Source organism: Ipomoea triloba, chromosome 5, assembly GCF_003576645.1.
Source record: "Ipomoea triloba cultivar NCNSP0323 chromosome 5, ASM357664v1".
Taxonomy (NCBI): domain Eukaryota; kingdom Viridiplantae; phylum Streptophyta; class Magnoliopsida; order Solanales; family Convolvulaceae; genus Ipomoea; species Ipomoea triloba.
The window spans coordinates 3678327-3743414 of NC_044920.1; the positions used below are offsets into that span (position 1 = coordinate 3678327).

Sequence of the window (65088 nt, forward strand, 5' to 3'; positions counted from 1 at the left end):
TCGTTCTAGAATATATAAGCGTTTCATAATTAAGATTTTAATGATATGAAATTAGAAGTTTTTTTTTTTTTTTTTTTTAGGAAATGAAATTAGAAGTTAAAAATCAAAACAGTAAAATCTATATAGTGAAGGGACTATTTCAAAACTTAACTCGATAAAACAAATGGTGATTTTCACAAAAAGATTGACTTTGAGATATAAAGTAAAAGTCCATACATGATTTCAGTAGTGAGATAACTTGTTCAAAGTTTGAGTCTGCCGAGTCATTTTCATCAAAATTTTTGCTATATAATTGAGTAAATCTCACTTTCAGCCACCGAGTATTATAACATTGTCTATTTAATTATACTTTTTTAAGTTTTACATTATTACATCTTTAACTTTCAATTGTTGCCCACAATTGGTCTTTTTATTTAAATTTATGTCATTCTTGTTTAATAAAGATAACGAAGGGTGTGTTTGGTAATCCGAAAAATGATTTCTGAAAATCATTTTTCGGGTTTTTGGTGTTTGGCAACATCTGAAAAATGTGGTCAACGAAAAACACTTTCCGTTGACCACGGAAAATGAGCTCATGTTTCCGGAAAAAGACTTCCGGACAAAAAATTCGGAAGTCATTTTTCGGAAACGGAAAATGGCTTCGTGCGACCTTTTTTTGTAAAAAAAAAATTATTTCTAATTTCTAATAAATATTATTAGTTTATATATTTTTATATTTTAAATAAAATAATACAAATATATAATTATACATTTCTACTCATTTTTCGGAAAATGAACCAAACACACACATATAGTTTTCCAGAGTACATCCAAACACTGAAAATGAACTCATTTTCCGGAAAATGACTCATTTTTCAGAAAACATTTTCCATAAGTCATTTTCCTGCTTTCCAAACACACCCTAATATGTAGTTTCATCATTCAATTAAAAAGTTTATGAGAGGGGAGAGAGAAATGAGATATTGAGACAAAATGTTTCAATAATTAAATTTCATATCAATCATCTTTATTAAACGATGAAATGATATAAATTTAAACATAAGAGTAACTGTGATAAACAAATGAAAGTACAAAATGCAGTGAGATAAAATCAAAAGAACATGACTAAAACAATAGTTGATAATTAAAAGTGGAATTTGCTCATTAATTTTTTTTGAAAACCAAGCCGAAGCAATCATATTAAAATAAACCCGAAATACAATTAGGAGGAGAAGAAACCCACTCCCCAATGACAGAGGAAGAACCAGCCGCCCGTGCAAGCACACGAGCAACGTGATTCGCTGACCTTCTGACATGGCGAACCACAGTGTTCCCAATGTCACAAGCAATGATACGACATTTCTGAATAACTAAACCAACATGCGAATAGTCTTGTCTACCAGAATTATAACTATTACAAAAATTCAAACAATCAGACTCAACTAAATAACCAACACTAGAACGACTCTTAATCCATGCTAACGCTTCTTTTAACTGCCATAGCCTCTGCGAGATAGGGATCCTTGCCACACATCAATCGGCCGCTACGAGCAGCCACAAAAACGTCCTGATGATCTCTTAAAACTGCTCCATACGTTACTGTATTCTCATGCAGCACTGCGTCTACATTACATGAAATCATTCCCAAAGGTGGCGGTGACCAAGTAACAGGATTAGCATCCATGTGTTGAGTAGTTGATGGGGTAGCCTACAGATCTCGCCAAGTCACAAGCAAAGAATTAATATAATTATGCATAGCTTCCAATGTCCACACCTTTCCATGCCAAATGAGATCATTTCAATTCGAACCAGCCAAATAACCCAAAATCTAGCAACCATGTTCACAGAATCCTCCACACAGGCTTGGCGCAAAGTGGACTTCACAAATTCTACAAATGATCTACCAAGCAGTACGTCATTACAGCCCCAAACCTGTGTGGCAATAAATGAGTTACAGTCTCCGTATCAAATGGACAGAAAGGGCAACCACCACCAATCCACACACGTTTGGATTGTAAAACATCACGAACAGGTAGTATATTTCTCACGCAACGCCAAAGGAAATTCTTAACCTTTGGAGGAACTGGGAGATTCCATAAACGACCCCAATCGGAAAACAGCACATTAGAATCTTGGACTAAAAAATTATGCATGAGTAAATGATAGCCATGTCTTACCGTGTACTGCCCTCTAACATCCCCTTTCCAACACCAAGTGTCATGATAATTAGGTGAAATCGGGGTGTTCAAAATCCTTGGGACATCGTAACTAGAGAAATGATCACGGACCACCTCATCATCCCAATCACCATTTGCAGTCATAAGATTACAGACCTTAGCTTCTTTCAACTCTTCAATGCACCCAGTCTGTAAAGCCGAGTCCACCGAATCTGCTAACCAAGGCCAGTCCCATACCATGGTATTTTTTCCATCACCTACCCTGCGAACAACACCTTCCCGAAGTAAGTTCTGTCCAGCTAGGATACTACGCCAAATATAACTCGGATTACTACCAAGTTTAGCCGATAGAAAACAGTCATTAGGAAAATACCTGGCTTTCAGCACTCTACTCATCAAGGAATATGGGGAAGCTCTACTCATCAAGGAATATGGGGAAGTGAGTAAACGCCATCCCTGCTTTGCTAACAATGCAACGTTGAACTCATGAAGGCGCTTAAAGCCTATCCCACCGTATTGTTTAGGGATAGACATCCGTGACCAACTCATCCAATGAATACCTCGATTAACCGCCCTGCCATGCTGCCACCAAAACCTGTTCATGATGTTCTCAATGGTGTGACACACACCAATAAGGAGCAGAAAAACTGACATAGAGAAGATAGGCATTGCATGCGCGACACTCTTTAAAAGCACCTCCTTTCTAGCACGGGTTAATAATTTTTTTTGCCAAGAATTAACCCTTTTCCCTCACTCTTTGCTCAACATACCTGAACACCACCTCCTTTCCAGCACGGGTTAATAATTTTTTTTGCCAAGAATTAACCCTTTTCCCTCACTCTTTGCTCAACATACCTGAACACCGCAGTTCTATTTCTCCCGAGGAAAGATGGTAATCCCAAATAACGCCCGAAGTCCTAGACCTGCTGAACATGAAAAACTGATGCCACATGGTCTCGCATGTCAGACCTCGTATTAGTACTGAACATAATACTAGATTTTTCAAAATTTACCACTTGACCCGAAGCCCGACTATAGAGCAGCAAACAATTTCGGACCTCCTGTGCTTCTGCATCAGTTGATTTGAAAAACAACAGGCTATCATCGGCAAAAAATAAATAAATGGGACACGGGGGTGCTCCCCTAGCTACCTTTACACCATGAATTTGCCCTTGAGTTTCTTTCTGCTGTAATAGAAGAGACAAACCTTCAGCACAAACAATAAATAAATAGGGCGATAAAGGATCCCCTTGCCGGATACCCCTAGAAGGAATCACAGTTCCCACTTCTCCCCCATGGATACCCCTAGAAGGAATCACAGTTCCCACTTCTCCCCCATTTACCATGATGTTGTACCGAACTGAAGTCACGCATAATAACACGAGATCAACCCACCCTCGGGCGAATCCCACGCATAATAACACGAGATCAACCCACCCTCGGGCGAATCCCAATGCTAGAAGCATGCCCTCAAGGAAGCTCCATTCCATCCGATCATAAGCTTTTGCCATATCTAGCTTCAGCGCAGCCCACCCAACACTACCTTCCCTTTTCCTCCTCAAGTAATGACCAATCTCCCCCGCCACAATAATGTTATCAGAGATGAGACGATCTGGCACAAACGCACTCTGAGATGGGGATATAATAGAGTCAAGTACCACTTTCATTCTATTAGCCACAACCTTAGCAAGTACCTTATAGGAAACATTGCATAACGCAATCGGCCTAAGATCAGAGACCTTCTCGGGAACTTTCTTCTTGGGTATTAGAACTACATTGGTGTCATTCAATCCCGGCGGCAAACTGCAGTTCTCAAAACACGACTTTACAAAATCAATTAGATCACGCCCCACAGTTGATCAAAAATTCTGATAAAAAGATGGTGTCATACCGTCGGGACCCGGGGCCTTATCAGGAGCCATCGAGAATAAAGCAGCTTTGACTTCGTCAGGTTCAATAGGTCTGAGTAAGCGAACATTGCATTTAGCTGTAACACGGCTTTCTACAGTATTAAACAAATTTGCATCACACATACCAGCCTTAAAAATATCAGTATAATACCGTTACACCTCCTCGTTCAATTCTGCACCATCCACCCACGTACCAGCATGATCTTGAATGCGCAACAGCTGATTGAATTTCCTTCTAGTAGAGGCAAACCTGTGAAAGTATTTTGTATTTAAATCACCTTCCTTCAACCACAGCTGTTTAGAGCGTTGTCTCCATAATATTTCCCCCTGAACAAGCAAACGCCGCAATTCCCCTTCTACTTGATGATACCGGAAAACGTCTTCATCCCTACGGCTTCCTCGCAGCTGTTCTAAGATACCCCTAGCTTAGTTTTTGAATTTTGCGGCCAAACTTGCTGAAATAATCTCCACCCCACCTCCACAAATCTTTTCCACAGTTGCTAATCTTTCGTTCAAACGCCAGCCCACTCGAGAAGCCCCAAGATTGTTCCACCACCTTCATACAATCTTCATCTAAGAGCCATGCAGCCTCGAACTTAAAATGTTTACGCACTCTATTCACCGACCGTCCCTCTGGATCTAAAAAGATGGCACTATGATCAGAAGACAGTGTATGAATATTACGCACCGTGGCTCTCTCCAAAATAATGCCAAGTCGCAGCCTAAACCCACCCTATCAACTGATAATAAACCTTCGAAACCCAATCGAACACGAACTCGTTCTACCTGCGCTGCTAATGCTTTTGTCTCCATAATAAAAACCAAGTTGGGTTGCTGTTTGTGTAAGAATAAAAACTGAAATATATAGGATCTAACCTCCAGCCATAGTTGATTGTTTGTTGCTGCCTGAATTTGCTGCAGTATAGATTTTGTCTCTCACTTCTCACAACAATCTTAGATGGTGTATGAGTCTTAATGTTGTGCAGTGAGAGGATTATAGAGCCTTTATATAGATGCAGTCTATCAATGCATTATTTCAATTATTTCCTACTTTTTAACTGTTTGCACCACTCAAGAACAGGAAAATGGCCTTTCAATTATATTGAGATTCAATATCTGAATAAGAAGATAATGAATCCCTGATTTTAAGGGGTAGTGGATTCACTTTTGCTAGTGGATTCACTATCATTGAAAGTGACATTTATCTAACATTCTCCCACTTGGTGCAAACATTAAACTCAAAGTACAAGATAACACCAACCATAATGATATGTCCTCATTAGTGCGAGTAGTATCCATTATGATCAAATGCAAATTGCCTTCGAGCACTTGATTAGGAAATAAAACTTAATGAAATAAACCATATGTTTATTTCTAATCCAACTGAAGTATTTTCTCAATAAATTAAAGTGTACACACTTGAGAAAATTTCCAAATGCTAAAGAATTTCATTAAAACTGAATGTATATATACAAATTACAAAGTGGACGAAAGTCCCATTTTTCCAACAAGATCCTTGAATTTAAATGGAGGCATGCCTTTTGTCAAAGGATCTGCTAGCATAAACTCAGTATTAATATGGTTAATGACAACAATTTTCTCTTTAATGCGCTCCCTAATAGCTAAGAACTTAATGTCAATGTGTTTACTTCGACTTCCACTTTTGTTATTCTTGGCTAGGAAGACAGCAGTTGAGTTATCACAGTAAACTTTTAATGGCTTAGATATAGAATCCATAATTCTAAGCCCAGAGATGAAATTCTTTAACCATACACCATGTGATGTTGCCTCAAAACATGAAACAAACTCGGCTTCCATAGTAGAAGTGGCAATTAAAGTTTGTTTAACACTTCTCCATGAAATAGCCCCACCGGCCATGATAAAGATGTACCCCGATGTTGATTTTCGTGAATCAACACAACCGGCAAAGTCTGAATCAGAATACCCAATGACGTCCAATATTTCCATCTGCTTAAACACGAGCATATGATCTTTGGTACCCTTAAGATACCGCATAACCTTCTTTGCAGCTCTCCAGTGATCTAAACCCAGATTACTTTGATATCGACCTAGCATTCCCACTGTAAAGGCAATGTCCGGTCTGGTATAGACTTGGACATAACCAAGGCTACCAATAACTGAAGCATATGGAATATCCTTCATGGATTCTTTTTCAAAATCATTCATTGGACATTGATCCAAACTCAATTTATCTCCCTTTGCAATAGGAGCAACACTTGGTGAGCAATCCGAAATCTTTCTAAAATTTTGTTAATATAGGCTTCTTGTGATAGACCTAACAGACCGCGTGATCTATCTCTATGGATCTTTATGCCAATGACATAAGATGCCTCGCCCATATCCTTCATATCAAAATTATTAGAGAGAAATTGCTTCACCTCATGTAACATCCCTTTATTATTTGTTGCAAGTAAAGTGTCGTCCACATATAGAACAAGAAAACATATTTTACTCCCACTTACCTTTTGGTATATACAACTATCTAATGGACTTTCAACAAAACCATATGAAGAAATAATCCCATCAAATTTTATATACCATTGACGGGAGGCTTGTTTTAATCCGTAAATGGACTTCTTGAGCTTGCAAACCAAATGTTCACCTTTACTAGAAGAGAAACCTTCAGGTTGTTTCATATAAACCTCCTCTTATAGATCACCATTAAGGAATGCTGTTTTTACATCCATTTGTTGCAGTTCAAAATTGAAGTGTGCAACTAAAACCAAAATGATTCGAAGTGAATCTTTCTTTGACACAGGAGAAAATGTCTCTGTGTAATCGATTCCTTCTTGCTGAGTGAATCCTTTAGCAACAAGTCTAGCCTTGTATCTTTCAATGTTGCCTAATGACTCCCTTTTGGTTTTATAGACCCATTTACAACCAATAGCCTTGACATCTTTAGGCAACTCTACAAGGTCCCAAACTTCATTGCTCCGCATGGAATTCATTTCATCTTACATGGCTTCATACCATAAATCAGATTCCTTACAACTTATGGCTTGTGAAAAAGTTTCAGGATCATTTGTTTCTCCAACATTGCTTTCTTGTAAATACACTATATAATCACTAGGAATTGCCGATCTTCTAATTCCAGTAGATCTTCTTAATGCTGGACCATCTTCTCTTTGAAGAGTTGGTGGTTCAACTTCCTTTTCAGGAATTTCCTGAATTGGTTGATCTACTGGAATAAACTCAGCATTTTGTGGAGTTTCGTCAATAGGTTGTTCAATACCCATGTGATCCTGAGGGGTATTTTGATCTATTATCAACCTATCTAATGATGTAGAAGGATGGAATTCATTATGTTCTTGAATAGGAATTAAATCTTTGAACTGATCCCTCCCACTAATCAAATTATCTTCAAGAAATTTGGCATTTCTTGATTCCACAAACCTAGTAGAATGAGATGGACAGTAAAATCTGTAACCTTTCGAGGACTGTGCGTATCCAACAAAGAAACCATTTATAGTTCTCGGGTCCAACTTCTTTTCTTGTGGGTTATATATACGCACTTCAGATGGACATCCCCAAACACGCATATGTTGCAAACTCGGTTTCCAACCTTTAAACAATTCAAAAGGTGTCTTTGGGACAGCCTTAGTTGGAACACGGTTTAATATATACGTAGTCGTTTTCAGTGCTTCAATCCACAAGAACTTAGGAAGTTTTGAGTTGCTAAGCATACTTCTGACCATGTTAAGAAGTGTTCGATTTCTTCTTTCAGCCACACCATTTTGGTCCGAAGAACCAGGCATGGTGTATTGGGCAACAATCCCATGTTCTTGAAGAAACTTAGCAAAAGGACCAGGTGTTTGTTCATTTTCAGTGTATCTACCATAATATTCACCATCTCTATCTGATCTTACTATTTGTATTCGCTTTCCACATTGATTCTCAACTTCAGCCTTAAACGTTTTGAAGGCATCCAATGCTTCATACTTATTAGAAAGCAAATACATATATGTAAACCGTGAATAGTCATCAATAAAGGTGATAAAATATTTTTGGCCTGTCATGTCCATATCTGGACAACATATATCAGTATGTATGATTTCTAATATGGTAGAACTACTTGTGGTACATTTCTTAGACTTGTTTGTTTGCTTTCCCTTAATGCAATCTATACAAGTCTCAAAATCAGTATAATCAAGAGTACCAAGTACCCCATCATTTACTAATTTTTTTAATTCGTTCAATAGAGATGTGACCTAATCTCCGATGCCATAACATAGAGGAATTCTCATTAATACTTGGTCTTTTAGTGCCAGTATGAACATGTAAAGAATTATATGTAGAATTGCTTTGTAAATTAATACGATAAAGACCATCAGACAAAGTACCATTTCCAACACAAGTTGATTTATTAAAAATCACAATAGACTTGTCTTGAAACTTAAATGAAAATCCAAATGGTACAAGCTTTGAAACAGAAATCAAGTTTGGTGAGAAACTTGGTACATAAAAGGTCTTTTCTAAAACCAAAACAAAGCCACTACTTAATATTATTTACAAGTTCCAATTGCTTCAACTTGTGAGCCCATCTTGTTTCCAGATAAGATAGTCCGCTCACTTCCCATTGGCTTCCTTAACGCTTGAAGTCCCTGTAAGGAATTCGCAATATGGATTGTTGATCCAGAATCAATCCACCAAGTATTAGTGTTAACTTAAGACATATTAGATTCATAACATACAAATGAGGATAGATTACCTTTGTTCTCAAGCCACTTTTTGAACTTGATGCAATCTTTCTTAAAGTGTCCTTTCCTTTTACAGAAAAAACACCTTCGCATCTTAATTATGTCAGCTTGAGGTTGGCTTTTATCTTTTCCCTTAGCCTTAGTGGTACTTCGAGATTTTCCCTTTCCTTGCGGTATGGAAAGCATAACACTTTCACCCATTTCCATTGAAAGCCTTTCTTCCTCTTCAACGCACATGGTCATTAAATCAACAATAGACCAATTTTCCTTATGCGTGTTATAAGAGATTTTGAAAGGCTCATAATGATGTGGAAGTGTATTTAAAACATGATGTACTACAAAGGTATCCGGCAAAACTACCCCGAGTTTTTTCAGCTAGTTTGTTAAATCCTGAAACTTCATAATGTACTCTCGTACACCCTTAACTGTGTTTAAACGAAGGGAAGAAAATTTCATAATAAGGGTGCTAGTTAAAGACTTAACTGAGCTGGCATATTGAGCGTCAAGGGCCTCAAGCAAGGGCTTGACATCTGTATATGCATCAACAATACCACGAACGGAATCCGAAACATTAGACTTGATTAAAATTACACTGAGCCGATTGGATCTCTCCCATCGCTCATATAGTGCAATTTCATCAGGTGTACTTGAATCTGTAGGGATTTGTGGTTTATTATTGTTGACAGCATAATCCAACTCTTTCCACCCTAAATTCAGAAGAATCCTTTCTTTCCAAACTTTATAATTATCACTACAGAGTTGGGGAATTTGAATGGTCAAATCAGTATGAGTAATGGGTTGAGATGCTATAAAGACCAAAAGGTTCATATTAGTTTTTGAGGCACTCATAGATTTGAATTGCATACATTACTAATGTAAATGATGCATAAGATAGACTCGAATGCCATAAAAATTGCCTGTGGGCTAAATTTTTACACATAATGAATCCATCAAAACTTAATGGTGGAAACAGAATGGGTACATTTTTAGTTAATTTTCCACACATAATAACAAAACTACCAAACTATATGCCGATACATAATTGCCTGTGGGCTAAATTATGATCACAGCTTAGTATTTTATTCCAATTAATTATACAAACGTAACAAAATTGCCTGTGGGCTAAATTTTATTATATTATGTATGATTAATCGCAATTTATGCCTAAACTTTATGTGATTTATTAAAAATTTATATATAATTTTAATTAAATTAAGGATGTTGTGGCTACTCCTTAATTAACTAAAATTGTATTATCACATTGGCATAGGTTTATTTAAAGCCTAACAAACAAATTATACTGACATGTGATAAACAATTCCCAAGTATACTCCCAGGAAAGTTGGTTGAGATAAAGTCTAATTAAAAACCAACTCCTTAGACAGAGTAGGGTCGCAAGGGGACTAGTAGCAATATGGCTGAAGGCACTATGGCAGTTTCAGCCAGCAAGGCGTTTTAAGCCAGGGCCATAGAACTAGTATTCCTCCCCAAGAAACTTTCCTTGGTTCATGCATTCTCACATTCAATGTACAATAGTTTGAAAGTTCTATATGAATGTAAATTCACTTATAGTTAAGGCTTTAAATAGGGTAAACTATCCTTTTAGGATTCTTTAATGTGCCAATTTATTAGGCACAATTGAAAAATGATAATATGCCTAATCTATCCTTAAAGACACTAAATTCACCTAAAAGGCACTATACCATGCATAATAAACATTTAATTCAGACCTAAAAGGCTCTAAATTCATCCTTAAAGAACATGCTTTTCTAAAGGCATAATTATAATAATCAAATAATTCTTGCAATAAATATACATAGCATGCTCAAATTATGCATATTAACAACTCATACTCCATAATTAAATTGCAATACTTAAACAATTTAATATCAACACATTTATTAAATTAAAATTCAACTAAACAAGCTCAAAAATAATAAGCTCAAATTGAATTATAATCTAATAAAATTCATTTTTGAAGAATTTGTAAGGAGCTGGATTAAAATTTGATGTTAAAGATAAGCCCAGAACCATTGAAAAATAAATAAGCCCATCTTGTTCAATTAATTAAGCCTAACAGTAAAATGGGTCTAGACTTTAAATAAAATGGATCCAAAATTTATAACAAGTCCAAATGCCATAAATAATTTAAATGGGTCCATATCTGTTTTAATAGTCCAGCCCATCTTAATCAATTCCTTCAGCCTCTTATATAATTAAACCAAAGCCTAAAACCTAGTTGCCTTTTATCTATAATCTGCGCAGCCAGAGCAGAGAAAAATACCGAGAGAGATGGAGACGCGAAGAGGGAAAGAGAGAGAGGTCGCCGGCCACCGCCACGGTTCGCGACCACTCGCCGGCGACCACTCCGACTGCCGGCGCACCGCCACCGTCTCCACCACCGGTCACCGAAGAATGATAAACCGGAGGCTCCAGTCTGCGAATTTATTCGGTATTTTATCCATAAGGCAGTAGGTGTATTTATAAATTTATTTCAAAATTGTTCATTTATATTTCGAAAATAATTTATAACATATTCCAAAAATATTTTGGTGAGATTTGTATACATATATAAAATCAAAATATATATATGCATACACTGTAAAATCAATATTTAGCAGAATATAGAAATTCATATATGTAGGCATATACACATAAATTAATCAACCAAGCAGAGGTTTAATGTGCTCTGATACCAACTGTAAGTATAAAAACTGAAATATATAGGATCTAACCTCCAGCCATTGTTTGTTGCTGCCTGAATTTGCTGCAGTATAGATTTTGCCCCTCACTTCTCACAACCATCTTAGATGGTGTATGAGTCTTAATGTTGTGCAGTGAGAGGATTATAGAGCCTTTATATAGATGTAGTCCATCAATGCACTATTTCAATTATTTCCTACTGTTTAACTGTTTGCACCACTCAAGAACATTTTAATTATTTCCTACTGTTTAACTGTTTGCACCACTCAAGAACAGGAAAATGGCCTTTCAATTATATTGAGATTTAATATCTGAATAAGAAGATAATGAATCCCTGATTTTAAGGGGTAGTGGATTCACTTTTGCTAGTGGATTCACTATCATTGAAAGTGACATTTATCTAACAGTTTGGACACAAGGCCCATTAGTTCTCGAACTGTCCGAGGGCTACCCAATCCCCGGTAGTTCCAGCTCAATGTACTCATTGTGATGGGCGGGTCTGGGACTCCCGACCCGCTGTAGCTAAGTTTTTTGATGCCTCGGTTATGTTAGTGTCACCAACAATAGTACGCTCATGGCTGGACATGTCTTCCCGTCTGCGCTTATGCTCCCCATGCAGAATAATCCCAACTTCCAACTGATCAGGATTAGCGGTCGTGGATCTTGGGGCAGCCTCAACAAAAGCAGCCTTTGCTGGGAGATCAGATAAAAGCCACTTTGCCCCTATTGACTTGGCTTGACGACGGGCTCCTGCTCTCATCTAACCTCCATATGGATAATCCTTGGGCAAGATACCATCCTCATAAACTTTCTTGCAGAACTTATCTGAATGGCCCAGGAGACCACAACAAAAACATAAAGTATTAAGGCGTTCATAACGGAACGTAATCCATTGAAATGTCCCATCTCGACGACGCAGCTTCATCCTCCTCTTTAATGGTTCATCAACCTTCAAAGTTACCCTTACTCGAAAGAAACTGCGCCAATTGCCTCCAAAATTATTTGGATCCGCAACAACAAACAAGCCAACATAATTACCTATCTGCTCAACGAATTTAGTAGAAGCATATATTGCAGGCAGATCATGGATCTGAACCCAAAAGTCCACAGAATCCAACACCACTTCTTTTAGTTGCGTCTGACGAGTTAGTTCCTTGCAAACCAACGTATGATTTTCAAAGGACCACGGTTCGTCGACGATCGCACGTTGCATATCCCTTGCATGAGGGAATTGGAACAAGAATAAATTTTCATTTACCGGAAAGACTCTCATCCCCATCATTGGACGCCATACCGATGCCAAAACTTGTTGCATTTGTTCAAACTTGATCGATCGATCCGTAAGGAATCGTCCAACCAGTTCGTAATAAACAGTACTGTCGCTGGCCTGATCTTGCACTGGAGCATCCAGTCCACCCAACTCCTCCTCATCAAGTGTGAGATCGGCACAGCCCTTCTCCAAATCATGTACGTCCATTGCACACTCCTCTCAACAAAGCAAAAAGCAAGAAATAAGAAAAAGAAAAAGAAAAAGCCCTAGAAACCCTAGGGAGAAACCCTGGAGAGAGAGAGCCGCTGTTCCAATTCCAAAATATTAAATAAGCTATAAGATGTACTAAAAAAAATAAGCTATAAGCTTTGTTTGGTAATAAGAATATTACGCAATTATGTTAATAAATAATTAATATTTTGGTACATTGATTTCGGTTAAGAAACTATTAGGCTGGAAATAATTAATAAGAATATTAGGAAATAGAGTTAATTCCACCAGAGGTCTTTCGTCTTTGGTAGCAATTTCAATTTTAGTCCCAAACTATCGTTTTTGTCATTTAACATCCTAGACTATTATTTTTTGGACATTTTTTAGTCATTCTCATGATTTATCCTATTTTTATTAAGGGCATTTTTGTCCCTTCATATTTTTCTTTTGTTATTTTTTCAGTTTCAACCAGTTTAATTGGTTTATAACTTTACTAAAAGTCGGTTGAAAAATATGGTTACTAAAAATTACCTAAAGGCCTAAACCAATTAAATAGGTAGAAATTAGAAAAATAACTAAATAAAAATATAAAAAGACAAAAAAACACTTACTAAAAATAGGAAAAGTTATGAGAAGAACTAAAAGTGTCCAAAAAAGAATAGTTCAGGATGTTAAATGACAAAAACGATAGTCTTGGACTAAATTTGGAATTGACAACAAAGACAAGGGACCACTGGTGGAATTAACTCTTAGACAATATCAATGCATGTCATCTAGAATATCAATGTCATGAAAATGAGTTTTCTGGATCAAATTTCTAGCTTGGGATCCCTAATCCAGAAAACATCCCTCTCCACCGCTTTCCCTCCGCCTGCACCGCCCTCCTTCGCCTCTCTCCTCATCACTTACGATGAGGCCACCTGCTCCTTCACGCTCTCTGCCTAGTCATGACTACGCTTTGGTTTCGAACCGGCGGTTTCCGGTTCCGAAATCGAAACCGAACCTTCTATCACTGTTCCAGGTACAGTTCCAGAACCGACAATTCGAATCAGTTTTTTTTAATTTTTTTTTTTGTAATTTTTAAATTGTCCGAATTCAACAATTAATATTTTTTGTTGAAAATTTTCCATTCTAAAATGTTTTTAAAATAGTTATATTAAATATTTAAACTTCAAAGTTAAACTATATTAAAAAATTTGTTATAGTTGAATTTTAAAATGTTATTAAAGTTTAAACTTTAATCAAATAATAATTAAACTTTAACCAAATAATAAAAAATAATCAACTTTTTTTTTTACTTTTTTTTGGGTTTGGAACCAGAACTGTTCGGTTCCAACAGTGCACAGTTTGGTTCGAACCTTCCTATTCCAACCGAATCGTGGTCATCCCTATCTCCGCTGCAACCGTATAAGTTCTATTGAAGAATTCTATATTGATAATCATAATTTGTATATATATATGGATTGATGAAGCTGTGGTTCATGGCGACTTCCTACTACGACAATTAATTATTACCGAACTGTAATATGATTTAGACATTTATATTATTATTAAAATAAATATAGAAAAAATAAAAGAGAAATAATTTAAAAAGTAAATATAGTGTCAACTATTATATAATAATGCATATTACATGTCAATTTATAAAGTTGTAATACGATTTCTTACTTGGAAGTTGAAGAAGCAAATGAGAGAGTCACCAGCACGAGAAGAAGAGGGAGAGAGTGCAAAATGAAGAATTACAATTTTTTTTGTCACCAATCCATTGTATTTATAGGTAGAGAATGTGAGAATTATAAATTAGTAATATCAATTTCCTTTTCCAATTTACCTTCTTAATCAAATATTATTTCACGTTGATTCGGTCATTTCCTTTTTTATTTTCAGCCAATTAGGGATCTTTATAATTTTAAGTCAATTAATAATATCCGTTTTCTTTTCCAATTTGCCTAATTTTCGTTTCCTTTTTCATTAGGATATTTTTATATTTTCAGTCAATTAATAATATCAGTTTCAATTTCCAAATTAATTACTTTTACAGTTTTACTATTGTTTGGGTGGGAATTTCATAAAGGGGGGTTTTATTTTTATTAATAGTATAGATGTTTGTTTAAATTATCTTTTGAATAATCTTTAAAAGTTAAAATTTAAATAAATATACAATAGAATTTAATTCTTTTAAAGTTTTTTAGAATTTAAATTTAAATAGTATAATTATATTTATAATAGTATTTTCATTCTTTTAAACATAATATAATTAAGGTATTTTAAAATTATCAACATTTCTACAATTTTCACTTCTAAATGGTTATACTTAATTTTTTTAATGACTTATTTTTAATAACTGTCTTATTTATATACTAGTTTTTCACGCGCATTGCGCGAATGAGATAATGCTCAATGTTTATTATTAAATAAGTATTTCAAAGTATATCCAATGCAAGATTATATAGGAGATGCTCATGCATATATAATTGAATGTTGAATTTGTTTATTTAAATCAGTAATTCAAAGTTTATGAATGCAAGATATAATATATGAGAGATGGATTGTAATTGTCATTAATATATTTAAAGAATGCACAATAAATATTTTATATACAAGATTAATAAATGTTGCAACGGTAGATATTTTTCAAATTTTTTTTCTTTTCTGAATTTGAAAGATTGATTCCAACAATGTTGTAGTCTAAGCATTTTTTCAATGCATCAAGTGTGTCATAATGTTCTATTGGCCTACATAGATATTTTTAATAACGATTTTAAATCAATTTATTGAGTTATTTGAATGTCTTATTTGTTAACAAATCCCCCACAAGTACACAAGTAGTTAATATGATTGGCTTCAAACTGTTTTTTTTTAAATTTGTTTCCATGTTATTAACATAATACTTTGTAAATAAATATATAACATTATTTTTTAGTATAACTTTGATGGTAATAAATCTTTGCATTTTAGAAAATATAGACAATATAACTAATAAAATTATATCTCTTTTTAAAATTTTTGATAATGCATATTTTTTTTGAATAAATGCATTGTAGACATCGAATTATAAATTAAAGAAATGCATATATATTGTTTTTTTTTTGTTGTAACTACTAATTTATTTAATTTAATATCAGTAATAGAGTGAGATACTTACTTTTGAATAATATATTCTAACATATTCGTAGTATATGTTCAACAATTATGTCAACTTTGATTGGGATGAAGTTCGAACCTAAGACCTTACTTATAGAAATTAATGGTTAAGTTAAAAGTTAACGGAATATTAACGGAAAAGAGAATATTTAACGAAAAATTTAACGGATAATCATATAATTAAGGATAAATTAGAAAATCTCAAGGAAAAATATAAATCTAAACAATCTGAACCATCCATTTGATTTAATAATTTGACCGTCATTTTGTGTACCCATTATAGGCCTAACTTTCTTTGACTCTTATTAGTATAGTAGACATTTATTTTTTAGGTTTGGTTTCGACATAAATTAAGAAGAAAATTTTTGTCTTACTTGGATTAGAAAAAATGCTTATGGCATGTAGCAAGAGCTTGGTCTGTTTTCCATCTATGCCTATGCTAGACTCAAGTCGCCAAGTCTTATATGAAAATCAATTGTTATATGATGAATTGTCATATTTTGTTTTTGAAAGGAATGATGAATTGTCATATGATTGTGTTGCTCTTAAAGAAGAACATGATAGTTTGATTAATCAACTTACTGATGAACAACATGTATACAATACTTCTTGGTGACGTTCAATCCGGTGGAGGATGATTGTTTCTTGTTTACGGTTATGGAGAAACATGAAAAACTTTTGTATGGCGAGCATTGATTGTAACTTTACATTCTGAGCGTACCATTGTTCTCAATGTTACTTCAAGTGGTATTACTTTTCTTCTTATGCTAGGTGGTAAGACCGCACATTATCAATTTGTAATACCCATAGATGTAAATGAAGATTAATCTTGTAACATTTCCCAATGTAGTGATCTTTCTGAGTTACTTATAAATTGGGATGAAACGCCAATGATATATAAGCATTGCTTTGAGACATTGGATTAAACTATGAGGGATCTGTTACGATTTGTGAACCCTTTGAGTTCAAGTATGACATTTTGGGGAAAAATAGTGATTCTTGGTGGTGATTTTCGACAAATACTACTTGTGTTTCCAAAAGGAAAAAGACAAGACACTGTTGGGGTAAGTATAAACTCTTCATATCTTTGGAATAGTTATAAACTGTCATCCCGCACCATGATCCTGCACCATGGTCTTCAATAAGTGATTATTCGAGCCATAAACCAATATAATATTAATAAGGGAAAACAACACACAAGTGGTGCCGACTAATTAGGCCAATTATGGTAAGTGGGCCTAAACAAACCTCTCTTGCGCGTCAAGCACGCGTCCCATCACCTTGGCTATGGTGGGAGAGGCTACTACGACCAGTGGGTTTTGGTTCACCATAGGAACTTCAACTAGTGGGTCAACGCGGTTGACCGTGCGGGTAGCTGACCGTTTGCCAGTATTTTGACGGCTCAACTGTTAGGCCAAGTCACCGGTGGAGGATTGACCCAATTGCTCACTTAGGTCACCGGTGGAACCACGGTTGAGCAGTTGGCGATTGATGGCGGCATTACCGGTGATCCTAGAGCGTCTACTATAACGAGTACGTGCCATTAGCAAAGTTCAGAGACGAGACTTCTTGTATTAGTCCCCACGAACGACACCAATGTTGGTTTTATGACCATGAGGTAGTCGAAAGACAGGCCAATACAGCTGCAAAACAAGTATTAAATATGGATAAAATAAAGAGATAGAGTAATTGTTCTTGCATTAAAATCAGAACCCATTACGATATGACTCCATGGGGGGTATTTATACAATAATAATGAACCAATGGAAGGAAAACAAGAAGCACTTAACAATTTTGAACTTAGGAAAGCTGCTTAAACTGCTAGAACTGCCATTACTGCTTCGTAATATAGAATAGGAAAATATCCCGCCTCTAAGTGCCACACCCAATCGGCCTACCACCTCTCGATTGCCTACCCGGCCCTCGTGCCCAACCTACAAAGATTTATCGGTCACTCAAGCCAGGTAGCCAAGAGGCGAGTCCCTGATTGGGTATCCTACTCAGGGCCAATGAGGTATCCATCAATTTGTTTCTTTTTTTAAATTAATTTATTTGGTTTTATTTTTTTAAAAAATTGTAATGAATTTTTTTGAATTAAAAAAATAAATTTTTATCAGTTACCTTATTGCATAAAAAATAAGAATTAAAACTAAAGTTATAACTTTTCTTAATTTGAGGGTTTAATTGCATTTTGGTTTATAGTTGAAGGTTTTAGAAAAATTGTAATTTATGCCTCTTATAAATATGTCAATTATCAATGTTACTCCTGAATTATTAGTGGTGTAAATGTTGCCATTCAATTTTCAAAATGTGGCATATATTGCTCCTCTCATAATAGGCAGAAGGAGAAACATTATTATTGACGGAAGGTGAACAAACGAATAAAAAAAAAACGTGATCTTCAAATATGAAAAATGGCGGATAATTAAATTTACACCACTAAAATTCAAGAGAAGGACAATATATGTCACGTTTTGAAAATTGAAAAATAATATTAACACCACTAATAATTCAAGAGTGATACGAATAATGATGAAAAATAATCTATTATCTCTCTCTTCCCAATATATCTATAATCGAACCTAGGAGTAGATTTCTTAAAAGAAAAAAAAAAAAAAAAAAAAAAAAAAAAACCTGTATTGGAGTAGTAGTCGGCNTTTTTAAAAAAAAAAAAAAAAAAAAAAAAAAAAAAAAAAACCTGTATTGGAGTAGTAGTCGGCTAGTCGCGGCCTCCGCCTCACTCTCAGATCACGATCTATCACCTCTCGGCCTCCGCCTCACTCTCAGATCACGATCTATCGCCTCTCGGCCTCCGCCTCCACTCTCAGATCACGATCTATCGCCTCTCGGCCTCCGCCTCCACTCTCAGATCACGATCTATCGCCTCTCGGCTTCCGCCTCACTCTCAGATCACGATCTATCGCCTCTCGGCCTCCGCCTCCACTCTCAGATCACGATCTATCGCCCCTCGGCCTCCGCCTCCACTCTCAGATCACGATCTATCGCCTCTCGGCCTCCGCCTCCACTCTCAGATCACGATCTATCGCCCCTCGGCCTCCGCCTCCACTCTCAGATCCACTCTCAGATCACGATCTCCCGCCTCTCTCCTAGTCTCCTTCTTCCGTTCGATCGCCGTAAACGCGAACGTGAACCAGCGACAGGTATTTTTTATACTATTTTATACTGTATATATGGATATATTATATTTTATACTGTATATTTAATATTTGTATGCTTATTAGTTTATATTTGTATGCTCAATTTGGCTTATTTGCAAAGTATCATTTAGGTATATTGTTTCAAAATGCTGCTGTTTATTTATATATTGTATATTGTATATATACAATTATACCCACTTTCTGTTATGCTCTTATAAACATGGTGGCCTGAGATAATGTTTTAAATGCACTTTAAAACTGAAGATGAAAAGCCTCTTATTTAATCCTTATATAGTGCTTTGATTAATTAAATCTTGAGTATTTTGCCCACCCAGAACTTGATTCCTCTTTTTTTTTTTTTGAGTACTACTAACTCTGTTACAATGTAGTATCTGTTCATAGCTACTTTCTCAACTTACTGAAGCACAACGAGTCAACAATTGCCTCTAGCCTCTACTGAGGCTCGAACCAACTCCCATCATCCATATGGGAGTGTTAATCGGGACACGGGATGCCACTTGACCACAAGGTCTTTGGCCAGAACTTGATTCCTTGAACATGCTTGTTTTGACAACCTATGTTATCTTTAAGAAAAAGGAAAAAAAAAGGGTGGTGTGGCAGGACCTGCCTAGCCCGCGGGACAGGAGTGGGGCGGGGTGGGCCAGCAAAACTTAGGCCTGCTGGCTTCCAGCTTACTGGCCGTTTTGACTGCTCAACTCCTCTCTTTTGGAATCTCATCTCTTGAATCGCACTTGCACTTCACAGAATGGACGGGGATGCAACAAACATCCTGAATATTCCTCATGGACTCTATGAAGATCCTCAATACTATCAGAAACCCCACAACTCCTCAGGAGTATTAGAACCCCTCAATGGACTCTTCCTCTAACAGGTACTAATAATTCTTGACCAAGAGCATTTCTATTTTATTGTGTGCCTTTGATTTCTAATTCTAATCTGCAGTTATCATGCAATTCAAAATGTAATCTAATTACATTAGTTTTCTTAACATAATGATCTTGATTTCTTATTTAAGAATTAAGATGCAATATTATAATACATCAAGCATTCCAGATCATGTTGTTATTGAATGTATTATATATTTAGATGTATATTACTCCAAATTATGTGATTTAAAGCAGTACAAACACTTATTGCAGATTATCTTGATTTTTTATTTTAACATGCAGTATTAGAATAATGTATTGAATCTATTATACTATTTCTGATTTTAACATACGGTGGTTCTTTTAGCTTGATAAGATTGATTTATGATATATTGCAGTGGTTTTAATTGAATTGATTATTTTTTAGATATAAGTATTAGCGTTAATTCTACCAGAGGTCCCTTGTCTTTGGTGGCAATTCCAAACAAACTATGGTTTTTGACATTTAACATTCCAAACTATTATTTTTTGGACACTTTTAGTCCTCTTCATGACCATTCCTATCTATTTTAGTAACGATATTTTTGCCTCTTCATATTTTTCTTTTGTTATTTTTTCGGTTTCAACCGGTTTAATTGGTTTAGGACTTTACTAATAACGGGTTAAAAATATGGTTACTAAAAATCAGAGTTAACCTAAAGTCTTAAATTGGTTGAAACCGGAAAAATAACAAAAGAAAAATATTTAAAGACAAAAATACTCTTACTAAAAATAGGAAAATTCATAAGGACTAAAAGTGTCAAAAAAATTAAGTGTGATAGTCTGGGATTGATTTTGGAATTGTCACAAAGACAAAGGACTTCTGGTGGAATTAACTCTTAGTATTACTACAATATAACAGTAGTGCATATATCTTCAGGATAAACACTGCATATTATATTACTCTGGAGTTTTTATAATGATGACATTGATTAGATAGCATGATTACCTTGCTTTTTTATTTGAACATGAAGTATTACTGTATTAGAATAAGTCATGCATTTTAGACCATGATTACCAAATATTCCATTGTTTTCAATTAGATGTATATATTCCATTGTTTTTAATTTAATGTATTCAATCTATTATACTACTACCTCCTTCTCATTTTATGTGTCTGGTTCGGTTAACGAGGCTTGACTGGAGTTATTTTTAATTTAATTTTTCATAATATTAAGTTTAGTATTATTATATAAAATTTATATATTTAAAAATTACACTAAAAGTACTATTAAACACAAAAAATCAAATTCAAAAATAAGTTTAAAATGTTAAAGAAAATGAACAAAGAACAAAGAGTTAGTTTTCACCAATGAATAGTAAGTAGGACAGATAAAATGGGACAGAGGGGTATTTCTTATTTTAACTAAATTACAATTTTTCTCTAAACAGGTTGGCAAATACAAATCCATTACCAAAAAAGAAATTATGCATTTGAAATGCACAGTCCCTCAATGGACCGTTTGAAAGATCACATTTTAAGGCGAGGGATAGATTTAGAAGGTTTGAAGATTACATATAGAGATTTGCAGGGCAAAAATACAAGCATTGTTTGTGATGAAGACCTGGCGCATTGTTTCGAGTGTTTAGGTGCTATTCGACTATATCACATCCACCTAAGACTATCAAGGTATTATTTCTAAGACTTTTGAGCCTTTTGAAACTAGCAAGGTAATCTTTTGTATTTTGTACTCTGTAGGGGCTATGACCTGGCATGTTTAGTAAATAGGTCAAGCGTGATTTAAAGCTTATTTATTAAATAGGCGGCCTGGCCTGTTTATAATATGTATGTATATGTATATGTGTCCTCTAATTTCCTATTCGCCTATTCTGCTGTTCTATCAACACAGACGCACAGGCCGCAGTCATCGGACGCAGCAATGCAAGGGCAAGTGGACAACTGCCCGACTGCAACTCTTTCATCCCATCTCCGGAAACTGGCGTCAATCTCCCGCGAGCAGCGACAACAGGTTAGTGGTATACAGTATACACTGATAGGCTGAATTTCTGATACTATGTCTGTATGTTTTAAACTGTCGACTGGAGGCTGCGGTGGGCTTTGGCTTGCTGTTGCTGCTGCGGCCTTGCTAGTTGCGACAGTGGACGGAGGCTGGCTGCACTACTGTTAAAAATGTTAATTTGTTATATTATATTAATATCTTCTCCCAAATATTATATTAATATCTAGAGTAGTCGGTAGATGTTACTTTGTATATGTTTTGCTATTGATTGTTAAATGTTGATAGTTAAATATTTATGAGATTATTTTGTTTATGTTTTGCTCTTGATAGCTAACTATATATGAGATTATATAAACTAACCATGAAGTTGAATCTATTTCTGAACAAGTTAACAAAAATGTTATGATATCAAGTTATTAATTCTCAATTTATTTATTTATTTTTATTGTGTAGGAGGATTCTGAAAGAGGAGATTAAGCTGGAGCCGTAACTTATTTCATTTTATGTTTTTATGCTATTATTTTTGCATTGTGGCTATTAATAAGTTAAAACTTATGTTGTAAACTTGTGTTGAATTTTTAAACTTACTAGTATTTCACCCGTGCTCGCACGGGATGTGAAGTATAAAAATAAATGTTATAATTAAATGAGTTATCGATATTTCGATGTCTTCAATGTTATATAATTATAATGATTTGTTTTTGTATATAAGGATGCTAACAAAGTACTAAATAATTGAATTGCTATAGTAGAATTCCAATATACGATTATATTAGGAGAAATTTTGTTCGGAAAAATAAAAAATTTGAACAATATAGTTATAAAGTAGAATGTTAAATTGGTTTTAAAGAGTTCATATAAATCTAAATTACAAATTATTGAAAACTTCTTTGTAAACAACATTAGTTGTTTTCTTACAACAACTTTCTAACTCACTACAAAGTAAAATCTTGAGCCCAGTTGGATTACTAACTCTTGAAGCAGCAACATACAATTGACCATGCACAAACACCGGTTTCTTTAATAATAGACCTACATGAGATAGTGTTTGACCTTGACTCTTGTTAATGGTCATAGCATATGAAAGCATAAAGGAAATTGTCTTCTACTATGCTAAACTTAAATGGCAATCTTGGATCTGAAGGCGTCATACTCAACCTAGGGACCAACACCCTTGTACCAGAATGACTGCCTGACATTATCTTAGCTTCAATTACATGCTCAGAAAGTCTTGTTACAANAGGGCAAAAATACAAGCATTGTTTGTGATGAAGACCTGGCGCATTGTTTCGAGTGTTTAGGTGCTATTCGACTATATCACATCCACCTAAGACTATCAAGGTATTATTTCTAAGACTTTTGAGCCTTTTGAAACTAGCAAGGTAATCTTTTGTATTTTGTACTCTGTAGGGGCTATGACCTGGCATGTTTAGTAAATAGGTCAAGCGTGATTTAAAGCTTATTTATTAAATAGGCGGCCTGGCCTGTTTATAATATGTATGTATATGTATATGTGTCCTCTAATTTCCTATTCGCCTATTCTGCTGTTCTATCAACACAGACGCACAGGCCGCAGTCATCGGACGCAGCAATGCAAGGGCAAGTGGACAACTGCCCGACTGCAACTCTTTCATCCCATCTCCGGAAACTGGCGTCAATCTCCCGCGAGCAGCGACAACAGGTTAGTGGTATACAGTATACACTGATAGGCTGAATTTCTGATACTATGTCTGTATGTTTTAAACTGTCGACTGGAGGCTGCGGTGGGCTTTGGCTTGCTGTTGCTGCTGCGGCCTTGCTAGTTGCGACAGTGGACGGAGGCTGGCTGCACTACTGTTAAAAATGTTAATTTGTTATATTATATTAATATCTTCTCCCAAATATTATATTAATATCTAGAGTAGTCGGTAGATGTTACTTTGTATATGTTTTGCTATTGATTGTTAAATGTTGATAGTTAAATATTTATGAGATTATTTTGTTTATGTTTTGCTCTTGATAGCTAACTATATATGAGATTATATAAACTAACCATGAAGTTGAATCTATTTCTGAACAAGTTAACAAAAATGTTATGATATCAAGTTATTAATTCTCAATTTATTTATTTATTTTTATTGTGTAGGAGGATTCTGAAAGAGGAGATTAAGCTGGAGCCGTAACTTATTTCATTTTATGTTTTTATGCTATTATTTTTGCATTGTGGCTATTAATAAGTTAAAACTTATGTTGTAAACTTGTGTTGAATTTTTAAACTTACTAGTATTTCACCCGTGCTCGCACGGGATGTGAAGTATAAAAATAAATGTTATAATTAAATGAGTTATCGATATTTCGATGTCTTCAATGTTATATAATTATAATGATTTGTTTTTGTATATAAGGATGCTAACAAAGTACTAAATAATTGAATTGCTATAGTAGAATTCCAATATACGATTATATTAGGAGAAATTTTGTTCGGAAAAATAAAAAATTTGAACAATATAGTTATAAAGTAGAATGTTAAATTGGTTTTAAAGAGTTCATATAAATCTAAATTACAAATTATTGAAAACTTCTTTGTAAACAACATTAGTTGTTTTCTTACAACAACTTTCTAACTCACTACAAAGTAAAATCTTGAGCCCAGTTGGATTACTAACTCTTGAAGCAGCAACATACAATTGACCATGCACAAACACCGGTTTCTTTAATAATAGACCTACATGAGATAGTGTTTGACCTTGACTCTTGTTAATGGTCATAGCATATGAAAGCATAAAGGAAATTGTCTTCTACTATGCTAAACTTAAATGGCAATCTTGGATCTGAAGGCGTCATACTCAACCTAGGGACCAACACCCTTGTACCAGAATGACTGCCTGACATTATCTTAGCTTCAATTACATGCTCAGAAAGTCTGCCTGACATTATCTTAGCTTCAATTACATGCTCAGAAAGTCTTGTTACAACCAGTCTAGTGCCATTACATAAGCCAGAAAGTCTTGTTACAACCAGTCTAGTGCCATTACATAAGCCGAGAGAGTGATCAATAACCAGTCTAGTGCCATTACATAAGCCGAGAGAGTGATCAATGTTTCTTAACAACATCACCGGTGAACCAACCTTCAATGTCAAAGAATGGTTTGGTGTACCTGATGCCTTAAGGCCATTAAGAAACTCAGGTGTGTGAACATCTGCAAGAACTCCACTACCATTATCCGTTTTACATACAGAATCACAACTAAGATATGTTCGACTCTCAGCTTCGTGCATGCTACTCATGTAATCATTAACAGCGTTCACAACATCCAATGTTGGTGCCGAAATTGCCCTACTCTCAAGAAAACTGTTATCACATGAACCATTTTGGAACATGGGAAATGTACTTTCAACAATAGTGGCAATTGGGTCGCCATTTGATGACAACAACATCTCATTTGGAATCACAACCTCTGGACAATCTTCGTTAGATGCACCTGCTGTACCATCCCCAATAGAAGCTATCCACTTTGCAAATTGTTCTACTTGTTTTTCTTCAGCATTTTCCATATTTTCCAAACGTAGATTTTTTGTCAACCTTAGAACCGTACAACTTTCCCATAAGTATGATGAATTGATGGTTGAAGAAACAATATCTTGCCTAGAGCCCTTCGGTATAACTGGTAAAATCTGCCTAAAATCACCACCAAGTACTACAGTCTTACCACCAAACGTATATCTCTCACTTGCAGGATTGGTGAAACGAAGCAAGTCTCGCATAGTTCTGTCTAGTGCCTCAAAGCAGTGTTTGTGCATCATTGGAGCTTCATCCCAAATGATTAACTTTGCCTTTGAAATCAACTCAGCAAGGTCGCTACCGAGTTTAATATTGCAGGTGGAGTCCTCATTAATGTTAATTGGTATAGCAAACCTTGAGTGTGCCGTCCTGCCAATGTTAATTGGTATAGCAAACCTTGAGTGTGCCGTCCTGCCACCTGGCAACAATAGTGAAGCAATTCAGTGTGCCGTCCTGCCACCTGGCAACAATAGTGAAGCAATTCCACTTGAAGCTACATTGATAACAATTTCACCTTGAGATCGCAATGTGGCAGATAGGGTCTTCCATAAGAAACCTTGAGATCGCAATGTGGCAGATAGGGTCTTCCATAAGAATGTTTTCCCTGTTCCTCCATAACCATAAACAAAAAACAATCCACCTTTGTTAGATAACACGTCTCCAATTATTGTATCGTAAACACCACGTTGCTCTTCAGTGAGTTGGCTAACAAACCTATCGCTTTCATCTGCAAGAACTACACGATCATATGACAGCTCTTCAAACAACAAACGATTTCCATTTAACCTTGTAGAAGCAGCTCGTGGTGTGGGCATGGGAGGAAAGTCTTTTAATGATTTGTTGTATACTTGCAACAATTTTTCTAACTCTATTAGAGTTAGATTCTCTTTCTCCTCATTTGTTAAAACTAAATCTGTAATGATATAGCAATAATTAATATATTTAAATTATTATTTACGAATGAAAGAGATGTGCTTAAAATAAATACTTATTGAACGCTTACCTGGAATTGATAAGAATATGCGTTGATTGTATTGCACATCTTCAGACAGGTAATCCAACACCTCCTTCCAAACAATTTCAGGCCTATTAAATGAATTTGATGTCAACAATGTCACAAAAAGTTTTCTCATAGAATGAGCAGATGACCAATCACTTGCTTCTTTAATGGCATCAATATACTCCTTATCATCATCCAATAGACCACGGGCATAACATGCATCTCTAAATGAAGTATATTGTATACCATTAAAAAACTGAATTTCCTCAAAGCTTGTAGGCCCGCGAACTATGTTTAGAAGGCATCTCAAGTAGTACAACTCTCCCGTACCCGGTGGTACATAGAAAATACTACCTATGACAAAACCTTTCTTTCTTGGACTCCATTCTCGAATATCCTTTTTCCAAACAAATTTAGTTGGCATCTCAATATAAGTCAATAACTTAGCCTCGGGAAACTTTTTGTTCGCTTCAAACCAACCATTAAACATACTTTGACCAATTGTCTCCCTCATCAATACGTTGTCAACTGGGTCGTCATCTTCAAAAATTATTGTTTGGCAGTCTGGTAGGTGAAAGCTCAATCTCTCCACCGCTGGAGTTCTAAACTGTACCTCAAAGCTAAATAGCCGCCAAGTAGCCTCACAAGCTGATATGTACCTACAGTCGTAATACATGTTAATCTCATCGATGACTTCATTCCCATTACTGTCAGAGGTACTTTTATAGAACTCAGCTGTGACCCTGTCATTCCCTTTATTAACATATTTGAATAAATATTTGATTGATCTTGATTGATTACACCATTCCACATTCATATGAGCCCTATATTTAAGCAGCAAATACCTATTGTGTGGTACAACAAATCTATTGTCCAATTGAATCTCACTTTTCATAACAAACCTACCATCATCTCTCCGTCTATATATTGGGTAACCATCTTCATCAAAAGTCGATGAGTCAACAAACTTCTTTGGAAAATGCTTCGAACACCTTCCATTCACCATACACGGAGATTGCTTTCTTACATTTCCACAAGGACCATGGACCATAAATTCTTCAACACATTTGTAGTACTCTTGATCAACTTCTTTATCTGGTATTTCTGCTGCGATCATTTTGTCAATAAAATTGCACCCCGCATTCCGATCATTGTTTGCTAAGAAGAGTAGAATGTGAGCATGCGGTAGACCACACTTTTGGAACTCAATAGTGTAAATGACTACAAAAAAAAATGTAAATATTAGTAATTTAAAAAAATAAATTTAAACGAATTTTTTATATACTTGCATTACTTCACCTGCTCTAACTGTACCAAACAATTCTCCAGTTCGAAGGTCTTTTATTAGATCATCCAACTTCATCTTAAAAATTTGGCAAACAATATCGGGCCTGTCTTCAGCTTTCAAATCACGCTTACCTAAGTACCATTCAATTTCTGGCCACTTAGGATTGCAAGTAAATGTGATGAATAGATTTGGATAACCTATCCAACGACATATGACCATAGCATCCTGGTAGTTCTGAACCATATACCTAGCACCGCCCGTGAAGCTAGATGGTAGAATAATACGCTTCCCTTGTGTGCTAGGATCAATCTCACCACGGGTTAGTGCATCTGACAACCCTTTGTAAGCTTCACATCTTAATGACTTTTGATTGTTCCTTATGTATATGAGCCTTCCAGTTTCCACCATGGTGTAAGCGTCTACCAAGAATTGTTGAAACAACCTTTTGGAAAATAACAAAGTCGAGAGCTCTCCGGGTCGTTCATGCATCCGAAAAGAGAAGAATTCCCTCGCTGTTATGCGGACCCTACTGTTAGATTTTTTGTTGGAATCTTTACATCGCTGTATATCCTCTCTATAGCCATCCTCTCCATATGGAAATAAGAGTGGGTATTGCAACGGTAAGTACAATGGGTGCAACTCACTAATCCTTTTCAAGAGACCAGATCTAGTCTCGACTTCACGTTGACCCATTGTTGGTTCCAAGTCTCCTACAATGAGTGTTGCAACCTCAGACGCTGTTGGGAGGTTATATGTTCGGGCATCTTTGTTACGTTTGCCAATTAGTCTCATCTTGATTTCTACCCGTGGATTTGCTTGAATATGTGTCTTTGCATTACGGAAGGATTGTACTAACACATTGTTCTCGTCCAAAACTTTTTTAATATCAGAGACAACTTCAACATGAATGCTATCTTTGTCATTGTTCTTCCTACAATTAACATTTAAAATTATTGTATTTAAAATAACTAAAAGAATAAAATAAAACTATTCTCAAAAAAATAAATAAACAAAAAAAATAACTAAAAGTAGTAACTTTAAATGACATTATTTACATTTGTAGTAAATAAAAAATTACATACCTTACAGAACAAATACGGTTATTAATTTCATTATCTGTGTCGTGTATGTACAATTGAGCAAATTTTGGTTGACTACCCTCGGTGGGTAACAAACTACCAATTGAATGAAAATTTTGTCCGTTGATGCGAAAAATTGGCGGGGCACCACCGCAATTAATTGAGTGGTCAATCTTACAACCCATAGACGTGAAACTAAACATACTATTGTATGACCTAATGTTTTTCAGGAAACATGTCCTCTTCTCTCCGTGCTCAAAGAACAAATCATACAACTGTTTCGGTGGGGTGGACATCTGCGGAAGGTTAATTTTCCCATGTGCGCAACAAACTGAATATTTTGGCAATGATTTCAATCTAGACTGACTAAGACGCTCATTATACCAAAATGTTGCCGAACAATGTTCACAACTATATGAAGGGTCGCCACAATCATCATATTGAACTGCAATACCGTTTGAAAAGAATACGTTGTAAGTTAAGATACACTGAAAAACAAAAATATTAATTTATATTAAAAGAAATTTGATAACATCAATTAATTACCAGATTGAACTTCACTCTCCATAACTTCATCAAAATCTTGACTTAAATCTCGACAAATTACAACTTGTGGATCCGATTCTTGAGTAATATTTGGCCGAGAAATGCCCAAGGAGTATGATTGGCTACGCTCACTCCCTTTAAAAGAAATGAAATAATCCGAATTTTGAATATCCTAGAAATTAAAGTTTAATAAACTAAAATATTTAAATACATACATTTATGTGCATTCACATTATTGTCTATTGTTGATACTTCCGTCAACGTCAATGAACCTTTGATCTTCTTACTTCGAATTGTCCCGTTACCTGTAGTTTGATAATTGTACGATAGATAACTACAAATTTAAAACCACCAATTGCCGGGGAAAAATAATTAACAACTATTACATTGATATACTTACAATTTGTAATATCACTCAAAGGTAGAGAATTTTTGGATCCCAATGTAACATTGAAACGATTTTTTGGAGTACCTGTAATCGTTCCAATATACGTTGAATTTTCACTTCCTGCTAAGAAGGTAATTTTATTTTAATGCATCTTAAAAGTAAAAGTTACACTAAAAATAGTATATGTACATAATAGGTAAGTAAATAATTTAATGTAAGTTGGCTAACTTATTAAAAGACTACTAACCTGTTAGTTGTTTGTAATTAGTGTTGCATGTAGTGCCTTTATCAGTACGATTATCAGATGTCTGGCCCATCATATAATCTTCCGCCGTGTTACGAATAGTCGTATTAACAACATTTCCATCTAAAATAATAAAAATATAATTAGATCTTATATACGGTTAGTTTTTAATGTGTAATTACAAACAAAAAAATACTAACCGTTATTCAACACAGACAAAGGAGTTGCCAACGATTTTTGAAATACACCATATATCAGTAAAGGACTTGATCCACTATTTTTTGGTGTAGTACACAAATTTTCTACAAAAAAAATGTAGTATAGTAATTAAACTCTAACATCGTGACGTGTTGTGGATAAAGTTCTGAAATTAAATAACCATCATATAATTATTTTCTCAAATAAAATTAAATAACATATTTAATATAAATCTCTATATATATATATATATATATATAATATTATTGTCCGTAAATGAGAGATAGGCGTGGTTTATTCTAGAAACCACGCCTCATCTCCTCCACCCATTTCACACTTCATTGCTTCATCTCATTCTTCCCATTTCCAGTTCACTTTCTTCTTTGATTCTCTTCAGCGACAACTTTATGAGTCTAGAAGTGAACTTGGTAGCTGTTTATAGAAATCGAAGAACATCTTTGTTCGATTTTCAAGCTAATCGTGATTTACCTATGTTGAAATGGAAATTGTGGCCAATCTACTAAATTCACCGAATCTTGACAGACGGGATTACTATATGTTTGTTCAGATCCGAAATCTAAGAAGGAATGAGAAGGGCGGTCAAGCTACTAGATCTACAAAAAGCTAAGTTTGCATTAGAGCTTTTTAATTTTGATTTTTAATTAGTGAATTCTTATTCTTATCTATGCATTGTGGATTAAGGCTTTTGGATTTAGTTTGTGTTTAGTGGAAGTGGAAGTTCTGTTCTATGGCAGTCGAAGTTCAATTCTATGAATATATGTGTAGTTAGGGTTTCTAAGGCAGTGAAACTTCAGTTCTATGAATATATATGGAATGCCAAATTCATGAATGTAATATATGTGGAGTTATTTTATTTTATTTTTGTGAAATTCTATGCTCACCTAATTACCCTAACTGATTTGTGTAATGAAGAACAATTATATAATTTGTATATACTGGAAAGTGTTCACTAACCTTGGCTAGCTGAGTATGGTAGCTTCCTCTTATTTCCAATGACTGTGGAACTTGACAGTTTCTTCATTTCATCGAAATCTTGTATACCTTAGAGAACAAAATTTAGAATCATATTTAAATTCTGTTGATTGAGTGATGTTCTTATATATGTGTTAATTTTTCATATTGGGGACTGTAAAGTTTCTAAATTATGTCTTCACATATCCCAATCAACATTAAATTTTTTGGCAGCTCATATCTTAAAGTCTGCAAGGTATATATTTAGTGCATTTTACATAGATCCTTAAGTTTTTTTTTTTTTTCAAATGAATTTTTTAAACAGGTTTAGTATGCTTGTGTATTTAACTTACATTACCACTGCCAAATTAGATTTTGTATAATCGTATATATAAACAGGTTAGATGATGATGTTAGCTTCATGAACCATCAATTTTTATACACAGGTTAACTATTTGGGGTCTTAACTTACATGGAAGATTAGAAGATTCCAGTTCTTCAGAGTTACTTGTATGAAAACATTCATTAAATAACTGGCTTTGGAATTGAACATTCTGTAATGAGAAATTGTTAAACGGGTTTTGGCTTGATGTATTGGTCCATAAACTTGAAATAGCTACTTTGTTTTTATTACCATTGGCTTCAAATGAACTTTGTTTGAAGTTATGATTAATGATTCTTTTGTGTTTAGTATGTTGATATTGCAGTGACTCTAATATTTGTTGTTAGTTTACAACTCAACTTAATAGGCTGCTTTGGATTTTTTTTTACAATTTTACAGATTCACCTCATGACTCGGTTCAATTTATTGAATGGTGCCCTACTTCATGTCCTCGTACTCTTCTCATTGGTAATTTCCATGGGAGAATAACTTTATGGACTCAACCTTCTCAAGTAATTTAGCATTAATGGACTCAATTCGTTATTTAGATCTTTCTTAAATACCTTCTGTAGTTTGTAGCTGGACAAACTTTCCTTTTTGCTAGCAATTTACAGCACTGTACTGGACAAACTTTCCTTTTTGCTAGCAATTTACAGCACTGTACATGGTTTGGTTGTTTATTTTTTAGTTCTGTTAAACACTGTACATGGTTTGGTTGTTTATTTTTTAGTTCTGTTAAAGTGCTGAGTTTTTTCTCCCTTGTTTTTTTTAGTTCTGTTAAAGTGCTGAGTTTTTTCTCCCTTGTTGGTTTTAGTTCTGTTAAAGTGCTGAGTTTTTTCTCCCTTGTTGGTCAGTATGAAAATTGATGGAATTAATTATATCTCACATGAATGAATTGTCCTGTTGATTTTTTATTTACTACTTTATGGACAATTTTTTTGGCCCCTTCCATTTCTAGTAGACTTGGCTGGACTTGAATAAGCTGATCTTTTCCATATTTTATTGGAAAATGACAGGATGATGACAATGGACTCTGGACCTCTGGACTTTGTCTCTGTCGAAATTGTGTGCATATTTTCTTATGGGATATGACTTCAAAGGTTAGTTTTATTACTGTTGAATTAGCTTTCATCTAAAAGTTAATTGCAGCATATGTTGATTTGTTCCTTAACTGACATAGCAGTTTTCCTTTAGGATAAAAGGCTTTTTTTTTTGCAAGTTAGATACATGATAGTGTATCTTTGAGCTTTTATTATATGATACTGTTTTTACATGTTATTTGAGTAACTTGGTAGAATTTTTTGGGTCATATTGTATGTGATATCTCAGTGAATTTGGCATACATTTATTGCATGTGTACTTATTTCTGTAGTGCTTAAAGAACTCAAACATTCATTAATATTGTCAACTTGGGTAAATTACATTGTATTGTTAAAGTAAAATTGAAATACAATTGTAATATGCTACACAGTTTCGACTGCCTTCATAGTTTATGATCTACGTGGTCATGCTTTGTTTCTTTATACCTTGTTGACCTGCAAAATAAATGTTTGAAAAGGATTAGTGCATAAGTAACCTATAGTAAGTGTAAATTGAAAAGAAATTATACCATGTAATATAACACATTATGCAGTCATGTAGCTTATAATGCCACCTTTTTAACTCCTTCATCTTGACCTGTATTTAATGGTAGGCAAAACTCTAGTTGAAATTGAGATATGAACAATCAAGTTGAAATTTTAGGATTTCAGGGAACACAAAACAGATCATTAAAAAGTCCTTAGATAAGTTTCTTGCCCCAAAAAAGCCAAACACATGACAAAAAAGTCCTTTAAAAGTAGCAGTCCCAAATGACCAAAACAATGTCTACAAAATATCTTTAAAACATGCAATATAGTTTTAAGTCTTAAGCTGCATCATCAGTTGTCTTCTCCAACTTGACTTCCAAGAGAAGTTTCTTTGAAGAGGTCTTTGTTGAGGAAAACTGATCCAGAAGACATCGCTTAACAGCACCGGAGTCTAAAACCTCTAGATCCTTTGCATTTCCAGTTATGGCTAGAGGACTTTCAGCCTCACCTTCAAAAAGAAACTCCTAAAAAACAACAGACATCATTAGTTTTAATACAACATAGACATCACCACTTTTAAACAGTATATAAATTTTACCTCATCTGATTCAAAACAGTCATTGGACTGAAGCTTAGAAGTAGGATCATTATCAAAGCTTTCCAATAATTCAGGACAGTAGGAATCAACCAATTTAGGATCGTTAATAACCTTCATAACAGCGAATGCATTATGAAGGTTATCAAACTATTCTTTCCTCACAGCAATCTTCCATATTAGTGCCATAGAACACAAGGATAAAATCTCATTGGGTAGAAGTTGGTTATCCTATAAATTAGAGATTAGATATATTAGAAATTAAAGTTTATACTTGTTAAGCAAAGTCATTTTCAGAGTAATTGTGCATTACCTGTGGATATTTGTCTCTCAGTTCCACAGCAGACATGCCAATCAACTCTTTGCATTCCCGGTCCCATAAAAGGAATGGTGCATTACCATTCCTATCAACAACTCTCACCTTAATCCTATATCTCAAAATTCCTTCTGCCCATGTCTTATTACACTTGTAACAGTCATAGAGGCCCTTGGTATTTAGGGTTAGTTTTTTGCTACAACCTTGTGTTTTACATGAGTTATAACACCAGTCCAAAGCACCTTCTATACCAACGATCTTAGCCACCACCCAATAATCGCTGTACTGGACAAAACTTAACATATATTAAAAACAATTTAGACATAACACTTTATCAAATTATTTTAAGAAAACTACTTGTTTCTTCTCATACACCTCACTAATGGTAGTCATAATCATAGAACCAGTGTTGAATGTGTCAAAAGTATTTGCAGCAGACATACTTGAGATAGAACAAATACTACGCATAGGAGTCTTCTCACCACATATTCTATAATAGAGATAAAACAATTTTGGAATTTAAATGAGAGATTAGTAATGTTTATAGGTCTTAATATAAAGTATATGACAGTGTAGTTTTTACCTATCCCTAAACTCGATAATTTCAGGAATGGGTTCATTGATAAATAACTGGGTGGCATCATAGGAGCTTGAAAGCTTAGTTTCCCCAGCTTTTGAAAATAACACAAAGAAAAAAAAAATATTATTGAAGCATGTAGACTGTTTGGTAAAAAAAAAAAAAACTGTACATAGATCTGTTTTGTGTACTTACCATTGTAACCACTTTTGACCCTACAGAATTGCATCAAAATAATGACATTAACATCGGTACTTTTTTTGTACCAAGAGTCGACCTTATCGACATGATCGTCCCATACTGTGCATTTCATTTCATCACCACTGCAGTTATAAAAATAGATTACACTGTAAAACCCAAAAGACAACCTAGTATTAAAAAAAAAAAAGAAAGAACAATGGAAATAACCCAGCATACTTTACCTTTCATCCTCTATGAGGAAGTCAATTAACCGAGAAGGCCTTCCACCTACAATCTTTTCTATAGGAGAATAAATCTCAACGATCCTTCCAATCACATCTTAAAAAAAATTCAATTAGAGCATATAAACAGTGTACTAAATGAATAGAATAGAATAGAAAATGAGTTTGATAATTTACCAATGAGTTCTTTGTCATCAATCTTCTCAGACTCTTTTAAAGATTTAAAACTTCTCAGACGAAACATGTGCCTATGAAAATTTAAATTCTTGTACTGTTTCACAATCGTAGAGTAATTAAACTTGACCATAAATTTGTTGGGCTCGTCTTATAAGTATAAAAATTAGTGACCACAAGAAAGTTTTATAGACAATAAACTTTGCCTTCAACAAACTGGTTTTGAAATTTAACAACATGCTCGCGTGGGATGTGAGCATGTAAAACATTACCCTACAATGAAAAATAAACAAAAATTACAGAGCTATCAATTGAATGTGCTGTATATACACTTTTCATATAAAACTTGATATTTATGATGCATTTTTCAGGTCAGAAGATTACCTCGCTATCATGGAAGACACATTCTCGACATTTCACAACTTCAGTGGACCTACGTTCCTTCACTTCATACGTTCGAATGCATCTTACCTTCAATGCACAGGTTGTTCTCATTGGTGATATATCAGTGGCCAAGACGTACATCGGCGGCATTTTGTATCCTACAATCTCTAGTGAATGTGTTTGTATGTATGTAAAATTCCAATGGCATACATGAACTGAACTTTCTCTCCTTTTATAGGCCATCATTTAGAGTCCTATTAATGTAACTTAATAATGAATTAAAAGCATTAAGGCCGACGTTTAGATATCTAAGAAATTTTACGGCTGCCGATTGAATTAGGTTCATTAATGCTAAGGTTTTGATAAGTAATGGACACAACCTTTTATTTATTTAAACTAAACATTTATCCAAACGAAGAGTCCCAGCATACTAAAATTCAATAGCATTAAACACTGCGTAAAACTGATCATGCTATCACTAAAACGACGTAGCATCTTTTGAGCGGGAATTGGAGCCAAAAATTTTGGCCAAAAACATCTAGCTTTTTTATATATAGGATGTTGGATTTTTGTATTATGAACTTTTGGTTTTGTAATATGTTGTAAACTTGTGTTGAATTTTTATATAATTGTATTATGGACCTGTGATTTTGTGGTTATTAAACTTGTGTTAGTCGATTTTGTCTTATGAACTTGGTTATGTAGTTATTGATTGATTGGCATGTGATTAATAATAATATATTTTTAGTGATATACTTAGGTATTAGCTTTGTATAACTGTATATTTGTATTAGTGTATATTTGTGTTAGGTACTTGGGTGTATTTTTAATTTTTTTTTTAAAACTTAGGCCTTAAATAGGCTCAATGACCTATTTGTATTAGTGTATATTTGTGTTAGGTACTTTGGATATTTGTAATTTTTTTTTAAAATGTAGGCCTTAAATTAGCTCAATCACACCTATTTGTATTAGTGTATATTTGTGTTAGGTACTTAGGATATTTTTAGTTTTCTTTTTTTAAATGTAGGCCTTCAATCACACCTATGACACAACCACCAGAACACACTATAAGTATATTTGGGCAAAATGACATTGGTTTTGTCAATAGAGAGCATTGATCATAGCAATTTGTTCTTCAACTACACGAAACAATATATAGTATACAATGTGTTTGGAAGAGCATTCTGTGTGTGGTACAGTTCTTTTATATCTTCTCCTGTGACTACAAATCTAATTGAGTGTGGTAGTATTGCTTTAAGCTTTGGTTGTGTTGTAGTCTAATCTTTGGAATGATTTTAAATCCATCCAAAATGCTTTAACTTGTAATTATCTACTAGACTCTAATAGCTGTGCTTTCTTGTGTCTAGTTATGTTATGCTTGAACTTCCTTACAACAAAATAAATCTTTTATACATTTTTAAAATGGTAAACAGCACAACATATTTACACAAATAAAAATGAAAAGCGCCACACATTTAAGAAAATCACGCCCTTAGTTTCGCTCGCCATTCCGCCCCTGGTCAAATACCACTGTTGTCTGCCTTCGTCACACAAAGTTTGTTGGTCATAGTATACACTTATTAACTTTTTTTATATATTAATTTTAAATTAAAAATTTGATGGCCCCGTCAAGGCTTGCGAGCCTAAGGTTGAACAGTGCGAATTGACCTCCCTTAGGCTCGTATTATTGGCGGGCTTTATAGCCCGTCTGTCATTTGGCGGGCTTGTCCCGTTGACTTGTTTCGACAACTCTAATTAGCGTTAATTATATTACTATTTAATTATTGAAGATAACAACTTGTATCTTATTTGTATAGTGAATCTAAGTGATCCTCATGGTGATGGGTTGATGCACAAGGCCCAATCGGCTAGAAACATTGCCATGGCAAGTGAGCGTGTTGGGAGGCAAATTATGCTATGGACCTGGGTCCGCCTTGCAAGGTGGATCTGAGTCTATATTTATAATGTTTGAACTCTATGTTTACACTTTTAAATCTCAATATACGAAATTGCATTATTCAATATTCACAAATTTTTAACTCTATATTCACAATTTTGTTATATAAATTCAAAAATTGTGTTATACGATGGAACATAAAATTTTGATACTGTTGAATATATAGAGTTATGAAATTATGAACATAGAGATATAAAATTATGAACATAGAGTTATGAAATTGTGAACATTGAATTATGAAATTGTGAACAACATGGAGTTATGAAAATGTGAATATGAAGTTATGAAATTATGAATATGCAGTTATGAAATTGTGAACATGGGCCCGGGTCCACCTTGCAATGTGGACCCGGGTCCATGACATAACAACTGGTGTTGGGAGGGGGCAAATTATGCTATAGACCCAGGTCCACTTTGCAAGGTGGACCAAGATTCATGCTCACAATTTAAAAACTCTATGTTTACAATTTTAGAATTCTATGTTCACAAATTTAAAACTTTATGTTCACAATTTTAGAACTTTATATTCACAATTTTAAATCTCAATATATATACAAAATTACATTACTCAATATTCACAATTTTTGAACTCTATATTTACAATTTTTTTAACAATTTTTTTTATATAGATTCAAAAATTGTGTTATATTATTAAATATAGAGTTATGAAATTGTGAATATAGTGTTATGAAATTGTGAAGATAGAGTTTTGAAATTGTGAATATAGAATTCTGTAATTATGAATTTAGAGTTCAAAAATTGTGAAAATGGAGTTCTAAAAATGTGAACATGGACCTAGGTCCACCTCGTGGGAGGGAAGCTATTCGAGTCCATTATTGCTAGGGAGAGTCTTGAATAGAATTATAAATTTGATTAATTGCATTATATGGTCGAGTTATTGTTCAATTGTTATATAACTCAAATTTTGCAGTGGAATAGAGTCTTAGATTGAGTGTCGTATTATTTAAATTGGTACTTTCGTTGAGAGGTCGGAGCGTGGTGGGAAAAAGTTATTTGATGCTTGATAAGGTTCAGAGAAAACCAAGAAGAGTTCAAAGTGAAAGCTATCTAAAGTGAAGTCATCCACTTATGACTCAGCCAATGACAGCTTGGCGGAGGGGACAACCTAGAAAAGTGGTGATGCGATCCCAAGTCGCCCATAAGAGATTGTTGAATGATACTTAAGTTTAGTCCCAACTTCTACTCATGAGCTATGTTTTATGGTGGAGTTTGTCTTGATTTGTGTGTCAAATACTCAAATCATGTAAGTAGTTATTCTAGAAAATAAAAAATATTTAATCAAGCAATTAAGAAATTATTCAAAAAGCTCTACCAAACTTATTTATCCAACGCGTGGTCGTATTTGGCGGAGATTTACAATGTTATATCCAACGCGTGGTTGTAAACTTGTAATAATAATAATGTTATATTGTGTACCATATATGCAAAAAATAATGTACAATTGTTAGCAAGAATCTGACAACTTTGACCAAACTTGTTGTTGTGACTTTTTTAGAAATTAGTTTCTTTTTCGTAACTAAAATTAGATTATCTATAATTTACTGACTCAAACCACAAAAATTAAAGTTGAGAAATTAATTTTTTTATTTATTTTGAATGATTAGTGAAACTCGCAGTCATACCGGGACAAATCTTATGATCTTAATTAGCAAAAGACCAGAATGAAATAAACTCACCTAGATTGTCCATAACTAACTGTCAGTCGGTCATAAATCAATAAAGTCAGACTTGTAACCTTATGAGTACATAATCAATAACATGACTAATTTATGTAGATTGCCAGCTAATTTTGTTATTTGGTAACGTTTGAAATGCTCCAAATGTTAAAACTTAATTATTTGAAAGTCAATTAACTTTGTCAAAATTTTTTTTATCACATATTAAAAATTTATTTAATTGTCCATTTACTAAGGCTGTAATAAATATATAACATGGGGATAACCCAAATTAAGTTGGCCAGGCAGTTGGCTCGGCCTTTTGTCTTTTATTGGTTAGTGTTACAAGGTGAAATTTACTCAATACAGGTCACAAAGTGAAGTTTACTCAATGGGAGGCATACTAGTTTTATGGCCATGACTTAAGAACATCTTGGGCCACTAGTCTTCTTAAATTGATATCCTATCTAAAGAGTTGGTCTTTAGTGGTGTTTTGTTTTACTAACTTTCCTATCATGATTTGATATAATTTGTCAAAATTTTAAGTATTCCTTGCAATGTGATTTGATTTCGGTTCAGTAAAGAATAGCCATAGCATCTTTAAATTACTGAAGTCTCTTAAGGTTTCAATCTTGGTTAATTAAGGAATAGCCTCGGCATATTCAACTACCTAAGATTATTAAGTTATGATATTATAATTTTAATTTGGTTGGGGAGTAGCCACATCATCCTTAATCAGATTAAATTATATATATATCTTTATCTTAATCACATAAAGATTACGCAAGGATTTGATAATTGTCTAGTGATCTTATAATTTTAATTTGGTTGAGGAGTAGTCACAACATCCTTTAATCAGTTAAAGTTATATATTAAGCGGTTTATTTTGATCACATAAAGTATTTTGGACATATAGTTTGTAATTAATTGTATATAATATGATGAAATTTAGCCCACAGACAATTTTATTATATTTGTATAATTAATTAGGATGAAATACTGGACTACGATCATAATTTAGCCCACATGCAATTATGTATCGGAATGTAGTTTAGTAGTTTTATCAGTGATGATAGAAAAAAAATTATTTACTCTATAGTTATTAGTAAATAATTTTCAATTCTATCATGAAGATTAATTTTATGATGTAAAGTTGTAAACATTGGATCATATTTCTTGAATTGTCTACGGGGTGGTGTTAAGGAAAATGAACTTGGATTTCTTTAAGTTTTTTTTTTTTTTTATTTATCATAAAGGTTGTAATGAATCTTATTGAATTAAAACTTTAGCCCACAGGCAAGTTTTATGTCACTTGATTCTTCAACTCATTTGATAATTGTTTCATCATAAATAAAAATTTTTAGTTGGATATATATATATATATATATTGGTGGGAATTTTCAGTTGGATCTAATTGAGTAAAACTTTAGCCCACATGCACGTTTTATGTCTCTTTGGACTAACTATAGTAAATTACGTGATATGATATACTTATTTTGGATTCCAAGAATAAAATGTATCTTTTGAGCCAAATTCTAACTTGGTTTTGGAAGATGTATTTTGTTTTTTTAGTATGTCCGACTATGGTGGGGAATTATATCTTCATTATTTATTTGGACTTTTATTGGAACCAAATATTGATTATTTAGTATGCCTAACTAATGGTGGGGAATTGTATCTTCATTTATTAGTTGGTCAAATCAATTATGAATGTGTATATCATTAATTTTGCTAAAGAACAGTGGGAGTGATCATTTAGAAAAAGATCATTAAGGTGTTCCACTAAAAATTATGGATTTAATTATTGTTTTCATGCACCCCAGTGCAAATTAGATTGTATGTCAAACAATAAGTCCAAAAGATTTCACAAGTATTAATCTTGAATTTGTTCATATAAATTCATAAGTTCAAATTATTGGACATTTGGTTGTGCAACATATTTATGAAAATGTTGTAACAATATTAATGAATTTATTAGAACAAAAATCATCTAACTTGTGGTGTACTGTTATTTAATAAATTCTTTAGCAATTTAATAGAGTCTTTAGTTTCTTCAAAATTGATCCTAGGCCATTTTGGTATGTAAGGCTCAAGACAATTTTGCGAGACATAAAGGTAAGACTCATAATGTTCAGTTCATTTAAAGTGGACACTAAGATTATTCGAGAAGTTATGGTGTATGTTAAGATTCCAAATTTATGGACTCAGAGGGTTTTTTGTTTGTTCTCTAAGTTATTGGTGATTGCTTCTGACTTAACTATCTTTTGGCTATCTTGATGAGTGGGAGCGACAGACGTGTCAACTCCGAGCTCTTAGTTGTTAGAGGTAGTGTTTAAGTTCAGTTATAAAGAAGTCATGGAATACAGTTAGCATTATGCTAACATTAAGAGATCTCTACTTAAGGCATGCTTTTACGGATTTTAGAGATCATACGGTGTACTCTTTTGTACAAATATTTTGGATGGTTTCTTCCCTTCAGTTGTGCACATAACATATTTTGAGAAACATCCCTTAAGTTACCAAGAATAAACATTGGGTTTGTTCATGAGGGGCCTAAGTTGGAGGATTAAAATGCATGTGACCATTATGGATACTACTCTGCAAAATAGAGGACATATTGCTATGAGTCGTGTGTTTTGTTCTTTAATGAGGGTTGTGCTAGTACTTGCACCAAGTGGGAGAATGTAAGATTTTCCCTAATAATATATATTATATATTATATATTATATATTAGGGCCTTAATTAAGTTGTGCAAATTGACTAGGCTTATTAAGTGGTTTGGTTGGACTGAATAACTAGTAGTTGTTATTCAACCAAACTCTGTGCCTATCTAAACCTGAATTGATAGGATACAAAATATGCATTGTATAGCACATACAGTTCTTGGTACTCATACTGCTCAGTAGACACCAATACACTATCTGTGGTTCTGAGTCAAGTATGAGACAAATATGGTTGACGGTCTACCGTCCAAGAGGCATCACACATCAACTGTGGCTGGAGATCAACACGCATCAACTGTGGCTGGAGATCAACACACTTCCGCTTCCGCTACTACGAGGTCAGGTATCTCGTAGACTACTCTGTATGGTTAGATTATTAATGTCTAACATTGAAGAGCAGTTGATGATCATGAAACACATATCTCAAAGGTGTTATCAAAAGGGCAGTTGATGGCCAGGAATGTGTACTATTCAGTGGATAGTTTGAATTACTATGGCAACACAACCAGTGATGTTTATAACTGTAGCTACGCATTCGTGGTGAAGAAAGAGGAGTTCAGGTTTTCATCCACTATGCTTACCAGAACTTGGGATGTCAAGACAGTGCCCATGGTTCTTGACTGGACCATGTCGAACCAGACGTGCCTTACAGCGTGCCAAGGTAATACCACATGTGTTGCCGTCAATGGTGAGGGGTATCGTTGCGGTTGTAAGGAGGGTTATCAAGGCAATCCTTATCTCTCTCCAGGTTGCCAAGGTACGTATGTTATATCATTGATTCATGTATTTATGGTGTCTGCACTTTTTATCTCTCTCCAGGTTGTCAGGTAGTGGTTGGTAAGGTATAAATATTTGTGGGTTCACTCCTGATTTGAGTCAAGTCAGATCAAAATTGATTTGGGTTCTTCTAATTAAGACGATGGATCAATATATAATACCGAGATAATTAGTGAATGAGAAATTGTTTGTGTACACATTTGAGTTGGAAAGACTTGAAAGAAATCTCTGTCCTGGAAAAGGAGCTGCAAATCAAATCTTTTGAAAAGAGCATAAATTTACTTGATTTTTCTACTAACTTGTTCGTAAAAATTCAATTGTTCCACGTTGTTCTTCTTTGCTGGTAATATTATAGTTTGATTATGACACTATGAATCAATGTCATTTTGGGTTGTCCACAAATCAGTGAATACGTTGGCTCATACTTTAGCAAGAGCTATGAGTTCTCATCCTAGTCCCATCTATTAGTTTTCTACTATTCCTCCTTGTATTGATTATATGATTTCTTTAAGTTTTACTCCATAATAAATTTCATTTTTTTAACGAAAAAAACATTATACTTTGATTGTTCAACTATTTTGTTGTAAATTTCTGTATCCTGAAAACTTAGATTACAATACTCCTAGCACTTAGAATATAAAGAATGAGATTATGAACAGATACTACATTGTAACAGAGTCAGTAGTACTAAAAAAAAAGAATATAAAGAATAAGATTTTAAGATAGTGTAGACTACACACGACTTGAATTTATATTGGCCTTGTTTGGTAAATGGCTGTTAGCTGATGCTGTTGTTAGCTAATTGGGTTAGAAGGTATAATTAATTGATAATATTAGCTGACTGTAAAAAAGTGTTTGGTAAATTAGGTGTTAGCTGATTAGCTGTTTGGTATAATTTCTTTTCTCTAAAGCCTAATTGAAAAAGTTGCGTTGGGTAGCATTTTGAAATTTAGTATTTTGGAGTTACAAAAAGCTTATTAACCAAACACTTATATTACTTTTTTAACCAAGTCAAACAACTAATAATGGTCAAATAGGTCAAAATTGGTAGGCTAATTATTTACCAAACAGGGCCATTACCTTAACCGTTCATTGATTTTGCGTGTATTTCAAAAAATTATCCTATAGTTAATTGGATCTGCAGATATTGATGAATGTGCAAATGGACATCACAACTGCTCCCAACACACTATTTGCTAAAATACCAAAGGTGACTATGAGTGTTCTTGCAAGAAAGGCTACCATGGCGATAGGAAGGGTTCTCTAGGGTGCACTTCTAATCATCGACTCATTATGCTCATTTTGGGTAAACCAATTTCTTCCATTTTTTGTAGTACTATACTATGCAGAGTTGGGAGTTTATTACCGATTTGGTCCCTCGAGTATTGCGAAATTACCAATTTAGTCCTGGACTATATTTCTTACACAATTAAGTCCTCCAACTATGAAAACGTTAACCACTTTAGCCCTCTCCGTCTATCAACTGTTTTATGTGAGGGTATTTCAGAAATTCAATCACTCCACGGGCTGCCTAGTCTACCCCACCACCGACGATTGAAATTCATCCTCTTCCTCGGCATCGAGCTCATGACCAATAGATAGATGGACAACGGCGACGGAGACAAATGGTCTTCATCCTCCATTCGACAACCTCTCACTTCTGGCGGCGACTCACCTTGATCCCCATTTTACGATTTCAATTCCAAGAATGTATGCGCCGCTAAAACATCAGATCGGCAAATTATATCTTCTACTTGCACTCATTCCGTCCTCATACTTTCGCCACCCTACTTTTGCTACTACAATTAATTTCTCTCCCATCATTTCTTAATAACTTTACTGCAAAAACCCAAAATGGGTTTGCAGGTTCTAACCAAATATGCAGGTTACAAGAAAATGAAGAAATGGAGAGCTCGGATGTGCAACTGGTTCATTTTCGGCCGTAACGCGATAGTTTTTTTTCCGACGAAACTTGTTGATAATGGCGAAAATGAGATGCAGAAGATAGTGAGCTGACCTATGAATTTCAACCCATTTGAACAGTACTACTTTCATTTATTCGAAAAAAATAGAGAGAGAGCCGACAGTACAGTGTTCCCTTTTTCTTCCCCTTCCCCCTTTTTTTTTTTTTTTTTTTTTTTTACTTTAATCACCCCATGTTTGGATGTGAGAATGGAGTTTAAATGGCTCATCTAGGGTTCTTGGGTTAATATCAACGTATAAATGGCGCAAAGCTAATGGAAATTTCGAAATTACCCTCACAGTTAACTGGCTGCCCGAACAAAGGACCAAAATGGTTAACGTTTTCATTGTTGGAGTACTTAATTGTGTAAGAAATATAGATCAGGACTAAATTGATAATTTTGCAATAGTCAAGGGACCAAATTGGTAATAAACTCCAGAGTTGGTTTTGAAGGTAGTATTTTGCGGTGAGTGAATGTATGTGAAGGTGTGGAAATGATAAAACGAAGAGTCAAGACTCCCCGAGTGTCGTGTCTCTCAAGGATGGCGAATGGGAACCGAATTAGTGTGTTGGCATATAAGAAGTTGAAAGGGAAGAGTTACGGGAATGGCTAAGGGTAGGATTCATTTGTAAGAAGGTAGAAAGGTTGATAGGGGTTGTGTAAGATAAATGGAAAGGCGGAGATTGGGGCTTTAGGCTTCTCTATGTGGTCTATCTTTGTATGGACTCGCAAGCAAAGATGTGGAATAGACTAGGGAGTTCGTGGCACTTTACCAAGTTGCGTCACACTTTGGACTCCCACATCCTCATTCGGTTGGGGCATTTCATCGAACACATTGTCTACCACTCCTCTCAGGCCTCGTCCTTTCGAACTAAGGGCGGAGATGTGGGTGAGTTAGACTCGTGAGTGGGCGCTATCGCGCACACACTCACTTTCTTTGGGTTTGCTACCTAATGTGGCCACACTAGGCACAAAGCTTGAAGAACATCATCTACACAAGTTCATCATCCAACAATCAAGAAACTCACAATTCAACTAGCAATTATATCAAACATCCACATAGATTAACCTTGGGGCCACCAATACCCTATCTAATCTACTCTAACATGCTAAAGAAACAAGAAAAAGAAAGGAAATCTCAAAGAAACAAATATTAGATTAAGAATTGGAGAGAATAGTTACCACCCTCAAGGAGGGGTTTTTTTACACTTTGTTCTTGAATTTCCAATCTTCTTCCTTGCCCTTGGATCTAATCTAATCCTAGAAGAAAAGGAATTTTCCCCCAAGAGGGGAGAAAACCCTCTACAAATTTCAGATCTACCCTATTCTAAAAAATAATGCTCTCCTTAGGTTTAGGGCAAAAGGAATTTATATAGGTGACAAAAGGAAGACAAAATTCCTAAATGGCCCTTTGGCCCGACCACGCACGCTACCACGCGTGGTGGTGGGCGTGGATGGTTACTGGAAAGATTCCACGCCCATCCACACGCGTGTGAGGCTGCGTGGGAGGATACTGCTTTGCGGCTTTGTTTGTCTTTTGCTTTGTTTAGCCTCAAATCCCTTTGCTATCTGCAAAATACTTCAAAACTTTTTCTAAAATTGATGTTAGAAGATTTTAGTCACATCTGAGCTAAAATGCATGCAATTGTTATGATCGGATGGCAAAACGTTACACTTCTAATCCATTTTAGACCCTTTTTAAGTACCATTCTTGGTGCTTATCAGGTTTCCATTTTAAGAAAGAATTAATGTTGATTACACATATGCAGGTATTGCTTTAGGCACAATAACACTGTTGATTAGTTGTTTTTGTCTGTACTTTGTATATCGATAGAGGAAATCAGTACAAAAGAAAGAGAATTTTTTAAGGAAACTGGAGGATTGATTCTACAACAAAGGATTTCCCAAGGTACTACATCTTCTGGGACAACAAGAATTTTTATGGCAGAGGAGCTTAGAAAAGCAACCAACAACTATGACCAAACCAGAATCATTGGTCAAGGAGGTTTTGGCATTGTCTACAAAGTTAATCTTTTTGATGGTCGAACAATAGCTGTTAAAAATCTAGAGTGATGGACCAAACCCAGGTTGAGCAATTAATCAATGAGGTAATTGTGCTCTCCCATATCAATCATAGAAACATAGTCAAACTCTTTGGTTGTTGTTTAGAGACAAAAACTCCATTGTTGGTTTATGAGTTCATAAGCAATGGAACATTGTCTGAACATCTATACAGCAAAGACAAGGCATCCACAATACCATGGCCAATCCGTTTAAGAATTGCTACTGAAACAGCTGAGGTCCTCTCTTATTTGCACTCTACAGCTTCTCCTCCCATCATTCACAGAGATGTCAAACCCACAAATATTGTCCTGGATAATGACTACACTACCAAGGTATCCAATTTTGGTGCTTCAAGATTAGTCCTACATGATGAGACTGAATTGATGACTATGGTGCAAGGAACATTCAGTTTTCTCGATCTAGAATACATGCAAACTCACCAGTTAACAGAAAAGAGTGATGTTTATAGCTTTGGGGTTGTCATATTGGAGTTGTTAACCGGTAGAAGGGCAATATTTTACAATGGCCCAGTGGAAGAGAGGGGTCTATCTGAGCATTTTCTTTCATCATTTAAAACAAATCAATTGTTTAAGATTCTTGATGTCAACATTGTATGCTAGGGAAACACTGATGAGTTACAATGCAAGAGATTGCCTTGCTTGCGAAAAGGTGTTTAAATGTGAAGGGGGAAGATAGACCAACAATGAAGGAAGTTGCAATGGAACTAGGTGGATTTAGGAGAGCAAAAAAACATCCTTGGACTAATAATTCACAGACTTCAATAGAATCACAGTCTTTACTTACTGACCCAGGCCACAAATCCCCTTTGGATATGATGCGAGTTTTAGTATAACAACAATGGAGTATGATAGCTTAAAATATCATATGGAGTTATCAGTAACTGCCGGAAGATAATTGCAACCACTTTACAAATGATATAAATAATGTTTTGTTTCTATTTTTCCATGCTATATAATTGAAATAGTTATTGTATTTCAAATAAAATATTATGGTTATTTGAACTTTATATTCTAACTAGTTTTTCACGCGCGGTGCGCGATTGGGATAATGCCCAATATTTATTTTTAAATAAATACTTTAAACTATATTAATGCAAGATTATATTGGATTTGTTCATGCATAGAAAATTAAATATTGAATTTGTTTATTTAAATATGTAATTCTATGTTTACGAATGCAAAATAATATAGTCAAGATTGAATGTAATTGTCACTAATATAATTGTTTGTAACTTTGTAAAAATGCTAGTCTAAATATTTAGTCTAATCTAACAATAATAGTCTGATAAGCAAAAAAAAAAAAAACACGAACAGTGCGATATGCAACTGACTGACTAATTGTTACCCTTGTATTTTAGGTTTGTTTGTTCCATCTACTGCGTTTTGGTTCTACTTATTGTCCTTTATGCTTTCTATTATAACTCTCACTTCCCGGGGTCTTTGTTTATGCTTTTGATTCAACATTTATGTTTTTACTCCCACTCTTGACTGCTTAATGTTCTTGCTTTCATCGGTGCGAAATTTCCAATTGCATTGGCTATGTTTGGGATTGTTTGATTCAAGCCCATTATTGCTCAGTTGATGGACAAATTTTTGTTTATTTCCACATTGTAGTCGTTCGACACTTAATTGCTACTTGTCATTGTGCATTTCTTAGAATTGAGAATAATCTCTAGACTTTGGGGAAATTAGGTTGTTTTGTATATATTGCACTTTACTTTTCCTATCTTTTGTTTATTGCAATTGCCTTCTTAGTTGTTCTTGTTCATTTGATCTTTAGCCTTTCATTCTTGTTCTAATTTTCAATACTTCTTGTCCTTCCAATTCTATGTTTATTCTATTTTATTTCTTCTCTTCTTCGTTTTCAACAACCACATAAAAAAAACAGAAAAATAAAGTGGAATTCGATGCAATTTGAGACACGAACTGCACAGCAGTGAGATGCTATATAGAATACACAACAAACAGAGCATATACACCGTTGTACTTTCTACTCACCCTTGTTTTTCTATGGCCTTTTTGCTTTGTTTGGGTGCAGGAAGAACTCTCGCAAGAAAGCCCCGGCCGACGACACGCAAAAGGCCACTCAAAAATGTAAATCTCGGCCAACTGGTGAGGGTTCCAGTTCCTGGCATCCGGTGGTGTTGGACTGCCAGGTTGAGTTGCCTCCTGGCTGCATGGAGAAATTTACGTTCTATCAAAATAAGTTGATTGGAACGGTGCTGTACTTTGACTACCCCGTGCTTTCTAAGTACGAGTTGATGTCCCTCCTCGCCCCTCTCATTGGGAGCCCTAATTGGAAGCACTTTTTTAGCATACGGGAGTCCACTTTTACACCCGTGACATTTGAGGTCTTGGCTACGCTGAAGATTGACCACCTCAACAACTGTATTGAAAAAGTCATTCGTTTCTTTGCTTTCGGCGAGGAATATTCCATTTCGGTCAATGACTTGGGGGCCAAAATGAGATTCTACAAATTGAAGGACACTACGACCGATGACTTCAGAGCCCGGGTAGATGATGTTCTTTCCATCTACTGGAAGGCATTTTGGGCTGAGCTCACCCACGGTAGGGAACCTTATGCGGGTAGCAAGTCCAAAGCTACTACCCTGGCCCAACCTAAGTTTAAGGTCATCCATCATATGTTGGCGCGTTAAATTACAGGCCGAATGGGTGCCCCCATTGTGGTCAATCATTTGGACCTTTTGTGTATATATAGCATGGTCCGGGGTGTTAAAATTCACATGGGGATGGTTATGGCTCGCATGCTTCAGGCGCATGACTCTTATAAGACTACGGGTATATTCATTGGGCCGTATCTATCTTACTTGTCGCGTGGTTTGCGCCTCGGGCCACAGTTGGATGACGAGAGGTCGTTGGCCCCAATGCAGTCTTTTAACTACAGGAGATTGGAATCAATTGGTTTTTCCCGTGTCCGCGACACTTCGAATGATGATGATGATGATCGGCCGCCTACACCGTCGCCTCAGTGGAATCCTAGGGGCCGAGCACGTCACCCGGCGCCTGGCCCGCCACCGGAGGCTCCGGGTGGGGCTTTGGATCAGCTTCGCCAGGACATGTTTACCCGGCTTGATGCTATGCAGTTGACCCTCATGCAGCGAGTGGACACTATGGAGGCTAATATGACGCAGCGGGTGGATGCGCAATGGCATACCTTCTATGCGCAGAACCCCCATCTTTCTGGCGCTGGATTTCCTCCACAAGACCCGTCAGCAGGCGACGGTCGCTAGCGTATGTTTGTTGTCTTTGAGGTGCTTGTATTGGGACAGTTGGTTGTTGTTGAAAAGCTGTTGGTTGTGGACTACTTTCGACGCTTTCTTGCTTTCGTTATTTTATTTTGTTTCCTTTAAGATTGTGTTGGTTCTTATTTCTAGTTTCGTTGGTTTGTACTGTTCAGAACTTTGGTAGCTTGCAACTTATGTCTTACACTAGTTATTGCCTTTGTTATTTTTGTTCTATAGTTGCTTTGCTGATGGTTTGTTTTGCGTGGTTGCCTAGCTTGGCCAGTGCTTGATGATTGTTGATGGTTTGAGGAGTTTTTGACAGCTTTGCTTACACGAGTTCGGGGTTGTATCCCGTTTTGCTTTTGTTGTTTTGTGGTTCTTTGTGTTACAATGGGTTCCAGGTTCTATTGTTTCTATTTTTTGTTTGTTTCCTTTCTTTCCCCTTGCACCCGTTCCCACTTTGGATGCTGCTTCGTGTTTCCTCTTGCTTGAGGGCAAGCAAGGTCTAAATGTGGGGAGGGTTAAGCAGTTATACATACTTGTGAATACCATTCCCATTTCCATTGTGATTATGCACTTGTAAGGATGAGGTAAATAAGATATGCATTTGAACTTTTTGATATGTTGTTGTTCTTTTTACTTTGTAAGTGTGGAAAGGGGGTGTTGTAGGATCAATTGGTTGAAAATGTTTGGAAACCATCCCTTACACCGTGTGAGATTTGTATAGGACCCAAATAGGTTTTTGATTTTTGATTTCAATTTTGCATGCTTGTTTGTGGTTCAATATGCAATTTCCATAGACCCCAGTTAAAGATCCCTCGAAATGGGAGTGTATACAGTAAGGATTGTGGTATGTAAGGTGGTATGACCTGTGATATCTTTGATTCGTAACATGTTTTTCACCCCATTCTTTAACCTTTTTGATAACAAAATGCTTGTAGTTGAGTTGAACCTATGACTTGTTTGTGTGAATTGATGTTCTTTAGATAACATGGTTGCAATGAGTCATTTGGAAGTCTTTTGGAGCATAAAGGGACGATGTTAGAGGTCGAGGGGAGTGCACTCAAGAAAATCCGGAGAAGAAGGCAAAAAGAAGGCTGAAATGCCAGCCATATGGCCGTATTACCCCAATCAACGAAGAAAGGAACGGCCTGGCATACGACCTCTCATACGGCCGTATACCAGGCCGTTTGCCAGGTACTCTACACAGTATTTAAGCTAATTTTCTGCATTTTGTACAAAAGTCCCAACCCTAGAGAGTTTAGAACTATTTTCCTTCATTTCCTTAGCAATTATTAGCTTAGTATAGCTTAGATTTACATTTGGGGAACACACTTGGAGCTTGTATTGAAGATTTAGAAGGGATTCCAACAACATTTTCTTCCTCATTGATAGTAAAATTCTCTTTTCCTCTTCTCCAACTTATCTTTATATTTATTGCATATTTATGTTTTCTTTGTTGAATCTTGCTATGTTCACCATTGATATGAGTGAGTAGTCTTATATATGGGTTAGATTAGGTGTGTATTACTTCTATTGATGCTTGTTATGTGATTATTGCATAAAAGGGGATGAACACCCATTTAGGGTTCTTAAGTTTGAATTGGGTTTATTTCTATCTATCAATAGTTAGTGGCCAATGATTATTGTTTGTCCTTGGAAAGTCTTTCATTTCAATGGAAGTTGGATAGAAGATTTAAGCCAACCCAATCTCAAACCCATTTTCTCTTCTATGGAAATAGAGGTAGATTTGGGGCTAAATAGCTTTTGTTCTTCAAGAACTTAGGTTGGTTCATCATGGAAATGGGACAACCTTTGTTCTAATCCTTGGGAACTTGGATTTCTTTGTGCTAGCCTTAAGAACCTAGGGCCATTGTTCATCCCCCAATCCTAGTGTTAATGCATCAATAGAGTAATTCACCTAATTTAACCCATCTTTCCAAATAGAAGTTTCACCTAATTAAATCTTGTTTTTTTTCCCTTATATCCAAAATCCCAAAAATATTTCTTAGTTGTTACACCTTAATCCTTAAAATGGTTGCTTGGATCCTTATGGGTTTCAAGACCTTGGTGACTAGAGTCTAGGTGATTACTCCGTACGTGCCATAAAATCCAATCCCCGTGGTTCGACTTTACACCCATTTTCACACCCCGCTCACACTACATCACAATTTTGGCGCCGTTGCCGGGGATTGGAAATTTGGTGTATAGAGTCTTTGCCTTTATTTTTCTAGCATTAAGGTTAGCAAACCTTTAAGAGATCAAGCTTTTATTTTTGTTTTTTTTTTATTTGTACTAACCCATAACCAAGTTGTTTCCAAGTGTTTTGTTTGGTGTTTGTTGATAGGTGTCCCTCTTGGTTTATGCACACAAGATCAAAGGGGAGAGTGAACTTGCTTCTCCTAAACCAAGAGCTCTTGAGGGACATAAGGAGGGACAAACGGGTTTTGCTCGGGTGGCTAAAGGAGTTTGAAAACTTTGAGATTGAAATAGAAACCAGAGCCACGAGCAACCTGGGGCAAAGTTCCCCAAATGGAACAAGCACCATACAAAGCCCGAGGCAAGGGGAACATAATGAGGAAGCTCAAGGAGGGCAACCAAATGCACCTCGAGCACCGGTACCTCCTGTTCAAGTACCGGTGCAACAAATGGCGAATCCAAATATAAACCCCTACTTCGGAGGAGTAATGGGGATGCCACAAGCTCAATTCCCTTTCTATCAAGGTGGCATACCCCAAGGTTATGGGCAAGATCAACAACAAGTTCCACAACAACAAGGGATTGGGATGCAACATCTTCTAAACCAAATGAATCCCAATCTCTTTCAACAATTTGCTCAAAATTTCCCACAAGGAGTTCCCCCGATGTTTCAACAAGGTGTACAACCACCAATGGCGGCCCACTTAGCCCCGGAATTTGAGGAAGAGGATTGTATTGTGTACCCGGGGGTAGATGCCAACAACTTCGAGTTAAAGACATCCCTTATTCAAATGGTTCAAGCCAATCAATTTGGGGGTGCAAGAGTTGAGGATCCAAAGGCCCATGTTGTATATTTTGATAGGATTTGCAACACAATCAAGATGAATGGAATTCCTACCGATGCTATCAAGTTGAGATTGTTTCCCTTCTCATTAAGGGATCAAGCATTAAGTTGGCTAAACTCTTTCTCGGCTAACCACTTTTTGACATGGGAACAACTATACAAGGCCTTTATGCAAGAGTATTGCCCTCCTTCCAAGACCGCAAAATTGAAGAAACTTATTCGAAACTTCCAACAATTTGGAAATGAAAATCTACATGAGGCATGGAAAAGGTTCAAGGATTTAAGGAGACAATGCCCCAAGAACTTGCTTACTCCGGGAGACTTCATATCATTTTTCTATGAGGGACTATTAGATAGTTCCAAAATCATCCTCGACACATCATCTTATGGAGGAATCTTCATGGATATGGGGCGGGATTATGGAGAACAATTGATAGAGAGAATCACTTCCAACACGGAATTTTGGTATAATGAAAGAAGTGAACCTCCCAAGAAAGAAAGGCCGGCCAGAATGTTTGAAGTGGATGACAAGATGGCTATGCAAGCCCAATTGGACTCTATCCAACATATGCTCAAGCAAATGATGCAAGCTCCCAAGCAAAGTGTGCAAGCGGTTACCCAACCGACACCTCAAGGTCCTAGTATGCCGAGTTTTTATTCTTTGCCACAATCACCATGCAATTCAGCGGGACCTCAAAGTATGGCTATAGTTGCTTGTTGTGCCATTTGTGGAGGAAATCATGCCTCTCAATCTTGTCAACTATTGGATCCAAGTGGCCAAGGGTCATTCTCAAATATGGAACAAGTGATGCAATAGGGTTCTCTAGGCCTCAAGGGCAAGGTTTCCAAGGATATGGTCAACAAAGGAATCAATTTGGAGCTCAATTTGGAAATCAATACGGGAATTCATGGAACAACCAAGGAAGGAACCCACCCCCGGGTTTTCAAAGAAATCAAGGCAATAGGGGTGGAAATCAAGGAAACAATTGGAGGGGCAATCAAGGCCAAAGTCAATGGAACAATCAAGGTGGTCAAGGGCATGGTAACAATCAAAATCACCAAGGAACTTCTAACTTTTCCCAAGATCCGGATATGAAGACTTTCATGACTATGATAATGAATCAAATGAGCAAGTTGCAAACCAAAGTGGAAAGTATTTGGACTCAACAACAAAGTGGAGGAGTCCAAGGTTCAAACCAAGCCTCCTCTTCTAGTGGTAAGCTACCAGCTAACACCGAAAATCCAAGAAATCATGTGAATGCTATCACCACTAGGAGTGGGAAGGCTTTGAAGGATCCACCATACCCAACCAATGACAAAGAGCTTGAGAAAGAGAATGAGAAAAATGAGAGTGAACAAGAGAAAGAAGAAGTGGAAATACAAGACATTCTTGAAAGTGACAATGAGGAGGAGCCTCTCATTCAAAGAGACAAAGCAAAAGGGAAGGCTCCTATGCAAGTTGAAAGCAATGAGAACAAGAAGGGTGCACCAAAGGGCAAGCAAACACATGATTCGGTTATACCATGTAACCTCCTACCATTTCCACAAAGGTTGCGGAAGTCAAAAGATACCGAGAGAGTGAACAAATTCAAGATGATGTTGGACAAGCTTGAGATATCTATGCCCTTTGTTGATGCAGTTACTCAAATTCCTTCTTACAAAAAATTCTTGAAGGACATTTTGAGTAACAAGAAGAAGTTGGAAAAGAGTGCGGTGGTTGATATGAGTGAAGGAGCTTTGATATGTGCTGTTCTCCAAAAACATTTGCCACCGAAGTTAAAAGATCCCGGGAGCTTTACTATTCCATGCATTGTGGGAGAATTTGTGGTAGGCCGTGCCTTATGTGATCTTGGAGCTAGTGTGAGCATCCTGCCGTATTCCCTTTGCAAGAGGTTCAACCTCGGTGAACCTAAGCCTACTACAATGACTCTCCAAATGGCGGACTGTTCAATCAAGCGCCCGATTGGAGTGCTAGAGGATATCCCGGTCATGATTGACCAATATTTCATTCCGGGAGACTTCGTGATTCTAGACATTGAGGAGGATACCAAGGTCCCCATTATCCTTTGTAGGCCTTTCTTAGCCACCGCCGGAGCCATCATAGATGTGAAGAGAGGCAAGCTCGTGATGGAAGTGGCCGAGCATAAAATTGAGTTCGATATATTCAAAATGACCAAACACCAACCTTCCTACGTGGATGAATGCAATGTGGTGGAAATGATAGAAAGGTGCGTTGATGAAGCAAGGATGGCCCAATGGGAGGAAATGGGAGAGCTATACATTGAGGAGGAGGAAATTGAAGAACCATGCACCTTGGAGGATGAAGTGGAGGAGCTATATGCCACATGTGATCCAATTGGGGAGGAGCCACCCCCCAAGGTAGAACTAAAGCCCTTGCCTCCAAACCTTCGATATGAATTTCTTGACTCTAACTTTTCATTTCCCGTGATAGTTAATGCTTCTTTGAAAAATGATGAAATAAAGAAATTGCTTGATGTGCTAAAAAGACATAGGAGGGTGATTGGGTATGAGATTGGGGATCTAATTGGCATTGACCAGAAGTATTGTTTGCATAGAATTTACCTTAAGGACGATGCCAAGCCCACCGTGGAGCCTCTTAGGAGGTTGAACCCCAATCTCAAAGATGTGGTCAAAAAGGAAATAATGAAATTGCTTGAAGCCGACGTCATCTACCCTATTTCGGATAGCAAATGGGTTAGTCCCATCCATGTTGTATCGAAAAAGGGCGGAATGACGGTCATTGAAAATGAAAATAATGAATTGATCCCTACTAGACTTGTTACCGGGCACCGGATGTGCATTGATTATAGAAAGCTTAACAAGTCTACTAGGAAGGACCACTACCCTCTCTCCTTCATTGACCAATTGCTTGAAAGAATGTCTTGCAACAAATATTTTTGCTTCCTAGATGGTTTTTCAGGGTATTTCTAGATTTCAATCCACCTGGATGATCAAGAAATGACGACGTTCACATGTCAATATGACACCTATGCATTCGAAAGGATGTCATTTGGCTTGTGTAACGCGCCGACAACCTTCCAAAGATGTATGATGGCAATCTTCTCTGAGCTTGTGGAGAGATAATGGAAGTGTTCATGGATGACTTCTTCGTCTATGGGAGGTCATTCGATGAATGCTTGGCCAACCTTGACAAAGTCCTATGCCGATGCCAAGAGGTGAATCTAGTGCTCAATTGGGAGAAGTGCTATTTCATGGCCACGGAGGGCATTGTTCTAGGGCACAAGGTGTCCGAAAGAGGGATAGAAGTGGACCCGGCAAAAATTGAAGTAATTGCTAAGTTGCCACCACCAAGCACCGTGAAAGGAGTGAGGAGTTTTCTTGGGCATGCCGGGTTCTATAGACGGTTCATAAAGGATTTTTCAAAGCATGCCAAGCCCCTCACACACTTACTTGCCAAGGATGTGCCGTTCCACTTTGATGATTCTTGTGTGGTTGCATTTGAGAGATTGAAGGAGGCCCTATGTAATGCTTGAATCATTCAACCCCCCGACTGGACCTTGCCTTTTGAGTTGATGTGCGATGCTAGTGACTATGCGGTTGGGGCGGTTTTGTGTCAAAAGAGAGGAAGGAACTACCATGTGATCCACTATGCTAGCCACACGTTGGATGAAGCTCAAGTCAATTATGCAACAACCGAGAAGGAGCTCCTAGCGGTGGTGTTTGCTATGGATAAGTTTAGATCATACTTGATTGGAAGCAAAGTGATAGTGCACACCGACCACGCCGCCTTGAGATACTTGTTTCAAAAGAAAGATGTTAAACCAAGATTGATTCGTTGGGTCCTACTTCTACAAGAGTTTGATTTGGAGATCCGAGACAAGAAGGGCACCGAGAACGTCGTGGCGGATCATTTGTCACGATTAGAGGGCCGGAGAAGTGGTGAGCTACCGATTTATGATACTTTTAGAGGAGATACTCTCTTTATCCTAAGCAAGCTTGGAAAGGATTATGTGCCGTGGTTCGCCGACATTGTGAAATATCTTATGAGCGGCTACATTCCTAAGGACTTCAGTTACAACAAGAGGAAGAGATTCTTGCATGATGTTAGAGACTACTTTTGGGATGAGCCCCTGTTGTTCAAGAGGTGTGTAGATGGCATTGTGAGGAAATGTGTTCCAGAAGAAGAATTTGTGAGTGTGTTGACTCATTGCGACTCCTCACCTTACGGGGGGCATATGAGTGCGTACTTGTGATAACTGTCAAAGAACCGGAGCAATTGGGAGAAGGCATGAGATGCCTCAAAAAGGAATTCTTGAAGTTGAGATCTTTGATGTTTGGGGGATGGACTTCATGAGTCCTTTCCCTTCTTCCTTGCGTAATGAATACATCTTGGTGGCGGTGGATTACGTTTCAAAATGGATAGAAGAAGTGGCAACTCCTAGAAATGATGCAAAGACCGTGCTTAAATTTGTCAAGAAGAACATTTTCTCAAGGTTTGGCTTGCCGAGGGCCTTCATAACCGACAATGGAACTCATTTTTGCAACAAGCTCTTGGAGAAGGTCCTACAAAAGTATGGGATCCACCACCGACTCTCTACGCCCTACCATTCTCAAACATGTGGGTAAGTGGAGTTGGCAAACCGTGAAATCAAATCAATTTTGGAAAAGGTGGTCGGTCCTACAAGAAAAGATTGGTCTCTCAAGCTTGATGATGCACTATGGGCACTTAGAACCGCTTTCAAGACTCCTATTGGGGTATCTCCTTTTAAGCTTGTGTTCGGGAAATCATGTCACTTGCCCGTTGAATACGAACACAAGGCTTATTGGGTGATCTCAAAGTTGAATTTGGATGAAAACTTAGCAAGGGAGAAGCGGTTGTTGAATTTGAATGAGTTGGAAGAGTTTAGAATGGACGCGTATGAAAACGCGAAGATCTACGAGGAGAGAACCAAATACTTCCATGACAAGAGAATCTTGAGAAGGAATTTTGAACCGGGGGACCAAGTGCTACTTTACAATTCAAGACTCAAGTTGTTCCCTGGGAAGCTCAAATCAAGGTGGTCAGGCCCTTTCCAAGTGGTAGAACATTACCCATCCGGCGCCGTTGTAATTATTGGAAAGTCTGGAGACAACATCATGGTCAATGGGCAAAGGTTGAAGTTATTTAATGCCCCGGAATCAATGATGAAGGAAACCAATGCCGTGTGGGATCTCTTTAGGAGTGTGTAATTCTAATAGATTTTCACCGTCTGGTTCTGCCTTACACAAAGAGTTACAACTTATATATGTTCGTCCTTTTGCAATATTCATGTCGCACATGTACAGATTAATTTGATCAACGACATCTAAAGTCGGCGAGCGAATCACTGACTTTCCAACTGCGACTCATCAAGAGTGCCATATCTTGAGGTTAAAATTTTTAAAAATCACTTTTAATGTAATCAAAGCATTGAGTCATAACAATATTGACACTGAAATTTTAATTTTATAATCTACATATATATATTCTGTTATTTTTTCATAAAATTAGTTTTGATAGTCAAACTGTAAAACATATTGATTTTACCAATCATTAAATTTCAAAATGTTTCAGTAAAACTCACATCTAAAGCCTAATTTTTTTCCTCAATATTTCATACATATAAAGCTAGTCTCTGACTATTGTGAGAAGTTAGTAACCTTGAGTCTAACATACAACATAAAGCATTGTGTGATAGTGGTAGTAACTTGAGGTAAGATCATTCAAGCATATAAGCATGTTTCGAGGTTGTTTCTATGCTCTCCAAATTCAAATCATCATACTGGCATCAGGCAATAAACAAAAATATATCAGAATGTTTGAATCGTATATCTAAACTGTTAATCCAAATTTTATTCCAGATTACCGAATGGAGTGTATGACTTTTTGGAATGATGCCATACAAACTGTTGAAATGCGATGTCCATAACCGTTGATTGGCAGACTACTCATGCTTCATATTTCATCAAAGTATCTATTCTTATGATATTATGATTTATAACATATAAGAATCGACAAATAAACTATAATATGAGACTTCCTTGCATGCAACAAATATCACAAAAATTCAGTATTCTAAATTAAGTGTATAAATGCAATATTTAGATAATTTGCATTGCATTATATATCATTAATTTAATTACTTGTCGGTTAGTTATTGCAAGATCTTGAGGTAAACTTATAATTTTGATATTAAGTAAGTATAACTACATTAGAGAAAAATTTACCTGTGAGTAATAGGATAATCAGTTGAGTGATTATTGGTTGACCGTAGAACGTTGATATTCTCTGGACAAATAACTGTTGAAAAATAACATAAAATGGCATTTTAGTGGCTATATTGTGGTACAAATATATGTGGGGTCCACTTTCGATTTGGGTCGGGTGAAAGTGGATTCGGGTTTTTCGTAGTTAGACGAAAAGATTGATATATTGTACGCTCAAAACGGATAATGGGTGAATGAGAAATTAGTTCTCAAAGTTGACCTATTTGAGTTAGAAAAATGGAGAGAAAAAGCTTTTAAGTAGCTTTTGTCTCACATTGGTTTGGGAAGTGGATTTACACAACTACTTATACAAGAGTCTTTTTAAGGCTTATTGAATTACATAGCATAGAGACTCTCTCTAGCGCGCACGGGATGGTGCAAATCAAATCCCAAAATAAACTTGAAAAGGCTTGACTCGTGTGCGCCGACACCTGCAGGCACGAATGTCGTTCAGAAAATTGGCTGGCCTTGCGGGTTAAGTTATGCCAAATTTTCGTAACATCAACCATTGGGCTTGTTTTTGTTTTTTAACCAAACCTTAATAGTACAGGAGTGTTTTGAGCATGAGGAATTGTATTACCAAATTTTAATGTACAATTGTATAGGATTGTTTTGGGCGCGAAGCTAAAGTTGAAGATATTGTTTTTATTAATAGTATAGATTGCATTGCAGGGAAATATATGTACTGTATTATTACGATTAGTAATTTTAATCTAGAATTGTATTACGAATAGGAAAGTAGAAAAGAATATATATTTTATTACGAATTGTATTACCATATTTTAATGTACAATTGTATTACGAATAGGAACTGTATTACCATATTTTACAATATTACGCAAACTTTAATAGTATAGAAGTCTTTTGGGCGAGAAGTTAAAGTTGAGGATATTGTTTTTATTAATAGTATAGATTGCATTGTAGGAAAATATATATATACTGTATTATTACGATTAGTAATTTTAATTTAGAATTGTATTACAAATAGGAACGTACGGAAGAATATATTTTATTAAATTGTATTACCATATTTTAATGTACAATTGTATTATGAATATGAATTGTATTACCATATTTTACAATATTACGCAAACTTTAATAGTATAGGAGTGTTTTGGGCGGGAAGTTAATGTTGAGGATATTGTTTTTATTAATAGTATAGATTGCATTGCAAGGAAATATATGTACTACATTATTACGATTAGTAATTTTAATCTAGAATTATATTACGAATAGGAACGTAGGGAATAATATATTTTATTACAAATTGTATTACCATATTTTAATGTACAATTGTATTACAAATAGGAATTGTATTACCATATTTTACAATATTACGCAAACTTTAATAGTATAGGAGTGTTTTGGCGGGAAGTTAAAGTTGGGGATATTGTTTTTATTAATAGTATAGATTGCATTGCAGGGAAATATATGTACTGTATTATTACGATTAGTAATTTTAATCTAGAATTGAATTACGAATAGGAACGCAGGGAAGAAGATATTTTATTACGAATTGTATTACCATATTTTAATGTACAATTGTATTACGAATAGAAATTGTATTATCATATTTTACAGTATTACGCAAACCTTAATAGTATAGGAGTGTTTTGGGCGTGAAGTTAAAGTTAAAGATATTAATAGTATAGATTGCATTGCAGGGAAATATATGTACTGTATTATTACGATTAGTAATTTTAATCTAGAATTGTATTACGAATAGGAACGAATGGAAGTATATATTTTAGGCAAAAACTTGTGTGAGACCGTCTCACCATGAGACGAGTCAGGTCGGGTCGGGTCAAGATGCAAATGTAACACTTCTATGCACAAATGTCATATTTACATGATCAAATGTAATACTAATCATGAATAAAATTTTTGTTACTTATAAGGATAAATGTAATACTTTTAAGGAAAAATAAAATACTTTTACATTTCGATTTAAAAGTATTACATTTTTCCTGAAAAGTATTATATTTGCCCTTATAAGTAAGGGGCACTTGTCAACATTACTTATTATGAAAAATGTGTTACTTTTTCTCTTATAAGTAACAAAAATTGTATTATTGATTAGTGTTATATTTGAGCATATAAGTATGATATTTACACATATAAGTATGACATTTGCATGGTGCTTTGACCCGACCCAACCCGTCTCACGAATAAGAATCCGTGAGACAGTCTCACACAAGTGTGACCCTATATTTTATTACGATTTACGAATTGTATTACCATATATTTTAATGTACAACTGTATTACGAATAGGAATTGTATTACCATATTTTACAATATTACGCAAATCTTAATAGTATAGGAGTGTGTTGTGCAGGAAGTTAGAGTTGAGGATATTGTGTTTATTAATAGTATAGATTATATTTTGCAATATAAGTATTACATTTTATCTTCACTCGACCCATCTCACGGATCAGGTCTCACAAAAGTTTTTGCCATTAGGTATTAATAGAGGAAAAGTTACCAAGCTATCATTGATTCTAAGAACCAACAGACGGGAGGCGTAACAAAAGACTAAATTAGGTAAAATCATCGGAGTTCAAGACTCAAATAAGCACAAAAATACATTTAATACTATAGTCGCGGACTAAATGTGTATTAACTCTTTTATATTTTGACAAACTAAATAGTATTGTGAGAGTAAGCATTCAAAATAAAAAAAATTCTCTAAAATTGTAAAAATAATTAATTTCTCCTATAAAATCTTGCATTAGTATACTTTGAATTATTTATTTAAATACAAACATTGACATTAAATTTGTCGTGCAATGTGCGTGTAAAAACAAAATTTTTGAGCTTTTAAATCACTTAACTATAGCTAATCATCTTGTAATAAGTTGGTTTTTTTGTGACTTTTCTTGGAAAAAGGTGATCATAGGAATGACAGGATCAAATCTTTGGTGGTGAGGTATTGTGGGTGTTTGGCAAACGGCTGATAGTTGATAGCTGATTGGTTTAGCTAGTAGTTGATGGCTGATTGTGTTAACTGGTTTGACCAACTGGTTGTATTAGCTGGTTATAAAAAAGTGTTTGGTAAATTAGTTGTTTACTAGTAGTTGATTGAATGTAAAATGACATTTAAGGCTATGAGTGTATTGTATTATTTCAACCTTTAAAATATATAACAAGATAAACTCTTATTAATAAATAATTATAAAATTTTGGTATCATCTATAGTTTTCTTTTTTTAAGGACATAAGTTAATTATTTTTGTTTATTTAACTCTTATTAAATTATATTCTAAAAAAAATTTTATTAATTATTTTCAATTATTATTATTATTATTATTATTATTATTAAAAATGACAAACCCATCACCCGTTATTGTTATTGTTGTTGTTGTTGTTGTTGTTGTTATTATTATTATTATTATTATTATTATCATCCTATCTATAAAATAATAAACATACCACCCATTTAAAAGTAAATCCCATTGATTTCAAAGGATAAAAATGTCAATATACCCATTGATCCCAACCAGCTAATAGAAAAAGCAACATTTATTAACTTTTCAATTTTCAGCTTATTGGTCAAATCAGCCAAAGTCAATAAGCCATTTACCAAACACTTCAAAATAGCTTATTGGTAGGTCAAACAGCTAAACTTAGTCAAATAAGCTATAATTTGACTTATAAGCCAATAACCAAACACCCCCATTACCTTTTGAAAAAACACCTAACCAAAAAAATAATGATATCACCTAACCATAGATATCTACTATACTAATAAGAGCCAAAGAGAGTTGTGCCTAAAATAGGTAGAAAAAATGGCGGTCAAATTATTTAATCAAATGGATGGTTCAGATGAATTATTTAATCAAATAGATGGTTAAGATAATTCAAATTAATATTATTAATAGAGATTACCTAATTTAACCTTACGTTTATGATTATCCGTTAAGTTTTCCATTAAATATTCTCTTCTCCGTTAATATTCCGTTAACTTTTAACTTACCCATTAATTTCTATAAAAAAGATCTTAGGTTCGAACCTCATCTCAATCAAATTTGACATAATTAAGTTTCTCACTCTATTTACTCTTATCTACACTTATAATAAGAGCCAATAATGTTAAACCCCTAACTGGAACTAAAAAAATGTCGGTGTAATAGTCTGCTATAACATATTGTACTTTGTGTTCTTCTTATTGTGCAACCTTCAATTAAATTCCTAATATATCCTGATCATTTAGAATTTTACCAAATTCTTTCCGTTAAATATAACAGAAGTTTAACATTAAATTTTTTTAGGCAATTTGTTTCTTTATTGTAGTTTTCAAAGAAATTGGAAATATTCTATAATACAATTCTGTATAGATTCCTAACTTAAAATTAGAATATTGAAGTCTTAATAGGATTCTATAATACGATTTTGTATAGATTCCTAACTAAATCATTATTCTACCCAAAATAACAGTATATAAACCCCTTCCCTCCTCACTGATGTTCACCCGAAACTAAACCTAGCATATTCTGCAACACACCGTCTACTTGACATTGTATAGGTATGATTGTCAAAATATTATCATGCGAATTCTGTAATACCCCGAAAATTTAGCCGTAACAGTGAAAATTTTTTTTTGTGATCGTAGCATCGCAGAATTTCGCGGTGTACTGAACCTAGCCCAATTTTGAGTTTTAGTCTGGAATAAATTTTTGGTTTCAAAATTATTCTATTTGAATTATTTTCCACCGAAACTTTATCTGTTTGGACCTCAACTGATAAGTTGGAAGATATTTCATTATTTTATTATTTTCTTTCAACCTTATCACACAAGGTGAGACTAGTCAAAGTGTGATCAAATTATAAAAGCCATTTTTTTCCCTTTTCCTTCCTCATTTTCGAAAATACAAGAGAGAGAGAGAGTGTGTGATCACCTTCATCATCTTCATCAAGTTTCAAGCTTCCATATCCAAAAATTCCTACTCAAGTCTCCAACTATTCGGTAAATTTCAATTTTAATCGGTTCAAAAGCTTTGTTTTCCTTCATAGATCATGAATCCAAGAATAGTTTTCTTAAATATGGAGTTATGATGTTATACACTTCCTAGAATTTTTAGGAAAATTTTAGGTAGGAAATCCTATTTTTGCTATTTATTCTAGTATAGTTAGTGTTCTCAAGGATCTAATATTATGTATGTTGTGGATAATTTATGGATTGTGTAGAAGAATCAAAGGAAGTGGAAGAGTGAACATCCAAAGTAAATTAGTGTGAGTTCAAGAAGAAAAGGTAATCTTTATGTCCACCAAAACCTTTTTCCACCTTGATATTCATGAAATTCTTGATAAAGTATGGATATAAAGATTTTAGTAGATGAAATTTGGTGTGATTGTGGTATATCATGAGTATATGTGTAGACATGTGTATGATTATGTGAAGTAATTAGTATATGATCATGTTGTGGTGAATATATGAAGAAGGCATCTATATATGTAAAATCTTATATATATACATTATATACATAGGTACGTGTAACATTATTATTATTATTATTATTATTATT

At 35.2% G+C, this 65088-nt stretch overlaps 4 protein-coding genes and 1 pseudogene across 6 annotated transcripts; 3 read left to right on the top strand and 2 right to left on the bottom strand.

The window, feature by feature from the left end:
- Positions 1-18803: 18803 nt before the first annotated feature.
- On the top strand, positions 18804-24488 carry LOC116019348. 3 transcript variants are annotated; one of them, XM_031259521.1, is made up of 6 exons: positions 18804-19272; positions 20035-20161; positions 21588-21734; positions 23407-23497; positions 23718-23837; positions 24282-24488. In XM_031259521.1, exons 3-6 carry the CDS (start codon positions 21635-21637, stop codon positions 24316-24318), a joined length of 348 nt encoding a protein of 115 aa, XP_031115381.1. In that variant the 5' UTR covers positions 18804-19272; positions 20035-20161; positions 21588-21634; the 3' UTR covers positions 24319-24488. The 3 variants fall into 3 exon arrangements, with proteins under 3 accessions (XP_031115381.1, XP_031115378.1, XP_031115379.1); XM_031259518.1 differs by lacking the exons at positions 23407-23497; positions 23718-23837; positions 24282-24488 and adding exons at positions 22046-22165; positions 22610-22816 and having other exon boundaries at positions 21588-21825; XM_031259519.1 differs by lacking the exons at positions 18804-19272; positions 23407-23497; positions 23718-23837; positions 24282-24488 and adding exons at positions 22046-22165; positions 22610-22816 and having other exon boundaries at positions 19348-20161; positions 21588-21825.
- A 404-nt stretch (positions 24489-24892) lies between these two features.
- Positions 24893-31482, bottom strand: LOC116019685. The gene is made up of 10 exons (XM_031259975.1): positions 31416-31482; positions 30246-30365; positions 30011-30118; positions 29826-29915; positions 29611-29745; positions 29519-29552; positions 27997-28916; positions 26701-27918; positions 26212-26610; positions 24893-26115 (listed from the first exon to the last, which is right to left on the bottom strand). The coding sequence occupies exons 1-10, from the start codon at positions 31480-31482 to the stop codon at positions 24893-24895; spliced, it is 4314 nt and encodes a 1437-aa protein (XP_031115835.1).
- A 2218-nt stretch (positions 31483-33700) lies between these two features.
- LOC116019686 (replication factor A protein 1-like) lies at positions 33701-35980 on the bottom strand. The gene is made up of 11 exons (XM_031259976.1): positions 35831-35980; positions 35653-35719; positions 35273-35369; positions 35117-35173; positions 35046-35065; positions 34857-34944; positions 34631-34763; positions 34271-34558; positions 34123-34188; positions 33961-34071; positions 33701-33886 (listed from the first exon to the last, which is right to left on the bottom strand). Exons 1-11 carry the CDS (start codon positions 35978-35980, stop codon positions 33701-33703), a joined length of 1263 nt encoding a protein of 420 aa, XP_031115836.1.
- Positions 35981-42636: 6656 nt separating this feature from the next.
- LOC116019688 lies at positions 42637-49668 on the top strand (annotated as a pseudogene).
- A 4723-nt stretch (positions 49669-54391) lies between these two features.
- LOC116019689 lies at positions 54392-56251 on the top strand. The gene has a single exon (XM_031259977.1). It carries the CDS (start codon positions 54392-54394, stop codon positions 56249-56251), a length of 1860 nt encoding a protein of 619 aa, XP_031115837.1.
- Positions 56252-65088: the final 8837 nt, after the last annotated feature.

Coding starts and splice junctions, on each gene's coding strand:
- LOC116019348 (XM_031259521.1), top strand. CDS start 21,635: ATGCACAGTCCCTCAATGGACCGTTTGAAAGATCACATTTTAAGGCGA. Junction 23,498..23,717: donor ATCCACCTAAGACTATCAAG/GTATTATTTCTA, acceptor CTATCAACACAG/ACGCACAGGCCGCAGTCATC. Junction 23,838..24,281: donor CCCGCGAGCAGCGACAACAG/GTTAGTGGTATA, acceptor TTTATTGTGTAG/GAGGATTCTGAAAGAGGAGA.
- LOC116019685 (XM_031259975.1), bottom strand. CDS start 31,482: ATGAAGAAACTGTCAAGTTCCACAGTCATTGGAAATAAGAGGAAGCTA. Junction 26,611..26,700: donor CATATTCTTATCAATTCCAG/GTAAGCGTTCAA, acceptor ATATCATTACAG/ATTTAGTTTTAACAAATGAG. Junction 26,116..26,211: donor TGCCACATTGCGATCTCAAG/GTGAAATTGTTA, acceptor TATTGTTGCCAG/GTGGCAGGACGGCACACTCA.
- LOC116019686 (XM_031259976.1), bottom strand. CDS start 35,980: ATGCCGCCGATGTACGTCTTGGCCACTGATATATCACCAATGAGAACA. Junction 34,945..35,045: donor GGTCAAAAGTGGTTACAATG/GTAAGTACACAA, acceptor TATTTTCAAAAG/CTGGGGAAACTAAGCTTTCA. Junction 34,764..34,856: donor ATTATCGAGTTTAGGGATAG/GTAAAAACTACA, acceptor TCTCTATTATAG/AATATGTGGTGAGAAGACTC.
- LOC116019689 (XM_031259977.1), top strand. CDS start 54,392: ATGAAGACTTTCATGACTATGATAATGAATCAAATGAGCAAGTTGCAA.